Below are 54,816 nucleotides of genomic sequence, written 5' to 3'. Positions count from 1 at the left end.
ATTCCTTTCTCTCTAGGTGAACAGTCTTGGCTACTTTTTTATTTGCACTTTATATCCAGAGATTCCGTCCTAGCCTTGATTTTATCAGCAGCTGCTTTTAGCATTAGCCTCTACTGTTTCTTCCAACAGAGATCTTGCTACAGCTTTCCCCACTGGCACATTCTTTATGGAACCAGTATGCTGCCTTTTTTGAGGCCTTTTCTGTAATACCAGAGTGCTGTAGGCTGAAACCTGCAGAGCATCTCTCTTGTGGCAGAAACTGCAACATGCTTTTGCAGGCAGCAATGCTAACAGCTGTTGATGATAAAAAGCCCAGCTCAGATAATTCAGTCTCACTCAGTTAGTAACAAGGCCAGAGTGGTTATTCCATTCAGCTGCATTTTATAGCAATGAAACCAGCTCTCCTGGGAGTACCAACGAGTAGCAACATATCAGATCCATAGTGTAGCTGCATGGTATTGTTCTGTCTGCACAGTGCAAGCCTCGGCCCTGGGGTTCAGCATTTCACTCAATACATGAAGATGCTTTTGCGTGTAGTGCTGGGGTTCCAAGCCTGCTACGAGCAACAGGTTAATAAAATGAACAATTTCCTGCAAGGATCTAGCATTAGTTCATTAAAACAACTAAAGCAAGTGGACCAAAGAGGCAGCTTCTATGATAGTGGCAAAGAGTCCTGGGGCATCTTATAGACTAACAGACGTATTGGAGCGTGAGCTTTTGTGGGTGACTACCCGCTTCGTTGGTATTCACCCACGAAAGCTTATGCACCTATATGTCTGTTAGTCTATAAGGTGCCCCAGGACTCTTAGTCTGGATCTGTAAAAGCAGCAAACACGGCTACCCCTCTGATACTTAGTTTCTATAATATATTCCTACCAATTCAGTCCTTTTCCACACACTTAGAAGCACTGGAATAAAAAAAACCCAAAAACTTTAAAAAGACCATAATTTGCTTCCCAATCATTGGCTAGTTTTGTGCAATAATAAAACATTAGTAACAGATCTGCACCAACAGAGGGACCTCACAGGTGGCAGCTAATGCATTTGTGAAAGTGGCACAAAGAAGTTTGTGTTTTTTTAAGTCTCTATTTCAAGACAGTCCAAAGTTTAGACCAACGCTGCAATACAATTTCTGTTTAACCCAGTTTTCTTCCAAGTAGCTGAAACAAAACAAACGGGAACAGTTTTAGTGTTCGCATGTTTCATGTAAGCTTTATTGTATTAAATACCATGTTCAAAGCAGTGGGTAAAGTGGTAGGACAACTCATGAATTTCTTTAATTATTGCACAGCTAGTTGGCTATTAGAAACAGTTGCCACATTAATGTGCCTCCTGCAGGAGGAAGTAGCTCTGTAGGCATTGAAGGCACCAAACTTGCTCTATTTAAAAAAGGATCCTCTTTACTTAGGCAGCCAGCTCTGCCATGGCCCTCTCCAAAGGATCAACAGTCCAGTAATCGTCATCCCAGCCCAGGAACCAGCCAGAGAAGGTGGGAGGTTCGAATCCTTGCTTGATGATAGTGATAGGAGTTCTCTTATCTCGGTTGGCAGGATCAGTCTCAATGTACCTTTTAGCTGCGAATAGACAAGAAGAGCCCATAATCCATATGGCATCTCCATATGGAGTAATCAGAGAAAGAGTCTCTAGAAAAGCTAAAGGTAAAACAGAGGCATAATGTCAGGCTGGCTCTAGTTTCTGAAATGTTTTTTTAAAGAGGGGACACTGCTCATGGGGTTTTATCTAGGGCTACTGGCAGTCTGTCCCAGGAGCTGCTTTCAACCACAAGCCAAGCTGCTGGCAGGGTTCAATCAAGGTTATAAACTGCTCTTTTCACATGTGATTTACATGACTGCCCCCCAGTGAACATTACTATTTAAACAGCAAAGCGCCATCCTATCCTGTCAGACACAAAGTGATCACTTAACTCCCATTAGGGACTTAACCTTCCATTAAGAACAGCTGTTTGCCCACTGTACTGCTCAGCTGTGCATTTAGGTGTAGGGCTTACAGGGCAGGCAGCTGAGACAGAAAATTATGAGTTCTCTCAGTCACAAGTAAAATCATTCATCTATCCTAAGGGTTATTTTTTCACTGCTGGAAGCTGAGGGCCTTATGCATGAAAACCAGTAGCTCCTGAGGCAGAGCTACAGGGATCCTTCCAGATTCCTACAGACATAAGTGACTCCTTGTAAATGTACTCGTCTGTCAATTTTATGCTGTCATGAACTCGTTCAAGCCTCTGTCCACGTGATCAAACTGGAGGTGGAGATCAACAGAGAATAGTTATTTAGGAGAGGGGCATGTGATTGTTACCGGATGTCACAGCCTCCGTCTTTTCCTCGTCATGAGCCTCATTTCCAATCCAGACAAAGACCTACAGATTCAAAATCAAACAAACAGCATCAGCCTCTATCTGGAGTGAAACAGAAGTCTGAAAAATGTCTCTGGGCGCATGATACAGAACTTTAATAAATCCATGCTACTTTGACTGAATTACTCATCTCGGTAAACAACGTGAATGCTACTGCTGGCGAAGTTTAAGAGAGAGCTTCTGGCCAGTAATAAGTCTTCACTGTGGGGACAATTACATGCTGATCTGATACATGGGAGAATCTGCTGGTGTTTGAACTGCATCTTTACACTGAACAGCTGCAGCGTGCCCCTCGCCAAACTGCCTTTTGGTTGACCAGGGCAAGGCAACCAAGAAGCCGTCTTTTTTTCCTTAAGAAACCAGTAGCCAATATAATTATTTGTTGAATGCTGATTACATGCTCAGTCATATACAGACAAGGCATGGGACCAACCCCTCACGAGCAGACTGTGCTAGGATCCACCATAGCCTGTCTCCTTTCGTTCACCATCTGACCAAAGGACGTGGCAGGAGCCCAACTCTACCCTCAACCTTTGGGTTAAAATGAATATAGTGTAATATCTGATCCATCCTCTGTTGGGTGAGTTGGTCCCAAACTTTAGGGGGGTGGATTCCATGATCTTTTCCTTTCTAATTATTGTGACTGTCAGTCTCTCACCCTAAAGCCACATGGCCCACATGCAATATCCTCTCTTTGCTTCCCTCCTAGTAAATATATTTGGAGGTACCTGGTCCCATGTGTCAAGGATCATAACATCATCTGTAGCAAGGTCATCTTGGATTAGCTCTCCAGGAACCTCTTCAATCTGAAAAGAATGAAGTTAGAGGGGGATCAGATTCTTCAGGGGGAGCCACCCAAGTTTGCATCGTTTTATGTCACATGGGCAAACCAGCTCATGGAGGCGCTGATAAATACCACTGGGGAATGAGGTGTGTGATGGTACAGTTTATCTCCTTACAGGCAGTGGAGCCTAAGCATCAGCCCACCCCAGTCACGTGACCTGGCCCTTTAAGATTTTGGGACATCTGAGGTGTAAAAACATGTACATTCCATCTGTGTTAAATTATGGCTGTGAAACATGGACATTCGAACAACCAAATAATAAAGAAACTACAATCCTTCAAATTAGGGTGTTATGGAAGAATTCTGAAAATATGGATAGACCACATAACCAATTAAAACGGACTGGGATTTGTAGGGCACATTTTAAGAGGTTCAGGGGGCAATGCATTCTTACAGGTACTGGAAGGGAAAGTTGATGGCAGAAGAACACAAGGCAGAAAATGATCTTGGCTGGACAATGTGGTAATCCTGGGTGGATCAAAAGGTGTATTCATCCACAAAGAGATTAGCAGAGGATTGTACGGACTGGGCTACCATGGTTACAAACCTCCAATAATGGACATGACATATAAGAAGAGGTGTGCAAGAACCTAGGAAATACTGGAAGACAGGAAGAGGTCCTGGGAATAAACAGAAATTGGGAAGAAAACCCATTACTGTCTCTTTAAGGGTCTGGGACCAAAGGCCCTGCAGAGTGGGTGGCGCAACACTCCCCTCTCTCCCAGCCAATTGGGATGAGCTTTGGGAAGGGGATCAGCATATATGCTGCCTCCTGGCATGTAGCAGGGTGGACCTGGTGGGAGAAGGTTGGCTTATTTGCCTGCTGAATCTGGCAAACTTGAGGTCTAATTGGGGGTAAGGTGTCAGCTGAAAGGGAAGCTGGCTAAGGCCCTACAGTTGGCCTAAATCACTATCTCAGCCCCAGGGAGAGCTTGGGGGGAAGGAGGGATTCCTGTTCCAAGGAAACAGAAAGGGAGAGAAAAAGGCTGCCTGCCTGAAGTACAGCCCAGCTGCTGCCAACAAAGCTGGGAAGGGCCTTAGGAAGCTCCTCAGTAACTGCTTGGGAAGAAGTTGCATGAGGAGACAGAGCTCTGAGTGGGAACAGTGGAGTCTGCCTTGTGAGGGACACTGACAAACAGGGAAAAGATAGGAGTAGCCCAGGGAAGTGGCAGTGGATTGGAATGAGCAGCCCTTAGCTGCACAACACAGGGTCCCTGGGCTGGAGCCTAGAAGAGCAGGTAAGTTCCCCTTCTCCCCCAGTAAGGGAGCATAGCCCATAAGGCTAGCTTAGTCTTTGCTGTAACACAAGGAAATGACAAGCCTGCATTCTGTCAGACAGTAGTTTAAGCAAATTGTCATAAGTATAGTCAGGTTGAGTAAGCCTGGGACCACAGGCTAGATAAATGGCCTAATAGTAATGCTTAGATTTTGGGGAACTAGGAATAGTTTGCTTAATAGCAGGAGTTGAAACCTAATGGTAAACAGCAACTGCAAGATCATGGAAGTAAAAACTGCAAATCTGCTCAAGCAAGAGGTGACTAATATAATGAGCTAAATGGCATTAATGTATTAACCTATAGGATAAGTAACCCCAATATTGTGAGGGTGAGGAAGTTAGATTTGGGCATGTGGGGCAGGGATAGCTCAGTGGTTTGAGCATTGGCCTGCTAAACCCCGGGGTTGTGAGTTCAATCCTTGAGGGGGCCATTTGGGATCAGGGCAAAAATTGGGGATTGGCCCTGCTTTGGGCAGGGGGTTGGACTAGATGACCTCCTGAGGTCCCTTCCAACCCTGGTATTCTATGAAAGTCTAAGCCTTTACATGAATAGTCATAATGATGTTCAGACCCTATAATAGGGCAAATTACCATGTAGAAAGGAACTATTCTTATCATTGTCGGTGTTCCATCATTTGCCCCTTGTACTTTCTTGTTCTCTACCACCAGTCTTGGGCATTGAGAAATGTGGACCATCAGACACATTTGGCATGCCAGAGACAATGCTGGTCCTTTGTCTCTTACCACCAGGGCCTCCAGGATAGGTGTAATTATGCAAATCTAAGAGCTTATGCAAAGAATGATACCAGAGACAGGAATATTACAATATTGGGGATATCTGTTTATGTGGCTTGGAGCTTTTCTGGATTTATTCCTTATTTTAATACAAGTCTCGGCTTTCCCCTCAGTTGGCATGTCCTTGCCATACGCCCAAAGGGTCCCTACAAGCTATTGAACTCATGGGTTTTAGTTCTGTGTCCCCTGATTCTGGGACAAGAACCACATTACCTTTGGATCAAGTGGCCATCACTGCACGTACTATTGACTATTCAAAAGGACTGGGCAACAAGAGGAAGCACAAGCATCAGGATTTAAAGAGGCAAAAGACAGATTGGTCCCAGATGGGAGCTAAAGGCCTGGCATACAGAGCATTCAGCTTTGATTTTTTTCCTGTTACCCCAGAGGGGCTGAACTGAGAGAAGACCCGCCCAGAAGGCCTGGCCATGGAAGCTGGAGATTGCTACAGCCCAGGATGACAGATGACGGGGGTCCGGCACTAGAGAAGAAGTCCAGCAATGCCACAGCGTGTCCCAAAGGGGTGCTCTGGTGGGGACAAGGTGCATTAGCATATAGGGGAGGGGAAATTTGCATGGTACCTGATCACACACCACCTAGCTGGCCAGTGTTACCAGCCTTTTTCTTCCATAGAAACCAGTTCGTTCACAGTTCATGCAGTTAAACAGAGTTTAGTCTCTGGTGCTGCTTAGTCATTCACACACCGCATTCTCCTAATCCTAACACCTGTCACTCAGCAAGTGCTGGAGTTAAAGCCAAAACAGCCTGACCACCAGCCTCCAGCAAAGGAGCCCTAGCTTGATGCTGCAGGGATTCAGTGGAATGGGAACAAGGCTTTAGAGCTGGCTGCTTTCTTTGCAGCAGAGTGGCGCTAATTATGCTCCTTCTGCAGAGTCCCCTGGGGAGGAGCCCCCTGGGCATTTGTTGGGGAGTGGCCTGGGAGGTGGAACTGTAGCCTACTGCCTGGCTGAGATGGGTTTTCCCCAGTCCTGGCCACTGGAGGATTGATTCCTTATGAAACGTCGCCTCTTAGTCCATCACACACTCACAATGAAGCGTCCGCTCTTGTTTGAGCAGGCAAAGAGGCGAGGGGGGTTAACGTCCATTTTCCTGTCCTTCAGCCGGGGGGAAGTGCGATACACTGCTTTTCCACCCAGAGCTTCCCAGAAGCTATCTGTAAGAGAGAGGGGTATGCTGATGCTCCTTCCATGTACACCCACCGTCAGGCCACTGGGGGGCTTCCTGCCCTGGGACCTCGCTAATTCCCTCTGCTTGCCTGAGACCTGGCTGGACAGAGGGCCATGCTGCTCATGCACAGAGCATGGCCAGGAGTGTTTGCTCTCCTTATGCCTACAGCAAACCCCCCCCCAGTGGCCACTACACACGAGTATCGAAAGGTGCTCTGGAGTGGCCATTCTGCACCTGTGCAGTGTACCAAACTGTGCCCAACCTTGGGGCTGCAGGGGCAGGGAAGGACCCCTCCTGTGCTCCCTATAACGTGCTTTATCCAAAACAATGGGACATCAAAGGCACATCCCTTGCCCACCCACAGACCGCAAGGGGCTACAGCAGAGTCAGATCATGAACTCCAGTGACTTATGCTTCAGTGGCACATCTGCTCCTGAATACGTCTGCGCGGGAACGCTGCCGCAGCCGAGGGAGTCGCATGGGATCCTTGACCCGGGAGGGCAATGCCACGGTCCCGTGGTAAAGCTGAGTCAGAGCACCTGATATCCCCAGCTTCCTGCTTGCACATTAATCAGGTAGTCAAGAGGCTAGAATCTTTATATCTCAGGGAAGGGGTGGGGTTGACTTTGTCCCCTGATTAGAATTGGCTCCAACCATGACTCTCCCCTGGTGACTACCAAAGGCATCAGGAGGGGAATCTGTTTTTAGCAGCAATGAGATGGGGTGAAACAAATATTTAGGTCCCTGCCCGCTATACTGACCTGATAATTTGCAATGGGTGTTCAATGGGTCCCCAGAGCAACCTTCCCTCTTTTGGGTGTGTGCAATTTTAAAACTGCTCCTACTCCCATGGCCTCTCCCCGATAAGCCAGAGGCCTCTTCACTTGAATATCTCCTGCTGAGTGGCTGGACTCCCCCCTGTATGAAATACCCTTATCTCTTTCAGTGCAGAGCCTGGAAGGATGAGCTTCCCTGAGGCGGAACTGCTGGTCACCTCTCTGATTGGCCTTGATGTGGGAATCCCAAAGTAAATACCCATTGGGCAACTGCCAAGGAGAAGAAGAAATTGCAGCTACAATGTAAGGAATCTGTGTGGCCCAGCCAGGCCTCCCTCACCTGGCTCGCTGCCCTCAGCAATTTGTACTGGGCGAGCTCCCAGAATCTTCAGCAGCTCTTGTGCCCCAGATATCTCGGTGTCGCTGGCTGCTTGGCCAACCCAAAGGTAAGCAGCGGAGGGAGTTTTCAGGACAAACGCATCATTTGAGTTCAGTTCACTGGCAACAGCATCCAGCTGGAAAGCAACAGCACCATAGCTATCAAACAGGTTGGTACTTTCGCCACTGATAGATATATAAGGACTATGATCAGCACCCCTGGCACTGCTGAACAAACTTTAACCATCCACTGTAAAAACATCAACGACTAAGGGATAACAGTCAAGCTGCTGAAGCAGAAAGATTGTATAACAAACATGAGAAGATTAAATAGGTGTGTATGTGTGGCATGTGATGACCTGCAGCCGAAATAGGTAGGGCTGGGATCTTGCCAGAGCTCACAAACAACAGCAGGATACTTAAGTACTCGGAGGGGAGACCTCCACAGAACAAACTCCATGCTGCTGGCATTGGTGATTCTGTAGGTGGCATTTTTCCCCCTGGGTCAGTAATGAACCAATACCCTAGCATGGAGCTAGGAGGCTGCTGGACTATTTATGACTAATGAGCAAGATTTATTTTTTTATTCTATTTTATTTTATTTATTTTGCAAGAATAGGGGAATGAACCCGAGTCCTGGCTCAAATTCTCTTTGGATACAAGATACTTCTCACTTCCTGCCTTTAGCTGTTAAGTGCCATTGTTGTGTGCTGTTAAACCAACTGCTGCATCCCATCCCAGAGGCTGATGCTCTTCAAAGGTGCATGAAAGTCTCACTTTATATTAGTATACAAAGTCCTTTGGGCACTGTGGAGAAAAGCCCTTAACAATATAAAATGGTATTAATAAACTCATGGGACCAGGGTGATTATTACTACTCACCCATGGGGAAAAGAGGAAGCTCTTGATAGCTTATCTAGACACCGAAGTTTGTTTCAATTCAGCACAAGTCCCACAGAAAGTTTAACCTGGCCTTGCCTCTGCTCTCAGAGGGAACGTGGTGTGACAAGATATAAGATTTTACATTCCAACTGCTACGTGTGAACCCACTGTTCGGGGTTTTCTGGCTTTCCCATCACGTACCTCCACTGCTCTAGTGGCTCCAGAGGTGCTGGACCGGACCTGAAACAGCCGTGTTGCAGCTGGTGCTGTCTGGCCTCCATCCCTGGAGGTTCCACCCTTGTAGACAATCAAAGGTTTCCTGCCAAACATGCTCATTAGATGAGCTGGCTCTTTTCCCTGTACCACTCGTTTCTGGGGGGAAGGAAACTCAGTGTCACATATGAGATGATGCAGATCAGCCAGGGATTCCCAAATAGGCTGCTCCTTTTCACCCTCCGAGCATGCCCTCACTGGGAGCAGGGAACCAAACCACTGCTTCTCACACAGAAACTGGTGTGTGGGTAAATTAGGCCCTCAAAATTGCATAGGAGGGACCTCACATATGGCAGCCTGACCTAGGGTGACCAGATGTCCCGATTTTATAGGGACAGTCCCAGCGTTTGGGGATTTTTCTTATATAGGCTCCTATTACCCCCACCCTGTCCCAATTTTTCACATTTGCTGTCTGGTCACCCTAGCCTGACCCGACTAGCAGCAATAAACACTAGTGTAAAGAGAGTTAGGTGCCTTCTAGCTACACAGCTGAACAGCCACCTCATCTTTACTGTTCTTTGTCAAGTCCTTTGAGTGGGACCGGGGCCACCTGATGTAGATGCAGCTATAAAAGTCCCTTGTCACATTGCAGAAACCACCTGAAAAGGTGGCTTCTTGCACCGCAACTGAAGAAGACACTAACAGGAAGCAAAGCTGGTAAGGGCTTAGTCAATAACTTTTACTGGGCTCCTGGCTTTGCTTGGCACAAAGCCTCTTCCAAGCAGCTCTGGCAGGGCAGGGTGTGCAAAGGCTCCTGTACCATTGCTGGGGTCTGGCGGCAGAGAACTGCATGGGGAAATGAACATGCAATCAGGCCCGTTGCCATCCAGTATCATAGGAGAAAATCGACCCTCACCACAGATGTGATGTTTGCACTGAAGAGGATCCTGAAACCATCATGGGATGGATTTCAGTCACCACCTCTCCTTTAGAGTCATGAGAAATCTACGAACCACGCGCTCAGGGATCTGATGAGTTACACACTTTTTTTCCCCCCCTTTAAAGACAAACTGCGTCTTTAAGCTTCCTGCTGCAAAACAGTCACTTCCCTGAGCCCCTCAGGCCTTTCACTTTTGGTGGGGGAGGAGGCAGTGGAAACCCTGGGCAATTCATTCGGCTCTTGGGAGCTCTTTGCCTCTTTCTCCCTAGTGCCAGAGGCTCTCCTCTTACTCACATTTCTTTTCCCTTGCGCTTTGATTTTTAAATACAGCCAAGAATCCAAACAGATGTCTATGCTGACTCTGGAAGTTTGCACTTTAGATCAGTACAGCAGCCTACAGAAAGGGAAGCTAAATATATCTGAAGTTTTTCCTCTCCTCCCTGCCAGCAAGCAGCATCAGCTACCGACACTTTGCACCAACTGTCATGATGCAAACTTTATTCACCCCTGAGCATTATTAACAGTGAGGCACAGAAGGACGGTGTCCCTCACCGGAGTGGGGTGCAGGAAACTGGCTTGCCATGGCAAAGGCACACATGTCATTAGTTACAGAAGCGGTGAGTTTATCTACCTGCACAGGGCTGCCTCCCAGCTCTTCGTCCAGCTGGACGCTGAGGAAAGCGGAGGTTGTGATCTCATCCTGGGAGGAATCTGCACCCTGCCTGAAAAACAGAACAAAATCTAAGTCCTCAGATCACAGTGCAATTTCCTAAGCCCTAGTAGAGAGGTCAGGAAAAGGCAAGGGACTCCTGGTTGTTAACCGACTTGCACAGCATTTCGCATTAGGTGCGGAGAGGGATCCGCTAACAGACAGAGAATGGAATGTTTAGGAAGGGAGATCAATACTTTTCAAGATGAGCAGGGTTTTCTAAGTATCCACAGTCTTCCATTATGCCTAACCCTGTGGTAGCTGATTTAACAAACAGCTGCTGTGGCTGTTAGCAGGAGCCACTACTCAACCTCCACACTGTGAACACTCCCTTAAGATTTCAGCTGCACAGCTCATGATGATGTGTAAGCCACATGAGAGCGCTCTCCTCCCCTGGCAGTGGCTGCTGCTTCCCCAGTTCCACTGGGGCCTGCCTGGAAGGCCCAGTCACAGTGTGTCTGATTCCTTTTCGCACTGACCCCTTCTTACCCCCACATGCCCCAACCCCCTACTATCCTCCTACTAGTATTTGGCCTTCAGGGGGAGCCTCTCCAGGGAGAAATCTAATTTCGGGTGGATCCCGGGGTAAGTGGCAGCCCATAATGATATGATCTCACAGCAGTGGACTCCAGTCCCATGGAGTTACAGTGCAGGGGCATTTGCTTTTTGGCTCCTCTCCAGAAAATCCCTCTTACCATGTATAGATAATCTGTCCCATTTTTCCACCGTGCTTGTAGTCGTACAAGATAATGTAGCTGTCCCCGCCATAGAACTGGCCATACAGCGAAGGATTCACGGGCACTTTAGCAGAGCCTTCTATTCTCCAGATCTGCAAAACCAGCAGCAAGAAGGGGGAGGGGAAATACCTTCAACCAGGAAATGTGAGAACAGAACAAACTGCGCGACATTAACAAGGGGCTTTTTTTCCTGTTTTTACTTCACGTAGTCAACCTCCTATGAGTCATGGCCCTGCAGTGCCACCTGCTGGGGAAAGGTGGTAAAACCATGAGCTCTTCCCACAGCCAGTGACATCCAGCTTTGTGCAAAACCTTCCCAGAGAGGCCCAGAATCAAGGCAAAACTTGCCTGGTTTCCTTACAAGCCCCAGCCTTGGGCCAGATACACCAAAAGGCGCAGGGCCCTTGGGGTAAATGTGGGGCCGAGCGCCTGTGGGCTGGGTGACTAGTCGTCTTGCTGGCTTGGTGGTACCCAAGAGTTTCTCCAGCCTAGGGTGACCTTGGGCTGAGCTTTCAGCCGGGCTGGTCCCCCAGGTTTCCAAAGGGGCAGGCATTGGCCAGGACCTCTTTTCAGTTGGAACTGGGATTGCACAGCAGAGAGAAGAGGATGCCTCAGTGTTTAGCCCTTCTGAGCACAACCTCAGCCTGGCTTCTTTGCACAAACCCAGGAGTCCAGGTGGAGAGGGGAGAAGCTCTCTTGGGCAGTCCCTCTGCTGCAATGCACTCCCAGACTGTCACCCTCCCCTTGTCCCCTGCCAGGAGGCAGATAATGGAAGAATCAAGAGGAGACAAAAACTGGCCCCTGGGGGTGCTGGTGCCTCCAGGCTCCCTCCATGCCACCTCCTACCTGTTTCTTGCCAGAGCCATCGTCCTCCATGCCGTGCTGGGCAGCCATGGACGTGGAGTTGTGCAGCGTGGCGGCGTCGAAGGGCACCTTCTCAACCTGGGCGATGTGGCTGGAGATGTAGGCCGTGCCCAGCCCCTCCGTCTGGTCCCTGTCCCGCCAGTTCTTGAAGAATTGCTTGAACAAGGGGGTCTCACCGCTCTCAGGCAGGACTTGGATCTGAAACGAGGGAGCCGGCCTGTCAGGGGGAGTCTTGCCCGGAGCCTGGCAGGGCTGCAGTTCTAGCCAATCCCAGCTGTAACACGGGCTTCAGGAAGACTCGGGGCCGTACAAATCCCTAGGGCGACTCCCCAGGGCAGGATTCAGCCACAGAGAGCAATCCTGGGGCAGCCCTGAACTAATACGTCGCAAACCCACAGCCAGCCAGCCGGCCGGCCGCCTCTGAAGTGCCCACAGGTCTCGCTGGCCCCATAAGGGGAGATTTGGCAATCATTCCCTCCCACTATCACCGGGAGAGAGGTGCTGTTCTACACACCGCACTGGGTGGCTCTCACAGCATTTCCACCAGCAAAGTGACCACTGGCTGTGAAGCATTCATTTGCACCCGGCCCATGTGTCTGTCCAAGTCTGTTTTAAGCACAAATCTACCTGGAAAGTCTGTGCTATCACAATAAAACCATGGACCTCAAAAGCGTGTTCCACTGGTTACCACAGCACAGTGGGGCTGGGAGAGAAGGAATCTCTCTTAAGAAAATGCTGGAGAAGCCATGGGGCAAGTCTTCCCCTAGGGACAGGTTAGTCAGCGCCTCTTCATGCCCAATGGGAGTCGTTCTGAGTCCTTCCTGGGCAGTTTCTCTCTGTTTCTCCTGCTGGCCCTCAGACAGACTGAACCACCGCCCCAGGTGGCTGGCTGAGGAGAGTTTGAGGTGCACCCTCAATGGTATCTGAGCATCAGCCCAAGGTCAGGGTATGCAGCCGCCCCCGCCGGCGCTACTTACCTGGGTGTGTTTGGGGTACCGCATCTTGGAGATGAACTCTGAGGCAGTTTTCAGGGCTGCCTTCCTCTCGTCGGAGTTGGCCTTCTTGCCTTTAATAAGAACAAAAAGGGCAGGGTTGATGATTGTTCAATAATACACTCTGATTTAAAAACAACCCTCTTCCCCCCCCCGCCCCCCCCCCCCGATTTCCTTCATGCCCACAGTGGAAAGCAAGTCACCCGTCCACAAGTTAAACCCCTTCCACTGCTGCACTGCAGTAGGGCTCCACCTGCAGGTGATGAAGAAAACAGCAACCATCTGTGATGTAGTGAATGATTAGGATCACCTGGGATAGCTCATTAAATCAATTCTCTGCCATTTCTGGGGGCCTCCAGCCCTGGAGCTCCTCGGTCCCTCCTGTCCTCTGCCTGTGGCACAGGCTAGTTTAGTCTCCTGACGGCTGTAATACTTTGGCTGGTCTGTGTGTGAGGGTGGTTGGATGGTGTTGGTGGCCTGTGATGTACAGGTCAGACTAGAGAGCTCGTGGTCCCTTCTGGCCTTGAACTCTATGACTCTATAATTGTACGTGCCAAGTCCTATAGCATTTGGCCCAGTGACACAGTCTAAACTTCCTCCCCCTTGCACCATCCCAGTCATCCATGATCCACAGCCCAGTGGCCTGTGGTCAAACACTTGTAATGCTCTGACGGGCACGAGCCCCACAGCGAGGGACAGTCAGCAAGACCCTCTCCCCTGGTGCTCAGGCATCAGGATTGCACAGAGGGAGAGAGGAGACTCGCATAGCTCATGGGGGAACCATTTCCACATGAGTGTCCCCCCTGCCACAGGCAGACCCGCATGCCTGCCGGGGCGCCGTATACAAAGATCCCTGCATGGGTATCCGTGAATCTAAATGATCTACCCTTCCACTCAGAACTTCTTAACATTTTCTGCTAAGTCTCCCTCCTGAGACCCCCCCCTTTGGGCGCCACATTGCAGCAGCCATCCCTCCACCTGAGGAGCTACAGACGAGATGCCCTTCTGAGCCCGTGTGCTGTTCCTTAATTCCCTGGAGGAGCTGCAATTGACTGGCATCATGCATTCCCTCCCCACCCACTACTTGCAGAAAGCAAGAATCGAATATAGATCCAGCGCACGCCTGCCTTTATCTATTTCTCCTCCCTTCCCAGGGTACCTTTCCAAATGAAGATTTTCCCATCAGAGCCATGGTCCAGAATGAAGCAGTCGTTGGAGTCCAGTGCAGCCTGGGAGAACGGATTCTCGTCTGCAACCAGAGAGACTGCCATGTTCCCTGCACCATTGGAGACCTGGGAGAATGCAACACGAGGATCAGTTCAGAGACATTGTGTGGAAGAACCTGGAGACCTTCTCCCCTCAATGTTCCACAGCTACATGAAGCAGTTGGAGGCGGACGTCATGACTTGGGTGCATTGGTTTCCTTCACGCTTCCTGTCCTTCAAACGTGATGTTCTTGGCAGAGCAGTGATGTGATACGAAGGTGGTCTGCCCCACAGATTTCAGGGATTTCTCCCACTACTGCAGCTTCCTATGAGACTACAGAACTGGTGGCCCATCTCTCCAATGTCCTCAGTGCAAATGCAGCCAAAGGGGCCTTTTCAGCAGAACTGTCCTGTGCCCCAAGGACTGGACAGGGCCATTTCAGCATCCTGATGACTATCCTGAGGAAAAGCCCTGGTGGGTTTGCTGGTCCACATCAAATGAGTTTGGTGGACTCAGACTTGAGTTACTAATGGACAAGTGTTGACCTCACAAAACCACGTCCCATACTTGTTTACTAAATCACCCCCCAGCAGATTGAATGGCCATGGACCCAAACTCCCTTCTCGCCCCTTGAAGTGGTCTCTTCAGGGCAGGGCTGAGGGACACTGGCAGGTCCCTGTGGGCAGTCTGCCCTGCTGTTGCCCACACTGTGGCTAGCCAGAGCACTGAACCTCCAGAGCTGTTGAGCCAGCCTGCCCAATGGCGACAGAGGAGTTAACAGAGTTGGGTCCCAAGCTCATTGATTCTAGTTCATACCTGACATCTCCCTGACAGGACACAGGAGCGCTCCCTCTTCCCCCCACCGAATACAGCTGCTACACTGATTCATTTCACATCACTTCCTTCTCTCATTGACAGCAACTGCGTACTCTCCCAGTGGGCTGGCATGTGCGACATTTCACCTCAGTTCCTGAAAATTCCAGCTGTCACATGGAAGTCAGTAAGGCCTGGTCAAGGCAATAAAGTGATGGTGGCCACTTAGATGGTCTTGCTGTAAACGTTCTTTGCTAACATTTCATAAATAGCTAGCGACACTAGTGAGAATCAGAGTACCTCTGCTCTGCTCCAGCTCTGTCTAGTTAGAACATGTTAGACAAACACCTTTCAGTGATGGTCTAGGTTTACTTGATCCTGCCTTAGCACAGGGGGCTGGACTAGATGACCTCTCAAGGTCCCTTCCAGCCCTACATTTCAATGATTCTATGATTCCACCCTTTGCAGGGCTCCTTTGTCAGGAGCCATCTGCTTCTTGTTACCTTATACAGCTTAGCCAGCTTTCTATTGGATGCATCAGCTTTGAGGTTATCAGAGGCTCCTTCTGGCAGATTGGGCTTAGGTCCCAGAACCTGAGAGAGAGGAAAACAATCTGCTAGCTATGTGTGTTGATCCAAGAGAATTTCTGCTCCCCAGATGCTCTGAACACACACACACACACAAAACCACACAAGAGAAAACTGTAGGTCAACAACATCAAAACTGATATATTCTGATCTCCAAACTGGGCTCAAATCCCAGTTTTCTGTCCCTTGCACAATAGAATGGTCAGCAGAAATAACACTAGTACTGTGCACTTGGATAGCCCCTTCCCTCTGAGGACCTCAAAGCACTTCACACACGTTCATTAATTCTTACACTGTGGTGCAGGAAACAGATGGGGAAACTGAGGCCCAGACAGGGTATACGACTTGTCCAAGGCCACACAGCAAGTCAATGGCAAGGCCAGAGTTAGACCAAGATATCGTGACTCACAAGCCTGCGCTGTAGCCATTTGACAGCCCTTCTCCTGCCGATATTGTACATCGACATACACATTCTGCACCGCACACGTGCGTACAGGCCGTCCTTTCATCTGGATGCCCCGCTCATCGCCCCCGCAGCTGATTGCACAGAGAGGACTTCGCTGTGATGTTTGGTGAAATACAAAGAAAGTGACCTGCAGCATTTGCTCCCGCTCTGACCCTTCCTCCACGACGTAGACTTTGGCACGGCCACTCCGCTCGTTATCCCGGATCCCCTTGGCCACCTGGGTGGCCTTCATCTGCTCAAACCGATTGCTCTTGGAACCGCACCACTGGTGGATGTCCTGCAGGGCACAGACAAAGAGTACGGCATTTCAGAGAGCCCCATTCCAGGAACATGAGGCTTCTTTAGGCAGCATAATGCAAAGAACACCCCAATGGCTGGGTTAACAGGGCTGAGCTAAGCAGCAGCGGTGCATTAGGGCCTTTTCATGCAGGCAGGAAGGGGCAGCCTGCAGCAGCATTTGGTGAGGGGTTGGGAAGCGTGGATCTAGGGGGCTGGAGTCCCACAGCTCAACAGACCAGGAAAGTACAGCTCACTTTCCAACGTGGCAATAGAGAGTTAATAGATCGGCTGTGCAGTTGGTGAAATCACTGGTGACCTAGGGGAGCCTCGCACAGCTTAACACAGACTAGGAAGAAAAACGGCCCGCCAAGACATCCCCCATTCCCCAAAGATTTGCCAAACGTGTGTTTCACTAGCAGACTTACACTGCCCAGATCAAGGATGAAACAATCTCCGTTGTTGAAACTGTCCCAGCTCACAGGAACCTCAGTAGCTCGAACCGTTCGTCTGCCTTTGATCTGAAGGACTCTTTGGACAGCCACCTCATTGGGAACCACATGCTTGAAGCCAGAAGCCACTCCACCAGCCTTGAAGAACAAAGAAGACGGTAACTCCTACTCACATGCTTGCCCTGAAGGAACTGAGAGACTGAAGTTGTTGTGTCTGTGTCAGAGGTTCTCATCTCCCAAGGGCAAGGGGTCACCCACAGCTGCCTCAGGGGGCAAGCTAGTCCCCAGTCTCTGTCTGCACATATCACTACATCAATCATCACGCCAATCCCCGGAGCCACTTCTCCAACATACGCAGGGAAAAAGATGCAAAGGATCCTGGGACACACCCAAGCTGTGTAAAGCAAGCCTCTGAATATGAATATAAAGGGGGTGAGTGGGAAGTGGAGGAAGCCTAGTTTATGTTGGCCTTTTTATTGCACTATGTGGAACATGCGCCTTCACCTACTCCCGGTTGCTCATACTCTACCATTCACTCTCACTGCTGCTAAGAGAGTGAACAGAAAACAAAGTGAATTCAAAAGAGGAAGTTACAAAGACCATATCAGGGCCGAGCTGGGAATAGTACTCACAATTCCCGACCACCCAGCTCATTGCTCTAACCACTAAAACATGATGCCTCCCTTTGAGCAGTCTGTCTCTGGACAACTGCCTATCACACATTCTTTCACTCTCCATACAACACGCGGTAAGAGAAAACTCACCTTTTTGCTACCTGTCCTTTTCCCTGCATTTGTCCAAGGTGAGGTTTAAAACACTTTCAAAAATGATACATCCACAGATTAAAGGTCTATATCTGGCAGAAGCTTCTGTTCTATTCTTGGACAATTTATGCAGTAGGTTTCAGCCATTCCCCAAAAAGTGAAACCAAATTAAAATGAGAAAGGAATGGAAACTACTAGGGTTACGAATAAGCAAATAAAAAAATTGTAGGAAAATCCTGGACAAGGAAAAAAATAGCCAACTGCGGAAGAGTCTGGCATAATGTTGCTTTGCTTGTGCCAGTGGATAGCTAATGTGGATGACTATTTCTGGATAATCTAATTCCACCCCCTCCTATCCCACCATTTTGCACCACTATGGAAGAATGATTCCACAATGCTTTCCCCCACCTTCCCGTAATACTACCGATGATAGATGCCAAGAGAGGTAGGAGAGGAAATGTGGTGGGCATGGAAATAGTGATACTGGAAAGGCCATAGCTAGTTGGGTAATTGGGGAGGGGTACAATCAACGCACAGGGCAAGACATCTGCCATTAACTTAGATTTCTATTTCCCAAATCAGTTGCAGACGCCTTGGGGCAGCTCCCTTCTTCCAAGAAAAACAAATCTCCAGTCCCTACAATTGCGTGGGGCTTTCATTTCTGTCTCATCGAATCCAGCCCAGGCTCTCTTACTAGGAGTTGCTGTTCTGTACCCTGTCATTGAAAACATCTGGTGAGGAATTTATTCCCTGTGATCGACAAGAGGGCAACTCTTACTTCTTCTTGGTGACATGGACAGGCTGGGAAACCTTTCTACTCAGATTCAGACCTGCTAGGCTGGATGTCCAGCAAATACATACTTTGTACTTCAGGCCGGATTTGAAGTATCCCAGGAAAGTTGAAGACTCGTGCCCTTGCACCTCCCGATGCTGGATAGCCTTTCCGTGAAGATAATCGTCCATCTGGACAGTGAATATGGCAGCTGCACCACTTTCATCCTGACTACAGAAATCCCCTAGAAATCAAAGGAAGACACCGCAGAGTGAATGCAGGGCCTCTGCCTTCTCATTCGCTGTTTCACCCTATGCAAACAATTCCCTCGAGGGCTAGTTTCCTGAAAAACCTCTACTGCCAGATATTTTATTACAGCCAGGTAGGGACTGAGTCTGTAAAACAGCTATAGTGACACTGACCTCCTTTGTAAAGCGCTTTGAGATCTACAGATGAAAAGCTCTGGATAAGAGCTAGTCGCTACTACCACTGACAGCCTGGCCAGCTGACTTGGCAAGAAGATGCATTCAGTCTGCCCAAAAGTCAGGCAATCTAGCAGACCCTTAGGGGGCACTAGTGGATCAACAGCCTGGCTCTGCAGACTGTCAGCAACCCTTGAGAATCCCTCTCTCAGGTTATCTGGCATTGCTACAACATAGATATGACAACGCACTAAACTAGAGCCCCGTTTCTCGTTAGCAGGCTACACCACTTTACAGCACCGCAGAGCTGCTGTGGGGATGCGTGTTTTGTATGAGAGCTCAACTGAGGTCCCGTCTGCTCTATGTGAGCATTAAAGATCCCATGGCACTTTACAGAAGTGTAAGGGTTTGTTGTAGAGTCTGAACAACATTTTCCCTTCTTGTGGTTGTGCAGGGCAATGACTAGTTGCTGCCCTCCACTCCAGAGGTGGCTGCATGTCAGTAGTGCAGCATTCAGAGAAAGCGTGAAACATTTTGGAATGAGAGGCGCTATGGGAATATAAAATTACATGACCTTAATAGTGCCACTTTTGCCTTCTTTTCCCTTGTGGCAGGACAGGTTTACCCAAGAGTCCTGGACCAGTGAGAGGAACACCATGCAAGAACTTTCACCTTCCCAGGTTTAGCTCCAGGAGTTGGAAGAACTGCCAATTTCCATTAAGACAGAGACAAGCCCCTCGGACCTTACCTAACCAGAAATGCAGGTCATACTGCAGGTTCCCACTTCGTTGTTTGACGGTGTTCAGAAGCAGATAAGCATCTCCAGTGAAGAAGTCTCCATACAGGTTTTTTGGCACAGGTACCAAATCAAATTTCTCAATCCGCCAGATCTGTAGGCCCGGCTCCTTTCCAGCCTTCAGAAACTCAGCGTGTTCCACCATGCTGACAGGCTGGGAGAGGGAAATGAAATAGAGATTTCTTAGGCATGTGCAGTACAATGAAGCTCTTGTTAAACTAAGACTGCTTTTCTGGACTCCTAATTACTGCAGTTCCAAACAATTGGAAAGTTTCCATTGGTTCTCGCACTGAAATCGTCTAAGGAAAATCTTTGTTGACCTTTATTACTTTCCAGGTCCACCCACCTCCATTTCCTGACTTCCTTCCTAGCCTCTTTTTTTCCTCTAGTCCCTGTTCTCTGATTACTGTCTCCCCGTCCGTTCAGCTTTGCCGTTACTCTTCCTCTGCTGATTCGCCACTTCTTTGCATGGAAGGGTGGAGACAAAAGACATGGAAGTTCCCTTTCTATCCGTTCCTGTATATAAACATTCCATAAGTTGGAAGGCTCCAGGGAATATATATATATATTTTCCCCTTTCATCTATATATTTTACATGGTTTGCAAAATCACTGTTATATTTCCCTATAACATGTGTGATCTATCAGTCTCTCACTGGCAAATGCTGGGAGTCCTATCATTGCTAGGCAGGGAAAACCATGGCAGAGAACAATGTGACATTGGCAGGGAGATGGATAGGTGACCTAACAGGACTTTTACAGCCCTAATGTTTACACTTCTGTGATATTATGATGCACTATTTACTCCAATGCTTTTATGTGGCTTCTAGGAATTATACTAATAAATCTCTACTCCTGACAGCTGTTGAATCCCTTCAAGCTACCCTGTACCTGGCAAACTTTGCAATTCTAACTGGCCATTGCTGCCTCTATATTATTATTATTTATTAAGCACAGACAATGTATTATCGCTTCTTTTGAGACCATAAAGTTCTAAGGCTACAACTAGAAGGAATTCAGGATAGCAATATTAAAAAGAAATAAATCAATCCTGATGTATTTTAGATTAAAGGAAGGGCCTGTGTCCCTCTACCAGGGCAGGCTAGCATGCCTCTGAGTACTAGAAACTAATAAAGGCAAAGAGGAAAGAAATAATATTCCATCATAAGCATCCAGTACTTTGACAAAGAGGAAAGTTCTCAGCAGTTAATAGACAAAAATAAAATTTAGGCTCAGCTCACATGGCAGAAATACAAAATGCTGCAGACTGGAAAGCAAGACAGCAAGTTAGCTGCTGAATCCATATCTAAACTGAACCCTGACATCAAATGGATACTTAAACCAGTGCCCTCTTACAGTTTCTACTCCACTGCCTGCACAGTGCAGTTAGGGAAGCCTAACCCTTGCAAGTATTTTCTTAGCAGAGGAAAAGTTTTACATTGTTTAATTATATGACTGATCACTTACCACAGCTGAAAGAACAGCTGCTGTAACAAGATAGCCGAACCCTGCCACAGACACAGAGCTTCCGTAGCTTAACCTCAGAGCCATTGTACAAAAGACTGTGAGAAGAATGCAACGCTAGCCCTGTTTGTACTGGAATTTAAGAAGCGTTTTTAGCAGCAAAGGGGTTCTTCACGCTTTCACCTCCAACAGAAGAGGGACTGAGGAGTCCCAGCTCCTTCTTCGTTTCCCTGTCAATAAAGACTGCATAAGTCGGTGCTTTATCACAAGGAAACACATCCAGATCCCCCTGAAATATAAGGGCGTAACATGCCTTTGCACACGGTCCACTTGGAGGCCACACAGATTTATTCTGTACAGTCATTTATGGAGGCTCAATCCCAAAAAACAGTAATACAGGACAATATGGTATTCATTACAGTGGGCGGTGCAATAATGGACAAATAAACTAAATATTTGGTCAACAGGCCAATAATAGAGAGAGAGGCTTCAGCAATGGAGACAAAAAAGGATCAGCTGAGAACTGGAAATAGACGGAGAGTTGATGGGGTGCTGAGGAACAAAAAGGTTGTTCCAGATGGCAAGGCTTGTGGAGGGAAAGATTCTCACACCAATGTCACTGAACTGTGGGAAAGGACAGAGAGTGCTAAAGGGAGCTGGCTGAGTGATCGGAGGGTGAGGATGATTTGTTCATATTTCCCTGTACATATAGATAAGCAAGAAGCAACATTTGGCAAATGCTTTGGGTCTCTTGCACATGGATTTAAGCCTCTACACAAGCTACAGTGAAATTGGTGTGGAGCAGTGGGGTTCTAGGTACAACAACGAAGGACCACTCGTCTGCTGGCAAAAGGACTTCTCTTGCCAGACAAGATGGGAGAGCAAGAGCTAGCTCAATAATTTCACACTGTATGCTGTTAGGGATTTAGCAAGATAACTGTGACATGCATCTAGCAGTCTTTGGGCTTATTGAGTTCAACTATAACAGTGTAGAGTTGGCGTCAAAAGACTCAAGAACCAGGCCTACTTTCTCCTGCCATCCGGTGAACAGAGCCAGCAATGAGCCTGCTTCATCCAAGCAGCATACAAAACAATAAGTGCCCTATAATAATATTTCTCACTGATTGCACCACTGGGCCACATTAGAACTGTGTGTGTCATATGCCCCTCAGGTGGTCCATTAGAATATAATAGCCTACTACCGCTACCACATGATGGAGTTACTCCTAGAGTTCCAAGCGCTGCAGGTGATGCTGAAGGATCTGGGATCAAGCACTACTGGAAACCCACGCAGAGGTTTGTTGTAACCATGCTGTACAGTCTATGATGGTGTGGAGATCAGACGAAGAACACTGGTAGGGAGGAAATGAATCTCTATATGTGTTTATACTGCAGGCTCCTTGCATCTAGAGCGGAACTGAGTGGAATCTTCAAATTCATTACCTAACTTTCTGGGAAGATACTTAAACAAGGGTCTGCTGCTCCTCCCACCCCCACTGAAGTCAGTGGCCAAACTTCCATTGACCTCAATGGGAGCAAGATGAGGGACACACACACACACAGGAAAGCATTCTCCTCTCCTCATGAGAATCGTTTTCGATCTCTCTCTCTCTCTCTGTTTTGCTAGAACATTGTGTTTTTCATTCCATAGTTTCCAAGCTGGTGCTCTGTGTCTGGACATTTGGCTATTAAGTATTTCAGATCTTGGCAAGCTCTTGCTCAGTTAATAGACCTTTGACAATAAGTATCAAAACAAAATTTCCTTGGAAGTTCTCAATTTTTAACAGAGAATAAAAACAATTTATTCATCTGGCTGGGCTTGGACGGGTTTTTTTTCCCGTCTCTGGGGAGGGAGCTCACACAGAGCATTAAGGGTCTGAAAAGCAGGAAACATTTGCTGGAATCATAAGTGTTGGCCAAGGCAAGTTGAGCAGTGCTGGGAAGCCATCAATGAATGGCTCTTACAGCTGTTCCATCTGTGGTCCACCCAAATCCAGAGGACTACACTCAAAAACAAATTAGTAACAATGTTGGAAGGAGAGACAAGTCTCTTGCAGATGGAAAGATAGTTTCAAGTATTTATTCATAAACATTTATACAGTGCCAAAACTTTGCATGCAACTCCACTGAGACTGAGGGAAAAAGACCCAGGGCAAAGCGCCTAAGTAATTCAGGAGCCTATGTCCCATTTTCAAAAGTGACATAGGCTCCTACACCCCATAGACTGAGGCTCTTAAGTCGCTTAGGTGGGTTTGAAAATGTTATCCCTAGCCCCTGTCCTGCAGAGCTTACAATATCAATTAGACAAGTGCAAAGCATGAAGGTAGACAAAGGAAAGGGGTAAGGAAAGGAGAATGAAACAAAATAATGTGACCAACATAGTGAGAAAATAATAAATTATGGTGCTTTTCAGACATAAGGAGTACACGTAATATTCATGTGCCTACTGCTATCAGCAAATGTAGTTATGCCTTTAACTGGAATCGCTGAAAACTGAGCTTTGGTATGACGGGTTCAAAGCTTGTTGCATGAGTGGTTTGAGCATTGGCCTGCTAAACCCAGGGTTGTGAGCTCAATCCTTGAGGGGGCCGTTTGGGATCTGGGGCAAAAATTGGGGATTGGTCCTGCTTTGAGCAGGGGGTTGGACTAGATGACCTCCTGAGGTCCCTTCCAGCCCTGATCTTCTATGATTCTATATGGCAGAAGTCAATACATAGATTATAGAGAAGATGATGTCACTGGTGGAAAGCATGGCAAAGAAGTGGTGTGAAGCAAATACTAGTATAACCATCCAAATCACCTTCACGACTGATGCAAAGTAAACCCAACATCTTACACACAGGAAAGGCATTCGAGGAGAGCCAAGCTCCGGAAACACAGGGCACTGAATACACAGTTTCAGTGCTGGGGAATTATCTGAACGAGGCTTGGCTGCTCAGGGATGAAAACAAAAGCTTTTAAGGAAAGAAGCGCCCTGTGTTTTGAACAAACAGCAGAAGACAACTGCTTATTATGGAAGCCAGCGTTTGATTAACATCTCAGTAAGCATGACAGGTCTATTCAAGAACATCTTATAAATGTGTACCTTCCTACTGAGATAAGTATGGGGATACGCTCACTAATTACAGCGCACGGTGCCCCAGACATAAAGTGAGCTTTAGCTGTCTGATGGCTCAGTGGCAGGATACATCAGTCTTCCAGTTTGGAGTCTGCTTTTTCAAAAGAAGTTTTCAGTGACCTGTGGTGAGGTGTCCACCCTGCACAAGTAGTGAAAGGGTTAATGTGGGCCCCAAAGGCCAATTAACTCACCTGGCTGAACCTGGAGGGTGCCCCCGGTCTAATGAAAGATGAAGCCCAGCTGGAGAGGAGCTGGGTGGAGCTACAAGGACAGAAAGTCTGGCACAGAAGGGGTTGTAGGGGGAAGAATTGTGCAGGTGCTCTGTGGGAATTAGAGTCAGGCAAGAGCTGTGGGAAACACTCCTGCAGGGCAAGGAGGAAGCGTGTGTGGGGAAAGATACCTGAAGGCACAGGACTGGAGCAAGCTCCTATGGCTGACCCTGATAAAGGGCAGAAAGCAGACCTCTGGGGAAAAGCCCTGGGAGGCACTGCTCAGTACAAAGAGCCCAGCAAGGGGCTGGGGAAAAGGCCTGAAGAAAGGCTCATGGTAGGAGTCCAGGGAGGCCGAGGCAAGGTGTCTGATAGAGCAGACTGTGGCTGCTTCCAGGGTCCCTGGATTGCAACTCACTGTGCAAGGTGTGCCTGGGTTCCTCCTTCTGCCACTGGGAAGGTGGTGTGAAGCCCCTGACACAGAGGGATAAGGATGCTTTTAAACCCTGAGAGAAGAATGTACGGACCGTGGGTCTGATGCCCAGATCTGAGGACACTGGATTTTTGTGCTGGACTTGTTGTTACCCTAGGAGGGGTGGAACTAAAATGTGACCTGGCTGAGTTGCAAGAAGAGGCCCTAGAGAGGAAAGAACCGCTACGCTACACCCAGCTGTGAGTCGGGGAACGCTAGTGGTGAGAACACTCTTCTACACCAGCACTTCTCAAGCTATCTAAGGTGGGGGACTGGCAATTTTTTTTTTCGAGTGTGTGCGCAGACTGGCAGCCGATGGCTCGCAGACCAGCACCGGTCCATGGACCACCACTTTGAGTAGCACTGTTCTACAGTACGTGATTGCTGCGGAAAGGTAGACTGGCTGCCCTGGGTCCTGAGGGCTTCCACTGAGCACTAGAGTGATGCAGTTTAGGCTCCTTTCTGTCCCAATGCCTTCCTTGCCAGCATGCCCCAATTCTCTTCTGATTAGACTCCCTCCAGGAAAGGGGTATTCCGTCTCCTGGGCCCACTTACTTCTTGGCCACTCCTAGTGGCTAGGAACCAGGGGTCCAGTTGCAGTGGGGCATTCTATGAGGTGGGTGTCTGTGCACTAGTGACTAGACCGGAAATGCGGGACTCCGATTACAATGTCACTATCCCTTCTGGTAAAAAATGTGACCTATCCTCGATATTGATGTAACGAACACTTGTTAGCACATTGGCTGAGGGGGATGGGCCCAATGTCCCCCTACTGGATATCTTCTCTGGCATGCTGTCCAGTCTCCTTTCAAAACTCTTATGGGACACAGCTCCCATCACTTCTCTCCAGAGACAGTTCCACAGAGTAAAGTTTTTTTTCCTAGCATCCAACCGAAGAGTACCTTTTCTTTGGCCCACCCCACTACTCCTAATGATACCTGCTTTTTACCTCCCTAAATAATTCTCCCTCTGGGCATTTAAGCCCTTCATATATTTGCAGACTGGCATGCTTTACACTCAGCTGTCCTGCAGCCAAGCTACATAAGAATGGCCATACTGGGTCAGACCATCTAGCCCAGTATCCTGCCTCTGACAGTGGCCGGTGCCAGATGTTTCAGAGGGAATGAACAGAACAGGGCAATTTATCAAGTGATCCATCCCCTTTTGTCCACTCCCAGCTTCTGACAGTCAGAGGTTCAGAGACACCCAGAGCATGGGGTTGCATGCCTGACTATCCTTGCTAATAGCAATTGGTGGATCTATCCTCCATTGAGGATATGCTCATACTGATCCCCCATAAACCTGATCTTTCTTCGCCTTACTCATTTTTGTTGCTCTTCTCTGAATTCTTTCTAACTTGTCTCTATGTTTCTGGTAACGTGTCTGGAGCTGACTCTGACATTCCAGGCATGGTCTCACCAGAGCTCCTAAGTGATTCAGTTATGTAAATAAAAACAAAATGGACAGAGAAGAGCTATCACTGCCCAGATTCATGACATGATCTCTGGGCACTTGTAGTCCAGACTCGCATCTGCTCACTTTCCCTGCTGTATCCCATTGCAACATCAATTACAGGGAATCGACTTTCCGATTACTCTAGTCTGACCTACCCCAGCATCTCTAATTCAAACACTCCCTTACTGCCTCGCAGCAAACACCACCTATAACTCCTACTGCTGCTATCCAAAACCTCCTTTTAAAAGGTGATAACAGGCCCTGGAGAATCATCTGGTGTTTAGTGAGAAAGGGGAAAATGCTGCAGCCAATGCATGAAACAAGATAGTTTTCCCCTTGACTCAAGCTTCTGATTTACACTCGACCACAAACATTTCAGCAGGCTCACCAAAGCTTAAGGAATGCACAAATTCTACCAAGACATCCACTGATTGGTGATATTGCCAGAGCACTGCAGAGCACAATATGTGCAAAATAATAAAAATATTCTAACGGTTTCCAAATTAAAATTCACGGAAGTAAGATTCCAGTTTAATAATTACCCTGGAATAAGAGGACTGGCTATTCAAAGAGTCAAATATTCATGTTTATTAAAAAAGAAACAAACAAAAATTTGCACACCGGTCTTTCCTTTGAACAGCTGCAGCTCTGAAAGTGGTAAGACTTGGAGGACAGTACTTCTACATCTCAGCCATTCCATGAAGATTAAGGCTTTTATCTGCCTTTATTTACTCTTAATGCATGGTAAGAGTAAGCAGCGGACAGAGGTGGAAAATTACTGTTCCACATCTGCTTATAAATTGGTAAAAACAGTATGAAACAGGGAGAAAAAGCACATCCGTTTGTTGGTGTATAGATTTAGCTGAGAGAAGTGTCTGTGTTTCAGAAAGAGAAAGGGGGGGGGGTGTACTTGTATGTAAACAAAGTTGGAAGTGGCGGTATAAGCATCAAAATTAGTTTTCCCAAACAGGTAGGAAAACACTCAGTTGTGTTTCTTAATAAACTGGAGAGAAAGGAACCAAGACTCCTTAGAGTTAAAATTGCTTTGTGCAACAGTTTACATTACTGTTCCGTGAGCACCTATTATTGTTACAGACCTTTTTGAGGAGAGAAACACTGCATTTGAAGAAGGGAGGATTTTTAGGGGGTCCAGTTAAATTGGGCTAGTGTACACACACATCCCCATCATATCACAAAACCTCTAAAATGTCTGCTTCTTAGTTGTTTACGCTTCTAGGACTATAAGGGCTTTTTTTAAAAAAAATAAATAAAGTAACTGCTTTTTTTGGTAAGAGCATTGAAATGAAGTTTCAGTTCCAGTAGAGACTGTATTTCTTTAGTGCATATGGACAACACATAATAACTGCTCTGCCAGGTGCTAGAGTGCCCTCTTTCTATAATGCACCCAAACAATGAATAGCTGTGTATCTCCTTAGGAAAGGGGAGACCCAACTCTATGATAACATTCATGGCTGGTTACTCCAAGCAGCTGGAGACAGAGTAAATTACCACACCATTTCTGCTGTGGCAAGTCAATATGACAACCCATGTCAGTAAAAGCTCACCAGCTGAGGGCAGCACAGGCCAGCCCACAATATTTAAAACAGAAGTTTTAAAGTTTTAAAAGCTGTAGCTCACGAAAGCTTATGCTCAAATAAACTGGTTAGTCTCTAAGGTGCCACAAGTCCTCCTCTTCTTTTAACTTTAAAAAAATCACTTGACTTTTTTTCTTTCCTTGGATTTTAACTGTTTCTAGACCTTGAAAACACTACTCTGTACTGGTCCTAGCAGGCTTTGTGTAAACCTGAAAAGTAACTGGACTAACCAACCACTTAATTTATTTCCATCTGAGCTTTATTGCTGTGTCTCATTAGCAAGGAGTAAGAGCTATAAATTACTTCCCTTCTATGAAGCTAAGTAATAGGTTGATATCAGAAATTTTGGCATCTACACAACTGCAGTGAAGAACTTGGAAGTAGGTAAATTTAAAACCTCTTTTTAGCTGGCTTTGTTGGTCTGCACCAGTCTGCACAAGATCGGCTACAATATGCTGTTCTTTTTGCTTTATGGTGCTTGCTTCTTTAACTGGAGTGCCCTCTCTTTCAAACCTGGGACTCATGAACTGTCTGCCCTGCAGGCAGAGGGAAGGCTGCAATCTAGTTGTTAAGCTGATTGCTTTGCATTTTAAAAAGAGAAATTAACTCTTAGCTAAGCAGCCAGCTTCTCCTTTAACATCCCAAAGAAACCAGCACACTGTGCCCAGAAGCCCTTATCTTCTGCAGTGCAGGGAATTCCATTTACAATGAGGAGGAAGCTGAGGGTTTGGTTTTGTTAAACAAAGCTGTGCTATAAGCAATGCAAACAAGGCCACTGTCTGGCCCTAATGTAGACGAATGCAGACTGAATTCCCCTAGCCAAAGTGGGACCACAAGAAATCACGGCTGGCTACATAGAGATGATAAAGGAGGCCTCACTCACTGCTGGAAGAAAGCTGAATGGCAGGGAATGTTCAGCCATCACAGAAGTGAGTTACACACTGTCACGCCTGCACTCTTCCCTCCCTCATCCCTTGTGCTCTCTCCACACTTAATTTGGGTCTCTGGCTTCTCTTTACCCCAAGCTTCAGGAGATACCTGATTGCTTCTAACAGAGGAGGACCCTCCCCAGGGCAGACTGTCAAGGCTGGGCTTTGCACAAGCGGGGGAGGGGAGGGGAGGCGAGGCAGGCGGCAGACTAGAGATTTAACCCCTACACTAGTGAATAGCCAGCCTTAGTCCAGTAGGTGTACAACCAACACTCATGCTGCAGTAACTTCACATTGCACCCTGAAGGCCCATGCCTGCCTTTGCAGTCAGCCAGTTCTCACGCTCTCTCCCCCGTATTACAGCACCAGCAGATTCGCAGGGCTACGTTTGCACAGCCCTGTGTTGGGAGCAGTGCAGAGATGTACGCATCAAGGGAAGCCTTAGGGACTGTTCTGTCTCAGGGAGCTGAGGGGTGCACATATTCCTTTCTGGAGTGCAACACAAACCCCTCCATGCAGTTTGTGTGCAGGGGATGCAGAGTCCTGGGCCCACCTCCTCTTCACCCCCCTTGGGGCATTGTGACAATTCCCATGTCAGTGCATTGGAAAGTCTCAGAGACCCACTCTGAATGGTAAATGAGAAACAGTCCAGACTCCAGGGAGAAACTGCTGAATTGGAATTCATTTGCAAATTGGATACTATTAATTTAGGCTTAAATAGAGACTGGGAGTGGCTAAGTCATTATGCAAGGTAGCCTATTTCCTCTTGTTTTTTCCTACCCTTCCCCCCCCCCCCCCCATGTTCTGGTTTAACTTGGATTTAAACTTGGAGAGTGGTCAGTTTGGATGAGCTATTACCAGCAGGAGAGTGAGTTTGTGTGTGTATGGGGGTGGGGGGTATGTGAGAAAACCTGGATTTGTGCAGGAAATGGCCCAACTTGATTATCATGCACATTGTGTAAAGAGTTGTCACTTTGGATGGGCTATCACCAGCAGGAGAGTGAATTTGTGTGGGGGGGTGGAGGGTGAGAAAACCTGGATTTGTGCTGGAAATGGCCCAACCTGATGATCACTTTAGATAAGCTATTACCAGCAGGACAGTGGGGTGGGAGGAGGTATTGTTTCATATTCTCTGTGTATATATAAAGTCTGCTGCAGTTTCCACGGTATGCATCCGATGAAGTGAGCTGTAGCTCACGAAAGCTCATGCTCAAATAAATTGGTTAGTCTCTAAGGTGCCACAAGTACTCCTTTTCTTTTTGAGTCACTGCATTCTCTCTGCCACATATCCTGAATCCATCTGGTATGGGCTCTGAGTCTATTAACCCTTTTCCACCAGAAGTGGGGACTTCCCAGCATGCAGCACATCTGTGGCCAGGACAAGTAGATCTGTACTAAAATAAGGCTTTTCAGTTCAGAAAACTTTACCCCAAGTTGCATGTTGGAACAAACCCTAAAACCAACTCAAAATTCAGCCAAACCCACTGCCTTCCTCCTTTCTTTGCACTGAAACAAGGAACCAGTGAGATCAGCATGGTGTTAACCCAAGCCCATAAGTTGATACTAGGTGTGCTAGAAACCTTTTGAGGAACCTGGTCTGAGTTTGTAATGAAAGCTGAAACCATGATAACTTGAGCTTGGCTGGAACATTTTACAGAGCTCTCACCATGAGTTAATCATGCATTACATTTTTCTTTCATCACTTCGCACTTTGCATTGTGAAGAATACAATTAACTACCTGGTTAAAATAATAATGGTAACTGGCACTGCGAATTATTACACGAAAGCTTATGCTCAAATAAATTGGTTAGTCTCTAAGGTGCCACAAGTCCTCCTTTTCTTTTTGCGAATACAGACTAACATGGCTGCTACTCCAAAACCAGTAATAACACTGGGTTCAAGAATAAAAAGGTGACTTGCACCAACAAACATACTTGTCTGAAAGTCCTGCCTGACAAATGCTCATAGAATAATGTTTCCTTAAAAGAGGGATTTTTTTTTCAAACTAGTTACACAGGAGATGTAATGTTCTTGTCTGTCCTATACATGTTCCACCCATTGGAAAAAAAGCCTTAATTACACATTTGCATGAATGGCTTCACTAATATTCTGGAAGTTTAACATATTTTTGCCTTTTGGCTTAGTAAATGCTTTTACAATGTGGCTGATCCATTTTATCCAAAGGGACCAGAAAAGCTCTTGAAAAGCCATCAGCGTCACACGTATAATTACTTATGACCAGCAATGTGTTTTCTTTTAATAAACTGCCTATGGAGCCTACTGTTCCACAGACAGTCGGGTCCTACATTATTTTACATTGCCTAACTTCTTACTAGTAACCCTTGCTTGTAGTAATTCCCCTGCTGCATTCCGATTTTGCCTTGTAACTTGAAAAGTCCATACTTTGCACATTGGTTTCTACTCAGCTTACAGGTTTACATACATGCTTTTCAAGAGTATCATTCCTCTAGAAAGACAGGAGGGCAGTGTTGTGTGGCACCATTATTGGGAATAACCCCTGGCTGGCTTCACAGACTTACTGTCTACCCACTAATGCTGCTTTGCATGGCTATAAATAGTTATTTAGATAAAAGGCATCAAGAACAAAAAGCACAAGCAGCCTATCTCAGTACTTCCAGCTGCAATTGACCAGCTGGTTTGGAAGGCATAAAAGGAAACTCTTTGGCAAGCATTTGGACAGGCATCTAGCCTGGGTTATTTTCCATAATCCAGTCTCTAGGTAGGTTCAAGATCTAGATACAGAGATGCTAAAAATTCTCACTTTTCTTCATAGCAGTTCTACATCTGTGACTGGTGAAAAGCCTTGATGAATTTGCACAAACTGTGGGAATTTGTGGGATCAGCAAAGAGTCCCTGCAGCTTTAAAGAAACGCTCTGACATGCCACAAGACCGTATAGTGGGAGACAGCATTTCAGTACAATATTAACAGCTGATGACACTGCACCCTAGGAACAGTCAGAAATATTTGTCTTTATTTTTTTTTCAGCTCTTTGCCAAATTTGCATATAGCTTGAGTGACTAAGTCTTAAGTCAGCCACTGAAAAGGCCACAAGATCTATTTCAGCTTTATCACCAAGGTGACAAGCATTGAAAAATATCTGAAACAGTTGATTAGATCAGTCTTTGGTCTCCAGGCAGCATTAAATTCATACACACGCAACTAAACACCATCCCCACGCTGAGAAGCTTGTAACAAAAGCATCATTAGGACAATCACGGTGACTCCATAATCTATTTTCGTTTTGTCTCTCACCATCTGAGGAACAGCACTGCCAATGGCAAAAAGAAAAGGAGCACTTGTGGCACCTTGGAGACTAACCAATTTATTTGAGCATAAGCTTTCGTGAGCTACAACTCACTTCATCGGATGCATACTGTGGAAAGTGTAGAAGATCTTTGTAAAGTGGAAAGCATCTGTGGAAAGTGTAGAAGCATGAAAAAATACCTCCTCCCACCGCACTCTCCTGCTGCTAATAGCTTATCTAAAGTGATCACTCTCCTTACAAATGATAATCAAGTTGGGCCATTTCCAGCACAAATCCAGGTTTTCTCACACACACACACACACACACACCCCACACACACACACAAACCCACTCTCCTGCTGGTAATAGCTTATCTAAAGTGACCACTCTCCTTACAATGTGTATGATAATCAATGGCCTTCCTAGTATTGGCTGCTGCTTATGCTCCCAGCCAGAAGGGTGGTATGTACAATACTACTTTTTCTCCTTAGCACGCACAGTCCAAAACTTTTGTTGTATTTTTTTTTCACATTTGAAAAAATTCATACCAATGAAAACCAACACCCTAGCGATATATATAAAATGAACAGTACAGAGGTACATTTAAAACGAAATTCAGGACACTGATTAAAGGCAGTTTTCTTAGAAGCTCACAACGTTCAAGTAGTCGGTGTCCTTTTAACAGCTCTCCCCTCAACTTTAAAACTAAATCCTGTAGAGAACAGGTTTAAATTTCCCTCCCCCAAAGCACAGCAATATCTTTGTCATGGGCAAAGTTGGTTTTTGCATTCAGAGATTAACATTCCCATGGAAACCTTTTAACAAATGAGAATAGCCAGGTGAAACAGGCCAAATTATTATATGCATATTCTGGGCACAGTCAACCTGTGGAACTCCTTGCCAGAGGATGTTGTGAAGGCCAAGACCATAACAGGGTTCAAAAAAGAACTAGATAGATTCATGGAGGATAGGTCCATCAATGGCTATTAGGTAGGATGGGCAGGGATGGGGTCCTTAGCCTCTGTTTGCCAGAAGCTGGGAATGGGCGACAGGGGATGGATCACTTTTTGATTACCTGTTCTGTTCATTCCCTCTGGGGCACCTGGCACGGGCCACTGCCAGAAGACAGGATACAAATGTTCTTTGCCTCATGATTAATAATTCCAGCTCTATTCTGATATTTCCAGCAACTACAAGGTTTTTGCTGCTGGCTTTTAGTCACTTAAGAGAGACCCACCCATTAAACACAAGGTTTCAGGAGAAAGTGCTAACGTTTAAAATCTCAATTTAAGAGCCTGATTCTCTTCCCACTTGCACTGTTGTAAATTAGGAGCAATTCCACTGAAGTTATCCCAGGGTCAAACTGGCATGGGAGAAAAGAACTAGATCCTCTGTGAACATTCTAGGACCACATATAGGATGAGACACATCCATCTGACACAGTCACACCCAGCTGAGAATCTACTGACTCAACCACAAAGCCCTACCCTAGTGAACACAGTAAGTAGGAGTTCAGTCATGCTCTTAAATGCACAGTACACACACTGCTATGGAACTTAGAAAGCCAACTGCTTTCTTTTATTTGTGAGCAAACAAATCCTAAATTGAGTACTTGTGGCACCTTAGAGACTAACAAATTTATAAGCTTTCGTGAGCTACAGCTCACTTCATCGGATACATGCAGTGGAAAATACTATTACTCACAAAAGCTTATGCTCAAATAAATTGGTTAGTCTCCAAGGTGCCACAAGTACTCCTTTTCCTTTTTGTGGATACAGACTAACATGGCTGCTACTCTAAATCCTAAATTGCATTCAAATGCAAATCAGTGCTAAAATGCTGAGTAGGTGTTCTAGTTCACACAGAGTCACTAAGCGATACACAAAAGGCATGACATGGTATGTGGCCCTCAGGCCAATAGGTGTGACCAGCCTGCTGCAATTACACAGAAACGGGAACGTCAAATCTCTTTAGTATAAGATGAGCAATGATAAGAAAGAAGAGGCTGCAACCTGCTTTAGTGCTCTTGCCTGTCCCAAAGATAGCAGCTGAGGCGTTATGCAATCTGTCAGAGGAGAGCTGGCTCTTTCTTCAGAGAAGGAAGGAACATCTTTGCGCAAGTCTGGATCAGGTTTGAGGTAAACAGGTGTTCTCTATCTGCACTGAGCCTGTAACATTTCTTTTAAGAGAGCTGAGAGAGATGGAGGTCCTCATTGTCCACAACTTTGCATCTTGTGTGGTCATTTGCACATGTGCAAAGGAAGTGAGTATGAAGCTACTGTGGCATGATGTAAATGGTGACACAACATGCAAGTCCATGGAGAATCAGACCCATTGTTTTCCATACTGTCTTCCAAATTCAAAGAGACTCCCCACTTGGAAGGTTCTCTGTTCAGCAATTTTTTAGACTTCCATGATACTTCCTAAACATTATCACCTGTGAGCTGATCCTATGCCCCTGACCATGAAATTTTAATACTGCCTTTTATCTGAATGCAGATGATTTCCCACAGGACCTGAAGTGTTACTGAAGGAGTGTCACTAAAATGTGTGTTGATGGCAGGGCTCCTCAGCACCTCTGAAAATGCATCTCAAAAGCTGAGGTTCTGACAAGCGGTGGCCACTTTTGGCCCAGAAGACTTGCTCTAGGCCACAAAGGGAGGGTGAGGCAGAACCAGGAAGAGAGGACAGATCTCCTGACTTGATCTCAAAGACCTGTACATCGGCCTCAAGACCCTCTTTCCCTTCCTTCACATCACTTGCTGAATTCTAGCTTTCAAGCAGGCACCAGTGCCTCATCAATCGCTAACGTGATCAGTGATTGCCACCTTTTGTAGTGGTAAACACCCATGTTTTTCATGGTTTGTGTGTATAAAAAGATCTTCCGTACTTTCCACAGCATGCATCTGATGAAGTGAGCTGTAGCTCACGAAAGCTTATGCTCTAATAAATTGGTTAGTCTCTAAGGTGCCACAAGTCCTCCTTTTCTTTTTGCGAATACAGACTAACACGGCTGCTCCTCTGAAACCAGTGATTGCTTTGGTTGTGAATATCAAATCCTACCCCCTCTTTACACATGAAGCACACGCTTGTCAATATGTTTAATAAAGGAAAAATAGCTTTGGATGTGGGTTCACTCAAAAATCCCAGACCACACTCGTGCTGAACAGTTATTCTGCATTCCTAAAGTGCGTGTGTGTGCACACACATCCATTTAAGATTGTTTGTCCCTGATTACAGGTGTAAACACATCTTACTGGAACAGTGGCGAATTAATGATTTTGCCGCCCCTAGGCCCTGAAATGATTGCTCCCACCCCACCCCACCCCCAGCAGCTCCCCGCTGTGGTAAGTATGTAAACAAGAATATGTCTTTGGTTTAGTAGCTCAGGATGATTTTGCACTGCAGACAGATTATGCACAACTGACCTAGATATGCACATTGCCAACATGCTGAGAATAGCTCTCGTCTTAGAGGAAGACATATGTACCCAGTGAGATACAGTTCTCCATGTTAAAAGCCAACAATCTTGCCACGTCATAAACCACTCTAAGATTAGGTGACAATAGCAAAAAAATAAAAGCTCCTGAGATGTTGATGTAGGAGGATGACACAAGTGCCAAGGTTCTACACAGCATCCACTGGAAGGAAACTGGCATATGTTCATCCCACCAGCCCCCAGTCACACAACACAAACAGGAGCAATGTTTTGCAGCCTCAGGCGACTACTTGCTCTCCTGGTATGGTAGAGCTGGCAAAGCTGTACGCCCCCCAATAGCACAGACATTCTTGTTCAATTCACAAACTCGCTGACCAAATCAATGAACAAGTAATAAATGATTCCTAAGAAAAAAAGGAACTGGAAACCATAGCAGAAGTAGAAAGAAAAGGAGTACTTGTGGCACCTTGGAGACTAACCAATTTATTTGAGCATAAGCTTTCGTGAGCTACAGCTCACTTCATCGGATGCATTCAGTGGAAAATACAGTGAGGAGATTTATAAACACTCAGAACATGAAAAAATGGGTGTTATCAAGGAGTGAGATGACATGCAGTCTGCAGAGGCCCAAAACAGGGTTTTTCACAGTAACTGTAGCATAAAACACAAACCTGACGGATGCAAATTGTTCAGACTTGTGAGCTCTGACAACAAACCACTGTTATCGGCCTATCAAGGGAGAGAGAAATATAAGCAATTCTTACGTTTGTAGAAGATCTATTTGTGATTAAAAACATTTAGCTGTAACTTTGTCGTATCCCAGTAGAAGTCCAGCTCTGAGCACTAGTGCATGGTCCCTATTGTGCCCCTATCCCAAGGGCACACAAGCACAAGTGATCCTTTCGGATCATCATCCCTGCTTTTGCTGCAGGATCTTCCTTCCTCAAAAGCAGCATTTAAAAAGTGGGGGCCAGGATTTACCCAGTTGCTTTTCAGGGTTTGTCTTCACATGGAGTTATTCTGGAAGAGCGGTATAGTGTAGTCAGTGTAACTAGAGGGGCAGTGTAGTCCACTGAACAGTGTCTGAGGCACAGCCCATACTATTTGGGTTTTATGCCTGGCTTGTCACTGATGGCAGGTGAATCAATTTAGTTCTTCGTGCCTCTTTTTTTCCCCCCCCCTCTGTTTTGTTGGTAAGCAATTTGGAGCAGGGATTTTCTCTTGCTCTTTTTGTACAGCGCCTCGCACAATGGAGACCCTGATCTCAGCTGTGGCCTCTGATTAAAATGCAATACAAACAACTTTTGTTGTAAACCAGATGCTGCAGGTTAGCTTTTGTTAATCCTTATAACAGGTGGCTCGTCGCTCCTGAAACAAAGTTGAAAGTAAACATTTTCAGGCCTTTGTGGCAGAAGAGGCTAAATTACTGCCTCTCCATCAAGGGAATGTGGTTACACTGGCTCCTCAGTGCAAACACTACTTATCTGTCAGCACATTTTTCCACTCACTACAATGGTTGGGACAACGGTGAATGGCAGGAACATCAGATTTCAGAGTAGCAGCCGTGTTAGTCTGTATTCGCAAAAAGAAAAGGAGGACTTGTGGCACCTTAGAGACTAAGACATTTATTTGAGCATAAGCTTTTGTGAGCTACAGCTCACTTCATTGTGCATCCGATGAAGTGAGCTGTAAGCTTATGCTCAAATAAATTGGTTAGTCTCTAAGGTGCCACAAGTCCTCCTTTTCTTTTTGCGAATACAGACTAACACGGCTGTTACTCTGAATCCTTTTCTTTTTAGGAACATCAGAGGTGACAATTCAGCCCACATTCTGAGTTCTACCCCAATTCACAGCCAGGGACCTTGCTGAACAACCACACTCAGAACTTTAAAAGAGGTCGGATGTGCTTTTAGAAAGAGCTGAAGAATCTTCCACCAATGAAAAGTCAAAGGTGACCCTGCTCTTTTCCAAACCCCTCTACCCTACAAAATCGGCTCAATCACAAATGAGATCCAGGGTTGTGTTCCAAACATGGTATAACATGATTTTCTCACCCTGAGTGGAAAGGAAAAACATGTTTTAGCCCTTGAAGAAATGACACTAACTTGCTGACATAAGTTGATGAACATTGTGTTCCTTAACATGTTTGGGGGAGTTTCTGTCTACATTAGTAATAACACTCTTGCAAAACAGACGGGCAACATTTTTAGACCTGATTATTTTTATAGTATAGAAATGGTATTAAATAGCCTGGTCTTTCAGAAAGAGGATTAATGGATTCCAATCCACTGCATGTAAACTAGTTTTATCTTTCCACTTAATATCCCCAGATTATAGCTGGCTGACAGGGCAAAATCATAATCCTACAATGAGATACAAAGACAAAAACTAAATGCTTCCTGTGGGCACTTAAGTTCCTGTGACAGTAACTGGGTGTGTTTTTACTAATACATACTGACATATATGACAAGTCTATTGTTTAATCTCTGTCACATTATTTACACCAAAACCTTGACTTTGTTAGAATGTATCCTTTTAAATAATCAGGTTCACATTTGAAAAACTTTTGTTACCAGTAGCCAACATTATTAAAAGAAAAAGTAACATTCTAATTTATTTTTCAGCCTTTATGCTATTTGTTTACATCTTTCATTTCATTCAGTTTGGACAGTCAAACATCACAGAGCTGTTGTGGTGATTTATAAAGTTAATGTTTTCATGCCGCTCTGAAAATACAAAGGACCACAAGAGTATATTTTATCAATTCTCTCCCCTGATATAACAAATCTAGACACAACTACTGCATTCATCATACACATTTGAGGAGCCAAGACTGGAACCCTTGTTTCATTGCAAAAAGAGAGTCCATCACAACTTGAGCTAAAGAAACAGTCCCTTACCAGCTAGCTGATAATCTCTGTCAGCCAGTCACTATAAGGCAATATCATTAATACATAAACAGTATACTACCTAGTTCCTCTTCATATCAAGGTGTGTAAAGTTCTCTTTATGGTGATTACACAGATAGCTCTTGAGGCTTTTTTTGTTTGCTTGTTTGTTTTTTAACATGCTTCAGACTTTTGGGATTGAGGAACCAAAGTGTTACTCAGATCAGAAAGCGAGAGAGAACAAAGCCCTAATGATTTTGATTTCAGCTAGTATTTGGGGCTCTGTCCAATCTGAAAGATCTGACTTCTTTTGGATGATTCACTTCATCCTGGATTTTATATATTTTGGTTTGAATTGTAGCTATCATTTTTGTGTGTGGAAATGTTTGCTAAGCCCGTATGTTTAAACGTTGCCGGATGATTTCCCACTGACTCACTGACTAGCTCCTAATATAGACAAGCAAGTCTCCCTCCAGTAATGGCTGTACACAGAATAGAAACCTCCATGCCTGAGATCAATGGGGAGTCTCCTGGGGGAGCAGGGTGATCAAAAACCCAGATCGTCCTATAGACTGGGGCAGGAGGGGTGGCTATCTTTTCAGCTAGGTAGGAAGGAACCAGTTTTCTTGAGAGTCCACAGAAGCAAGTTCTTTTCTCACCCCATTGCTTCTCAGAATTCTGTCAGGGTCACTGACTCCTCCTGTGAATATCCTGCACGCACACTTAACTGGATGCATCTCAATGTAGTTCCAAATGCAGAGAACAACTGTGTCTGGACAGAATTACATACAGTACCACAGCAAGCTACTATTCACACTCCATGGAGTGATACTGACTAGCTATGGATTGATGTGATGTTTTGAGTTCCCATATTGCTCCACAAAGCCATTCTAGCATAACCTTGTGACATATGCTACAACGAATCCCCTTAAGAGAAGCTGATAGAACTGCAATTAGGCAGATTAGTCCCTGTGGAAGACAGCCAAATGTTAGAGCTTTCCTTTCCCCTCAGCCTAGCGTTGTGCTAGTCTCATAAGTTATTTACCTAGGTAAGGTGTGTCCCTAGGACTTTAATGTTTGTACAGATACTAGCCAACCTGTTCCCTTCCCTAGCTGGATGCAGAATACCCATAACCCCCAAGGTGGCTGCTACTGCTTAATACCATTTCTAGACACACCTTCAACATCTGAATGAATCAGGTCAAAGAACAGGCAGTTAAATCCTAGAGATCGGTTCTCAAAAATGCTTATAGCCTAGGTAGCCTTGAGATAGGTGCTCTAGGCTTTTGAGTGCCTGACAATGCTGCTAGAGGGCACTGGGAAATCAGTTAATTTACTAATACACCTGTTAAGAACCCACCCTGAAAAATAATCCTGTATGACTAGAGCAGGTACCAGTATAAAACCAGTACTCTGCAAACGGAACAGGTACAGATGAGAACTAGTAGAAGAGGTATAAAATAAGCTCTTTTGGGCGGGGTTCACGTCTTCCGTGTGTGTTTGTACAGCACTTTACACAATGGTCCTGACTGTAGCCTCTGGTGCAGTGGTGAGCTGGAGCCAGTTTGCATGAGGGACAACTGGTTCTAAAAGGGCTTCTAAATTTAACAACCGGCCAAAAGTGGCACCTTAGGCGCCGATTCCATGGGTGCTCCAGAGCTGGAGCACCCACGGGAAAATTTGAAGGGTGCAGAGCACCCACCGGCAGCTCCCCACCCCACGCCAGCTCACCTCTGCTCCACCTCCTCCCCTGAACGTGCCGTCCCACTCTGCTTCTCCGCACCCCCCCTCCGACTTCCCAGGAATCAGCTGTTGGCGTGGGACACCGGGGAGGGCTGAGAAGCAGGCGGCAGCTTCGCACTCAGGCCCAGGGAGGCGGAGCAGAGGGGAGGGGGAGGGGCGAGGAGGGCTGTCTGCACCGCAGCAGGTAACCCCGGGGGGGAGGGGGGGCTCAAGGGAACCACTTCCTGCCCCAGCTCACCTCCGCCTCCCTGGGCCTGAGCGCGAAGCCGCCGCCTGCTTCTCAGCCCTCCCCAGCATACCACGCGAACAGCTGATTCGCAGGAAGCCGGGGGGTGGCGGGCGGAGAAGCAGAGCGGGGCAGCGCGTTCAGGGGAGGAGGCGGAGCGGAGGTGAGCTGGGGCTGGGCACGGGGCAGGGAGCTGCTGGTGGGTGCTCTGCACACACCAAATTTTCCCCGTGGGTGCTCCAGCCTAGGTCGGTGCCTAAGGTGCCACTTTTGATGCGATCAGCCGCTCCCCCTCTTCCCCCCTTAGCTACACTCCCCCGCCCCTAGGAGCCAGAGGGACCTGCCGGATGCTTCCTGGGAGCTGCCCCAGGTAAGCACGGCTGGGACTCCCCACCTCGCCCCCCGGCAGGTCCCTCTGGCTCTTAGGGGTGGGGTGGGCACCTACTATGGTGGCCCACAAGACCCTCTCACCCGGTTCTGGGGGAAGTCAGGGGACGGGGGAGGGGGGGTTGGATGGGGTAAGAGATGGGGGGGCATCAAGGAATGCGGCGGGTTGGATGGGGCAGGAGTCCCCAGTGGGCCGAGGTGGGTCACGACCCCCTCGTGGGGTGAGGAGGGAACCGGTTGTTAAGATTTTGGCAGCTCATCATTGCTCTGGTGCAATAGAAAAACTAAATAAATAATGTATGCTGGAACAGGTACCGGCTGAACAGGTACAAATGGAGGAGCACAAACGAACATAGTAGTGCAGTTATAGTAAACAGCACGATCCAGCATTGTGCTCACGAAAAGCCTGACTAACATACTCTGCCAGTCAAGAAAATCTGAGATTGCATGATGTGGTGTAAACAACATACGCTTGCCAACTTGACCTTTCAGGAAGCGGGGGTGAAGCAGGAGGACGTCTTCTGGAATCCCAGGTCCTGCTCTGCATGAAGTCTGTGCAGTGGCTTGTCCCACTGACTCCTTTTGCTTTTACTTTCCCTTTTCCTGAAAAAAAAAAAAAAAACTTCTCTCCTCCATCTTTTCTAGGACTCTGCCTTGAATGGAGACGTGAGCAGCAAATCAGTGTACGAAGCAGAGTAGGTATAACGGGCAACATGCTGCATTTCAGTTCCCCTCCTTTCTGTCTTACCCTCCATTTTCTTTTTCACAGTGCTGCATTAAAAGCAATTTTCCGCTCAGAGAACTATTTTGGGAAGAGGGATATTTTTCGCTCAGACAAACCCCACAGGCCATGGTGCCTGATTACGGAGGAGCAGCCTGACTTCTCCATTATTGACCATGCAGGAGGGAAAAGAAGTTACACCGGCTGCATTTTAAGGTGGCAGCATTCTAGTGGACATGTCCAGTAAGTTCCAAGGGGATGCTGCTTTGAGATGGGTCTTGGTGGAAGCAGAACTAGGATCTAACGAATATAGATTCCCCCTCTCTGAGGTCTTCGTCAGGGTAGAGGGCATAACACGGGTTGCAGAATCTGTTTTGAAACAGCAAGACTGCTAATACTATATATTTGAACTATCTGCTGCACTTCTCCAAGTAGCTACATCTTGTCCTGAGCATTAAGTGTTTAACTTTTAACATGATCATTGTCCTGTGGACCCTTCTGCATCAAAAACATGTCAGTTTTATGAAAATCCTTGACATACTAAAACATCACGTGGGCTTGGTGCTGTGTGCCATCCCCATTCAAGGTGTTTTCTTTTTAAAATCTAGTCTCTGGTATCATTTCCAATTAACACAGGACCCAAATGCAAATTCATCCCTTTATGGAGAAGCTGATAACCATTTTAAGCTCTCTTTCTCTATCCCTCAGCCTCCTAAAATTGTTTGGTCATACTTTTGTTTGGAGTGATAAATGCATGATGATCTTGAAAAGACTGGGATTTTAATTTTATGTGGAGGAGAAGAATGAGAGGAGACATGACAGAAGTATACAAAATAATTAATTGCGCAGAAAAAATAAATCAGGTACTTCTACTTATCCTTTCTCATAATACAAGAAAAAGGGGACAGCCAATTAAATTGAAAAGCAGCAAATTTACAAATGATAAAGAGATTTTATGTAGAACATAATCAAAGAAATGTAGGGCTAGAAGAGACCTCAAAAGGTCATCTAGACCAGCCCCCCATGCTGAAGCAGAATTAAGTTAACCTAGACCATCTCTCACAGGTGTTTGTCTAGCCTTGTCTTAAAACCTCCAGTGATGAGGATTCCACAAACTCCTTAGGTAACTTGTTCCAATGTTTAACTATCCTTATAATTAGAAAGTCCTCTTTATAACAGCCTTTTACCCATTTGAAGATTATGTTCCCCACCACCACCACCATTCTTCTTTTTTCTAGACTAAACATGCCCAGTTCTTTCAGTCTGTCCTCACAGGTCATGTTTGCCAAACTTTGTATCATTTTGTTTCTCTCCTATGGAATCTCCCCAATTTGTTCACACCTGTCTTAAAGTGTGGTGCCCAAAACTGGATACAGTACTCCAGCTGATGTCTAGTGGCACTGAGTTCCACAAGCATCACTGAATCAGGAGTTCAGGAAGATTCAAAATAGGATTAGAAATGTATACAGAAAATGAGAACATCCACACTGCATTTCTTAACTCTTCCTGTGGAGCATGATACTGGCCAGTGTCAGATTGAGGATATTGGACTAGACAGTCCACATGGCAATTCCTATATTTCTAAATACTGTACTGTAAATACTAAATGAACAAAAACTAACCTAGAACATCTGCTTTTTGTTGTCCAGTGTTACTTAGTGTCTTACAAAAGTTACTTGATAATTCAGTTTAACAGTAATTTGCATTTGATTTTAATGAAAGACTCAGAAAATTCCACTCGTTTAAATGCAGTTTGGTAACTCTTGCTCCATTTCAAAACAAGCTGTTTCTTGAGGTAGAAGTAAAAGTGGCGATACGCTGGTGTGTTGGGTGGCACATCCCTACTATCCAGCATGCTCCTCCAGCTGACAGTTATTGATTAGCTGCATTGATGTTCACACTCGGATTATAAACCAGAAAGATCATATTTGTGAAGAGAATGAAAAAACAAATGTAACCACCAAATACATGGCAGCTATTTTAGGAATGTCATGGTTCCCACCAAAAGTCCCTGGATCAGATCACTTTCCTGCACCAGAAAATAAAAAAGAGTTGTATTCAAACCCATATAAGGCAGCATTTAGTCAAGGTGGTGAGGGATAGCTCAGTGGTTTGAGCATTGGCCTGCTAAACCCAGGGTGGTGAGTTCAATCCTTGAGGGGGCCATTTAGGGATCTGGGGCAAAAATTGGAGATTGGTCCTGCTTTGAGCAGGGAGTTGGACTAGATGACCTCCTGAGGTCCCTTCCAACCCTGATATTCTATGATTAGTACTGCTTTCTGTATTGTCAGAGGACTCGTCGTCTTGTTAGCTTTTCTCTTTTTGCAGCAGTTGCATCCAACTTTCTGATGTTGGCAGACACACTAACAATTTGTGAGTTGCCTGAGATTTGCTTACATATTTACACAAAATATTTATAAAACAAGGTTTTATAATGGAAAGTGTTAGACAACCTGTATTATAGGTGGAGCTGACAGTAACACTGCTATATTATGAAACTCGCTTGTAGCATGTGTGACAAAGCTCTGTCCTTGCCTCCGTGGCTCCCGCGTTTCCTGGCGGATTTTGCTAGCCTCAGCAGCCTACTGTGACCCTCCACGTAACCTTCTTTCTCTAGAGACAAGGGTCACAGTCTACTGAGCCATTTTCATCATAAGCCAGCAAGGGAGGGGAGGAGAAGTTATCCTTCCTTGCACAGTCTCTGTTGTCTCCCAGTCTCAGTGATTAATCAGGGGGCAAAGGTGTGGGGGGGAGCCTGGGCCCACCCTCTACTCCGGGCTCCAGCCCAGGGACCCGAATAGTATCAGCTATGGTAGCTGACCTTTTAGAAACATGACATGTACAATTCCCTGGGCTACTTCCCCCACAGCAGCCCTCACTTCCTCAAGCTCCACTTCACCCTTACCTCAGGTTCTCCTTCCCTGTGCCTGATATGGTGTGTACTACTCAGCCTCTCCAACAGCGCAACTTCCTCCCACAGCTCCTGACATGCACCCCCACCTGACTGGCTGGGAGGCTTTTAACTAGTTTCAGCCAGCCCCTGATGGGCTTCAGGTGTCCCAATCAACCTAGCCTTCTCCCTGCCTTCTGGAAAGTTCTTAATTGGCCCCAGGTGTCTTAACTGACCTGGAGCAGCTTCCATTTCACTTAACCTGGTACCAAGGATTTGTTTAGCCTGGAGCTAATATATCTATCTCCCACTACTTTTCTATAGCCATCTGGTCTTGCCCCATCACATATTCTCCCCCCCCCCAATGCTCAACACCATAGAGCTGGGCAACTTGGGACGCCAGGCAGTATGCTCGTGACAGACCATCAGTGTTGCCATGGTGGCATCCAGCCCTGTGCCGTATGCAGAACTGGAATGGTTGGAGGGATAAGAACCACCTGGTGACCCTTGCATTCTTTTCCTTATTCCGCTGCATCCACTGGAGGGGTGCATGGTCTGTCACAAGAGTAAATCGCCAGCCTAAGAGGTAATAATGCAGTGTCTCCATAGCCCATTTGACAGCAAGGCATTCTCTCTCGACTACTGCGCATTTCTGTTCTCTTGGGAGAAGCTTTCTGCTTAGGTAGAGGATTGGGTGTTCCTCTTCTCCCACCATTTGTGACAGAACTGCTCCCAACCGCACCTCAGAAACGTCTGTTTGTAAAATAAATTCCCTGTTAAAGTCCGGGACTATGAGTACGGGTCATTACAGAGGGCCGTCCGAAGGTCTGTAAATGCTCCCTCTCCTGCGTCGGTCCACTTTACCATGTCTGGACCTCGGGCCTTCACCATGTCCGCTAGGGGACTTGCCCTAGTGGCGAAGTGGGGAATAAACCGTCGGTAGTAGCCTACCACACCTAGGAACACACGGACCTGCTTCTTTCGGGTCGGCCGGGGCCAGTTTTGAATTGCCTCTAGCTTATTCGTTTGGGGCTTCACTATGCCCCTTCCCACAATATATCCCAGGTACCTAGCCTCTGCTAGCCCTATGGCGCATTTAGTGGGATTAGCAGTGAGGCCAGCCGCCTTAAGGTGTGCAGTACTGCCTCAACTTTCTCCAAGTGGGTTCCCCAGTCTGGCGTATAGATGATGACATCATCTAGGTATGCAGCTGCATAACTAGTATGGGGGCGCAGCAGCTTATCCATGAGGCGCTGGAATGTGGCTGCGGCCCCAGGTAGCCCAAAAGGGAGGACGGTGTACTGGAATAGCCCATCCGGGGTGGAAAATGCTGTCTTTTCTTTAGCTTCTTTGGTCAGAGGAATCTGCCAGTACCCTTTGGTCAGATCCAGTGTAGTCAAGAATCGGGCACTACCCAGTCGGTCAACCAGTTCGTCGATGCGTGGTAGGGGGTGTGCGTCAAATTGGGATGTTTCATTCAGTCGGCGAAAGTCATTACAGAATCTCGTGGTACCGTCAGGTTTAGGCACTAGAACAATGGGACTGAACCACTGACCGTAAGACTCTTCAATAACCCCTAACTCTAACATTTTCTTTACTTGGGCCTTGATTTCTTCTCTTTTGGCTGCTGGGATTCGGTAGGGTCTCAATGTTACCTTGGCTCCGGGGATTGTGCCGATACGGTGATAGGTCTCAGTCATCCGCCCTAGTTTTGTAGAGAACACATCTCTGTTGCGATTAATCATGTCTGCTGCCTCAATCTTTTGGATGATATCCTCACTTGCTCGTGTAAGTTATCCTCCTGGGGAAGGGTCTCCTGCATGACTAAGCATGCCTCTCGATCGTGCCAAGGTTTTAGAAAATTGAGGTGGTAAATTTGCTCCAATTTCCGGCGGCCTGGCTGCCGCACCTTATAGTTCACCTCTCCCACAGCTTCGATTATTTCGTAGGGTCCCCGCCACTGGGCCAACAGTTTACTTTCTGCTGTGGGCACCAGTACCATCACCCGATTCCCTGGTTGGAACCGTCGAAGCTTCGCTTGGTGGCTATAATGAGTTCGTTGGGTCTCCTGTACTCTCTCCAAGTGCTCCCGTACAATGGGCGTAACTCAGGTTATCCAATCTCTCATCTGCAGTACATGCTCAACTATGTTCCTTCCGGGATTTGGCTCCTCTTCCCAGGCTTCTCTGGCTATATCCAATATGCCCCGAGGGTGGCACCCATATAGTAGTTCAAATGGAGAGAAACCCGTGGAGGCTTGCGGAACCTCCCGGATAGTGAACATGAGGTAAAGCAATAGGGTATCCCAATCTTTCCCATCCCGGCTCACCACTTTCCTGATCATGGCCTTGAGGGTCCTATTGAACCTTTCCACAAGGCCATCTGTTTGCGGGTGGTATACAGAGGTCTGTAGGGCTTGTACGTGGAGCAATGAACAGAGATCTTTCATCAACTTGGACATGAAAGGTGTCCCTTTATCAGTCAATATCTCCTTGGGTAACCCAACCCAGGCAAAGATCTGTACTAGCTCCTTAGCTATTGTCTTGGAAGCTGTGTTGCGCAGGGGAACAGCTTCCGGATACCGGGTTGCATAGTCCAGTATAACAAGCACATGTTGGTGGCCCCGAGCTGTCTTCTCTAGGGGCCCTACCAGATCCATGGCTATCCGTTCGAAAGGAAGAGGTATCAAAGGGCTATGTAACTGACACTCTAGACAACAGGTGCAGTATCGCCGGACATCCTCATGTACTCCTGGCCAGAAGAACCTCCGCAGGATCCGTGCCTGGGTTTTCTCTAACCCTAGGTGTCCTCCAAACAGGTGACTGTGGGTGAGACTCAATATGGCTTTTTTATGTTTTCGTGGCACCAGAAGTTGTTGTATCTCTTGCTCCTGCATTTGCACCATGCAGTACAAGAGATCTTTCTTCACTATAAAGAAAGGTCTGGGAGCCCGGACCTTCCCATCCACGGGTATCCCATAAATCTCGGCCACCTCTTTCCTGACGTTATCATATCTGGGGTCCTCTGCCTGGTCCCGCCCAAAAGTCTCTCTCCCGGGACTAACCTGCCCAAGCTCCCAGGGGCCGGCTTCTGCTTCTTCCAACAGCTCGCTGCCGTCATGGCTGGGGGCAGCTTCTGGCTCACCTTCTGTGGTGGAAGTTTCTCTGTTGGCTGCTCACGTCCATCTGCCTACTAGGGAGATCTTCTGGCCCTGGGTCAGGATCTGGGTTCCCAAGGCCTTTGCAGCCTTCCTCTCTTTTTTGTCTTCCGGATCTTTCGGGGGGCTGAGAACAGATCCTGAGAAAACTCAGCGAACACTGGGAGTTGACATTCCCTGGTGACTAGTCGCTGTCCTCAGGGTCCCCACCTCCCTCCAGCCTCTCCGGGGGGAGAAAATTATCAAACCCTGGATAGTCCCTCCCAATGACTACAGGATATGGAAGTTTAGGAACTACGCCCACAGTCACTTCAATGGGGTTTCCCTGAACCTCTGTCTCCACTGGGATGCTGGAGTAATGGCTCACGGCCCCATGCACGCACGTCACTGGTACACGTTTGGCTTGTAGCAGCTGACTATTTTTTACCAGCTTACCCGATATGAGGGTGATAGCACTCCCGGAGTCCACAGGAGCTGTAGTCTCTGCTCCATTTATCCTCACTGGCCTGGTGTAATTATGCGGAGCTAATGCGACCCCCGCGAGGTGGATAAGGGAGCATGAGACCTCCCAATCCCCCAAATTACATTGCGTAGGCTCCTCGGTGCTGGGACACTGTGCTGCTATGTGTCCCCACATGCATAACATCTATAATTGCTTTTAATCACTCCCCTATCCTGGGGCTTAGGGGGTTTAGTCCCGGGGTTCCCCCCACTCAGGCCAATCCCTTCCTTCTGGGGTCCTCACTGGTTTTCGCCCCCCCCCCTTCTTCCACCTAGGACTCCCCAGGGGTTTGGCTGCCCAACCTTCCAGGGTTGGGGTCGGGTGCTTGCTTCGAAAGGGGCCTTCCTTGGGTAGTTGGGTCAGTTCCCTGGCTGTCATCCATCTTTCTACCACTGTGATCATCTCATCGTACGTGGACGGATTGTTCTGGCCTACCCATTTGCGGAGATCTGGCGACAGTCCCCGCATGTAATGGTTGATGACCAGGGTCTCCAAAATCTCCGGCCTGCACACCTCGGGCTGTAACCACTTCCATGCGAGGTGTAGGAGGTCAAATAGCTGGGACCTCAGGGGTTTGTTCTCCTGGTATTTCCACTCATGGAACCTCTGGGCCCTTACCGCTGCCGTTACCCCTGATCGTGCTAGGATCTCTGTCTTCAGACGGGTATAGTCAGTGGCATCCATGGCAGGCAAGTCAAAGTAGGCCTTCTGGGCCTCTCCACACAAAAAAGGGGAGAGAATGCTGGCCCACTGCTCCTGGGGCCATGCCTCACGCTGAGCAGTCCTTTCCAATGAGAGGAGATATGCCTCTACGTCATCTCCTGACGTCATCTGTGGTAGACAACCAGTGGCCCTCAGGGTTCGCATCCCATCGGACCCCCGGGCCTGGGTGGTGAGGATCTTCAACTGGTCCACCACCTCTCTCAAGAGGGCACAGTCTTGGGTCACCTGGCTCATCAATAATTGATTGGTTTCCTGCTGTAGCCGCATAGACCCCTGTTGTGCCATTGCCTGAACCCGGGTGGCCTCCTGCTGGGCTGCCGTGGCTTGTACCAGAGCTCTTACCACCTCCTCCATTGTGGTACAAAGCAAACAAACAAAAACCAAAAAAAAAAAAAATCCAAAACCCCAGTGCACTTTTATTTTTTAAACCTCTTTCCTCCGCCACACTGTGAACAAGTCCCACTCCTGACACCAGTTGTGACAAAGCTCTGTCCTTGCCTCCATGGGTCCCGCGTTTCCTGGCGGATTTTGCTAGCCTCAGTGGCTCACTGTGACCCTCCACGTAACCCTTCTTTCTCTAGAGACAAGGGTCACAGTCTACTGAGCCATTTTCATCATAAGCCAGCAAGGGAGGGGAGGAGAAGTTATCCTTCCTTGCACGGTCTCTGTTGTCTCCCAGTCTCAGTGATTAATCAGGGGGCAAAGGTGGGGGGGAGCCCGGGCCCACCATCTACTCCAGACTCCAGCCCAGGGACCCGAATAGTATCAGCTATGGTAGCTGACCTTTTAGAAACATGACATGTACAATTCCCTGGGCTACTTCCCCCACAGCAGCCCTCACTTCCTCAAGCTCCACTTCACCCTTACCTCAGGGCCTCCTTCCCTGTGCCTGATATGGTGTGTACTACTCAGCCTCTCCAACAGCGCAACTTCCTCCCACAGCTCCTGACATGCACCCCTGCCTTCTCCCTGCCTTCTGGAAAGTTCTTAATTGGCCCCAGATGTCTTAACTGACCTGGAGCAGCTTCCATTTCACTTAACCTGGTACCAGGGAATTGTTTATCCTGGAGCTAATATATCTATCTTCCACTACTTTTCTATAGCCATCTGGCCTTGCCCCGTCACACATGCTTGAAAGTAGATGCTGCCTCCCCCTTCTAGGAATTAGTCCACAGAGGTCAACTGCCCACTACGGCAATTGGCTAATGCTGCCTCTCCTTCAGCTCAACTGGTAGAGGTCTGTGCTTTGGTAATGAAAGTCCCAGGTTAAAACACTTATGATGATCAAGGGTTGAGTTTAGGTTACGTTAAGATTAAAGTTGAAACAAACAGAACTCTCTGTAATTTCTGCCTTGCTGCTCTTTAGTCATTTAGAAACAGGCAAGTCTTGATTTCTGGTTCAGTTTCTCCCTCTTCCCTCCCAACACATTGATTGTCATCAGGCTGTGGAAAATAGCCACTCACTGTGCCATGTTTGTTTTACAAGTTAAACTTTATTATGGGGGAGTTTTTCAAAGACACAAGTGGCAGATAAATACCTAGCTCCCACTGTAATTCAATGCCAGTTGTGTCTCTGAAAATCTCCCCAGTAACTTTCAGATGCATATGAAAATGTTCACCTACAAACTCACTGACTGATCATTGCTGTTCAATGAGGTATAACTACATCCCACACTCTCCTGGGGTGCTTCCAGATAAGCCAGACTGTCTTCAGGCTGAGTACCACTGAAATCCATGGTAAAGCTCCCATTGACTTTAGTGACAGGATGATCAAGCCAATAGATGGTAGTGATAACAAACTAATTCTTTCAAATGGCAAACACTCAATATAGGGTCACTGTGACTCAGTGGCCAGCATTCTCACCACCAGGTCCGGAGGTCATAGTGTGGAGTCCATTCTAAAACTTAAGACTATAGCCACTACATACATTGCAGTGCTCTGCAAGAAGTCTGCTGAAATGCTAAAAGCCATCAAATGGAGGGATCTCTTCTGCTCATGGCACTTTATCAAAGGGACTATGGTGCAAACTTTCCCATAGATAAAATTAATAACTTGGCTGCAATGTCTAAGGTTGTGTGAGAACTATTCCTGGTCACACAAATGTGGCTTCACTTGCCTCGATGGTCATTGTAGACAGTATTTAACTCGTTACTTTGTAGAGTAGTTTGAGAAACCTAGAGGAGGAAAGATGCTATAGAAGCTCCCCTTTTTATCCTAAAGTAGGAATACCCTGTGCTGAGCCATGCCATGCCCCAGCAAAGGGAAGTTTTTTTGCCAATAAACTTGCATCATGCATAAAGCTGGCTATGGAGGATGGAAAGAACTGTAATTTTATCAGTTAGAGAAATAACAGACTCAGGAAAAAGAATGATGGTAGGATCCTTGTTAGCAAAGTTGGATTTTTACATCCAAAAGCAAGTTAACATTCAAAGCAATTTATTCAAAGAGGATCTACTTACTAATGAGGCCTCCTTGAAACAAGTCATCCCCATAACTTTTTTAACTCTCTTCCTAGGAAACATTTTAAATACGTTTAAGTGTATACATCTTTGAAATTTCTATTCAAATAGTGTTTTCAAAACATACATACTCCAGGCAAAAAAAACCAAACACAAAGCCCCCAGTATTCCCGGCACTAATGAGACTTGTGCTATTTTTACCAGTGTTTGGCATCTATCCTAAATCAGTTGTAAAGCAGAGGAAGATGACCCTTTAGCCACTGATCTCCTCTGCAAATCCACCAATACAATCTTCACAGGTTTCTTATTAAGATATCCAAGAACAGCAGTGGGATGTTATGGGTAGAAGCTTCTCCAGGATTTCTGTATCAGATTACACCAGGGTATTTTTGCCTCTGGGCAACAACAACATGCATCTTCAGTATTTTGAAAAAAATTGTAACAACATTGTCAGTGATTTTATGAGAATTAAAAAAAAAAAGTTTAATTCCTTGAAACATAAAATATATGATGATGTGTTGTTAGACTATGTAATGCCAAATCACACAGGAGGCGCCCTATCATTAATCTCACATACCACACAAAACATAGGGATTTGGAACATACATTTTCTGTTCACCCCAGGGAATGTTTTACCTAAGCAAATATATTCTCTTTAATCTTAGACTGTAAGATTCTAGGAACAAAGAGCTTGTCTACTCCATGTACTGTACAGGGCTGTGTACGTTTTCAGCAGACTACAAAAAAGTAATTCTATTTTGAATCAGCTCTCCTTTCTGCAGTTAATAATTTCTCTCCCCATTCTTAGAGACTAACCAATTTATTTGAGCATAAGCTTTCGTGAGCTACAGCTCACTTCATCGGATGCATAATGTAGCTCACGGAAAGCTTATGCTCAAATAAATTGGTAAGTCTCTAAGGTGCCACAAGTCCTCCTTTTCTTTTTGTGAATACAGACTGACACGGCTGCTACTCTGAAATCTCCCCATTCTATCTATCTATCTAGGTACTTATACTGCACTCAACACTGTAGTAATAGGAAATACCTTATTGTACCTCTGAAATCATCTCACTGATCAGCCATTAATATCAATCAGTTGGTGAAATGATACCATAGCTATTCAATCAGCTGTGCGGTATTACTATATTTTCTCAAAAGGAGAATATTCTGTTTGCTTGTTTGTTTTTAAGGCACACAAAAAAACTGCTGCAGGCTTATATTTCCATTTCCACTATGGTTTGCCATCCAAAACCATTTCAGTAATGCCCCTTGATGTGGGTGTGTGCATATGCAAGCGATGACTCATAGTGACCTTCCATCTTGTCTGCTAGAATTTACAACCATATAAAATTCACAGCAGCAGCTATTACCCTAAAAGTACTACATAATTACCAAAAATAACACCCCAAATATGCAACCAAAAAGCAGCCGGGTCCATTCTGCTGCTAAGATTGAAAACAAAATGTTATCTGTTAACAGTTGTACATCTGACTACATTTTAAGTGTCCTTTTGCTAATGAAAGGTTTGTTTACTGGCTATTTAAAATTATGTGTTAATATTCTTTCAATTCCAATGAGTCACTCTGTTTCGTGTAGATGCAGCACCTAGGCTTCGCCATTGCCGGAAAAGTGGTGTACCAAAAGGCAAAGTTAGCTCTGCAGAGAGTACCATTAGTAACTTTGGGAGGTTCTGAACTTTTTGCACATGAGCTTTCTTTATTATAGATTTTGAAACAGTGCCAGAGCCTCAGGAAGGAGAGTTTATGTAAATATCAACATTCACCTCCCTTCTTGGTTAATGAGTAAGAATTCACGATGCCTCCGAAAAGAATCTAGGGCTCGGTCCTGCAGGCTGCTGCGCACCTCTCCCTCCCCTGGGAGTCAGGGAGAGTGGAGGGCACCCTGCTCCCTGCCAGGATTTGGCCCCGCCCCGGCACTACAGATACCATCCGGTGCTGGACGGGCACCCGTGGAATATTTTAGGTGGGTTTCTATTGGACACATCAAAGCAGCCACAGGATGAGGGCCAGCAGCTTTCGCCCCAGCCCCCTGCAGCGCATCAGGATTGGATTGGGTGGCTCCCTCCCGGCTGCGCTCACGCGCGTAAACCGGGGCGCACGGCGGCTCCCTGCTACCCAGGGACCCCACCTCCGGAGTCCAGGGTGCTCATGTGCCGGGGGCACACGGGCGCCCCGCACCCCGGTGCTCGGCTGCACCCCAGCTCCTGCCTTTCTGTGGAAGCTGCCGCGAGTCAAAGCCATCTCAGGCCTCCATCCTGACTCGCTGGCGTCCAGGGGGAGCGTCCCATTGTCCCCACCCGCGGTGGGTTCGGGCCCTTATTCCCCCCAAGACGGGTCTGCAGAGACTCTTTCCTCCGCCCCCAGCAGCTGGGGAGGCGGGACTGACACGTCCCCGCTCTGCCCTGCTGGAACAGGGGAGCTGCTGCGCCCCGGACTGTCTCCAGCAGGGAGCGGCCAATGGAGACGAGCCCGGAGCGAGCGCAGGCACCGGCCTCCCCCTCGCCCGTGGCATCCCCCGAGCCCTGCAGTGGGGCTCTCGTCGCGGACCTACCTGCAGCTGTTGCTTAAAGGCAGGAGACGACTTGGCGAGTTACTGCAGCGCCCGGCTGGCTGAAGGAAGCTGGCGCAGAGTGGGCTGGAGCTGGGACTGGGGCGGGGGTGGGCAGGGACTGGGGCGGGGGCACCGAGTGATTCGCGGCTCTGTCCTCCACTGAGCAGCCGCAGGAGGGGGATCCTGGGGTGGGGCCGAGCTTGTCCCTGGGACTGGGTGCAGCAGCTGGGCTCGGGGGGCGCGGGCTGTGCAGCTGGAGGCTCGCGAAGCTCGTGTGCAGTAGGGCTGGCTGCGCTGTGTCTGTGCAGCAGCCAGGACGGACGCAGACGCAACAGGAGGAAGCCGGTGAGGTTAGGTGCATAAGCATAGAGGATGTGGTCACCTCCTGGTGCAGCAGGTGGGCTGCGAGGATGCTGGAGCAGCAGCCGCAGGTGCTAATAGGGATCTGGCCTGTGATCCAGGGTCAGCAACCGCAGCCCTTTCCTGTGGCCCTAGAAGCAAAAGGACACAGCAACCGAGCTAATTGGATGTGAACTATTTGAGCCCGGTTCATTTCAGTGTAAACTCAACTGCTGAGGATGATTTGCATTAGCAAGGCGTGCTAGTGGTCTGAGTAAATAAATTAATGAGCTTCATCTAGGTTCCTAACGGTTCTTGGATCCAGGGCCAGCCCTAACTTTGCTGGGGCCTTGGTTGATTCCACTACAGGAGGGAGTACTGGGTTGTGACCTGCTGAAGTTGTCTGTGAGGTCCTCAGATGTCCGACAACCCAAGCAGCCGCCTGCCTGGCACATGCTCTTCCATGGTCCTGTCAGGATCTGTAATTTTGGAGAACTGTATACAAATGTGTACAAATTAGAAACAACTGAAAAACTTTTTTTACAGATCTCAGACTTCATTAAAACCATCGCTACACTTGGCACTAATTGGCTGCCTTATTAGAAGCATCAGCAGTGGCCAAGAATTGAATGGACCATGGGGATTAATGGACCATCCAGGTCAAGGATGAAGCACATGAGCAGGGGTTAAAAAAGGCAGTTAGAGGGGAAAAAATATGTATTTTAAAAATTGGAGGTCAAA

At 46.9% G+C, this 54,816-nt stretch overlaps 1 protein-coding gene across 5 annotated transcripts; it reads right to left on the bottom strand.

Annotated features, from left to right (window-relative positions):
- Positions 1-1,184: 1,184 nt before the first annotated feature.
- GSN (gelsolin) lies at positions 1,185-54,036 on the bottom strand. Of its 5 annotated transcripts, XM_073314890.2 has the most exons (18): positions 53,737-54,036; positions 51,165-51,216; positions 19,472-19,673; positions 18,391-18,545; positions 16,742-16,903; positions 16,165-16,314; positions 15,488-15,577; positions 14,125-14,257; positions 12,951-13,039; positions 11,956-12,171; positions 11,068-11,201; positions 10,295-10,385; positions 8,712-8,882; positions 7,591-7,765; positions 6,336-6,460; positions 3,100-3,177; positions 2,314-2,374; positions 1,185-1,574 (listed from the first exon to the last, which is right to left on the bottom strand). In XM_073314890.2, the coding sequence occupies exons 2-18, from the start codon at positions 51,195-51,197 to the stop codon at positions 1,405-1,407; spliced, it is 2,235 nt and encodes a 744-aa protein (XP_073170991.1). In that variant the 5' UTR covers positions 51,198-51,216; positions 53,737-54,036; the 3' UTR covers positions 1,185-1,404. The 5 variants fall into 5 exon arrangements, with proteins under 5 accessions (XP_073170991.1, XP_073170988.1, XP_073170989.1 ...); XM_073314887.2 differs by lacking the exon at positions 51,165-51,216 and having other exon boundaries at positions 53,737-53,827; XM_073314888.2 differs by lacking the exons at positions 51,165-51,216; positions 53,737-54,036 and adding an exon at positions 41,182-41,298.
- Between the last annotated feature and the right edge of the window lie 780 nt (positions 54,037-54,816).

Source organism: Lepidochelys kempii, chromosome 16 (assembly GCF_965140285.1).
Source record: "Lepidochelys kempii isolate rLepKem1 chromosome 16, rLepKem1.hap1, whole genome shotgun sequence".
Lineage (NCBI taxonomy): Eukaryota > Metazoa > Chordata > Testudines > Cheloniidae > Lepidochelys > Lepidochelys kempii.
The sequence above is the reverse complement of the archived record's forward strand: the minus strand, read 5'-3'. Positions and strand labels throughout refer to the sequence as shown.

Coding starts and splice junctions, on each gene's coding strand:
- GSN (XM_073314891.2), bottom strand. CDS start 21,069: ATGGCTCTGAGGTTAAGCTACGGAAGCTCTGTGTCTGTGGCAGGGTTC. Junction 18,546..19,471: donor TGACCTGCATTTCTGGTTAG/GTAAGGTCCGAG, acceptor TTTGATTTCTAG/GGGATTTCTGTAGTCAGGAT. Junction 1,575..2,313: donor GACGGAGGCTGTGACATCCG/GTAACAATCACA, acceptor GTCTATTCGCAG/CTAAAAGGTACATTGAGACT.